We start from the raw sequence: 63,200 nt of genomic DNA, 5'->3' as shown, positions 1-63,200 counted from the left end.
AAGTTTCAGCAGTCAGGAGCCCGCCTGGAGAACAGAGGTATTACAATTCAAGTTTTAGTTTTCAAATTCTTATTAATATCTGGTAATATGATGCCCAATCACCAAACTGGGGCAATAGATTTTCTTTGTTTTTGTCTATTTTGTTGAAGTCAGGAGCCCGCCTGGAGAACAGAGGCACACATTTCAAGTTTCAGCATCCGCCTGGAGAACAGAGGCATACATTTTAAGTTTCAGCAGTCAGGAGCCCGCCTGGAGAACAGAGGAGCCCGCCTGAAGAATAGAGGAATACATTTCAAGTCAGCAGTCAGGAGCCCGCCTGAAGAACAGAGGAATACATTCAAGTTTTAGTAGTCAGGAGCACGCCTGAAGAACAGAGGAATACATTTCGAGTTCAGCAGTCAGGCATCACCTGGAAAAAAGGCAAACATCTCAGATTACAATTCAAGTCAACAACAAAAGAGGCTTGCGGAAAGAATGCGAGTCAACAGTCCGAGACGACCAGCGGAAATTGGTCACAATCCAAAATAATAAAAGAAGAGGAAAAACAAAAAGAAGGCAAAAACGAATCCAAATGCAAAAGTAGAGAAAGATGTGAATTGCTTAAGACATGATTGGAGTCACAAGCATGGTATGGTGTCCGGGTTTGGTCCGAAAAGCTGATGAAGAATGAATTAGCACCTGCAACTATCTAGCGTCAAGGTTCAGATCCAAAGTCTGCATGAAGAACCATTCAAGACTCAAGATCAAGCTTCAGAAGACTTATAGATACGAATCTTGTAACTTGTAGTTGACAGGCTTAGCTAGTCTTTTTCATGTTTTTTTTTATGTAATAACAGGACCGCGGACCGGAACCTCGATGGAACGGCACCTCGACCGGCTCTTCACCTCGGTATACTCCATCACCTCACTCACATCTGAACTACACGTGGCCTGATTCCTTTATAGCCAAGGATATGTAGGCAGTTCAGATATTAGGGCTCGGTCACATTCCCCTTTACTCTTAGTTTTAGTCTCTCCAAATAAGGGTCGGGTCAAAAAACCTGTCTAGTTATTCTTTGTCTGAAAACTCTTCGTGTTTCCAGTCAAAGAGGGGCAGCTGTAGACATGTGATTTTTGACCCTCCCCAAGATTTTTCATATTTTAGCATGTAAATATTTAATTTAGGCCTAATAGCGTTATTTCAATTAATTTTGACGCTTTTACTTTATTTTATTACAAGAAAATAAAAATTATAAAAAATATTTTAGTTTATGCATTTTTCATAAATTCAAAAAAAAAACACATAAATAGTACCTTATTTTTATCTTTATATAATTTCGAAAACACAAAAATAGTTTCATGTCCAATTTAATTAATTAGGATTAGCTTTGGCATTGTGTAGTATTTCTATCTTCTTTTTTTTTTAAAAAAAAGGATAGGAAATCTTTTAATAACAGAAATAGAAGCTTCTAGGAGGCTTGGATGGGGTCATCTTTGGAATTTTTGAATTGCATTGATTTTTACTTGGGCACAAAGTCACAAAATGAGGGACTAATTGGCAAAATACATAAAATGTAAACCTAGACCTAGACTCATATAATAGGACTAACACTCTATACACCGGAGGAGAGGAATCGCCCGCTTTCCAAAAAGCAAAAACGAGCCCTTCCCCATTAGATTTGGAGCTTCTGCTCCTTCACGTTTGAAGGCCCCCCTCAAGCTTCATCTTCAAAAAATGAAAAACAAACCTAAGCTAAAAGAAAGAGAAGGCAGCTGGTGAACACAAAAAAAAAACGACCCCCTTCTTACGTCGTCTTCAACCTTTCCCCTCCCGATTTCTGATTTGGTTTCTTCAACAGCAATACAAAAAAAAACGACCTCCACACTTTCAGAGAACGACAGCCATGAACGCCGGCGAAACATCAAAAAATGGTTTATCTCGCTGGCCGGANATTTTAAGTTGCAATCAGGAGCCCACCTGGAGAACAAGGGAATGAGGAAACGTTCACCCCCTTGGGAGAGTCGTATGCAGACTTGTTCGAGAAGCTAAAGCAATATAACCTGATCGCACCCATTCCTCCGAATCATGTGGACAAGCGTGCAAGGAGCTTTGACCCTTCTAAAAGGTGTGGATACCATTCCAATGCCTAGGGGCACGATGTCGAAAGTTGCCGGGATTTGAAAAGAGAGATAGAAAGAATAATTCAGGAAGGGATAATTGCAGTCCAGGACAGTGCCACTCAGAACATTGCATAGAATCCTTTGCCTGCACATGATGATGCACATTTTGTGGACAGGGAGCATGCGAATCCTCTTGGGAACTTGTTGATTAAAGTTGGTAATGGTCTTGGCAGTATTGATGCGAAACTCAGTGGCTAAGATGTCGTGCTTGGTAGTTGGGGAGACGCTCCATTTCTTGGTCAGCCGTAGTGGAATTTTGGTGGTTTATTTTGTTGTCATTTCTGTTGTCCGGGTTATTTCAGGGTTGTAATCCGGATATTGTCTTGTGACTCAAACCCTTCAATCCTTTCATTTTGCTTGGTTTGTTTAGTCGTAGTAGCTTGTTTAGTTCTGTCTAGGTTTGTTCCAGGGTTGTAACCCCAGTCTATTTTGCTTGTCTTGTTGTTCGAACCGTTTCACCGTCTGTCTAATACAATTTCTTGTTTTCTGTTATTTCTAGTCATTTTCTTTTGCTTAGTTCTCTTTTCTTTCCACAGTTCTTTTCCTGCTGGTTCTGGTGACATGACATGCACGCATAATTCTCAGCCTGGTTTTAAAAGACAGTTTAGTAATGAAGCGATGAAACAATTTTGAAGATGATAGGGACACTTGAGGGAAATAAGAATAAACTTGGACTTTTTGAGATCATTTGAAGCCCGAACCATGTGAAACTGGGGAAGGTAGAATATAAAGAAACACTATTGAAATGCATCCTGCCGCATCAGGTTGAAGCTAAAGGCAGGTTTGTCCCAAATGTGTGGATATGGTTATCAATCCTGATGTAGTCAGAAGATATTATGTATGATTTCTTTGGTTTGTTTAATTGTGTTGTTTGTATTTGGCATGCTTTGAAGATTGGAATGACGAAGGCATTTTGTTCTGCTATCTAAACACTTTATCCCTCGTTACCCCTTTGAGCCTTATTGGTTTTCTTTCATACCCCTCTTTCGGAATCAGTAGCAAAGATCAGAAACACCAGCGTAAAAGATAAGTAAAGGAAAAAGAGAAAAGGAAAGAATGAAAAGAGAGAGAAGGAAAAAGGGAAGAAGAAAAGAAAAAAAAGAGAAAAGAGAAGAAAAAGAAAAAAAAAGCAAAACAACAAATAGAGAAAAGGGAGAAAGAAAAGAAAAAAAAAAAGAAAAGTGGAAGAAAAGGAAGATAGCAACAACGAACGTAGTTTTATGACCTTAACTACGTTTGACTTGATCCCGAAAGGGTACGTAGGCAGCCTCTCTTTGAGGTTCAGTCACACCGAAATAAAAGTCCAAAGTCCCCAAGGAAGAAACTGGGGCAGAAGTTGTGGTCGTTGCAACAGATTTGATTCCGGAAGCTGTAATTTTGAACCCATATTAAATTGTTTTGAGCCTTTAATACCCTTTCTTTCTAACCCTATCCAAAAGCCCACACTACGGTCCAAAGGAAGACCTTCTGATCAATCTTCGAGAGATGCCAAGTCAAGCGAACAGAGGTGAATCATATCAGGGGCAACACTCCGGTCCAAACGAAGGAAATTGAAAAATGAGAGAGCCCTATCAATGAAAAACCTTCACGGGTACCGCAAGGCAACGAAAGCTGAGAGAAATAAAAAATGAGAGAGTCTTATCGGTGAAAACCTTCATGGGCACCATAAGGCGATGGTGAGTTGAGAAAAAGACCGAAAATGAGAGAGGCTTGATGGTGAAAACCCACGGGCACCACAAGTCGAAAAAGGATTGTGATTCAGATCGGGCAAGTAGAGCATTGAAGCCCAGTTTCACGGCGAAAAGGTACAACAAGAGCTGAACATCAGATTTGCTAAACAGAATAGGCTGCAGGTGCATGTCAAGGTCATCAGAGTCGGTGTCCATATCCGATAGGTTTCTACTTTGTAGTTTCATCTCTTCCCATTGTCCTATACTCTGTTCTTTTGTTTTGTTTACTTCCTCTTCTTGAGTATGTCTGGTTAGAAAAAGTAAGAAATGACTTCAAAATTTGCCACCAGCTTTCCAATTGCACAAAACGGGGTCTGGCTAACACATCAAATGTCATAAGTCAGGAAAAATCAACAAGCGCATTGAGCTAATAAAAGTCGACATGCCTTGGGATTCGTGTAAAATACAAGGATTTGGTACATATCAATTCATGAACAATGAAACAAAATGGAGGGTGCTTGGTGAACAGATCAAAGATATTTTCTGTGAAAGGATTGGTGAACCAGTGACAAGCGAGGTATTCCAAGCAGAGATCTAAGTTATTGTTGGAGTATGGAAAGTGAAGAAGCAATAGATCTCGAGGCCAAGGCCATTGATTCAAATCATGAACGAACAACATGCGCGTTGAGTTGGTAACAATTAATATGCTTGGGAGTCCAGGTGAAACACAAAAGTTCGGTAAATGTCAGTACGAGCGGTGCAACAGATAAAGGGTAGTGGGCCTGAACGAGAAGAGGTGTTTTCTGGGTCAAGGCTTACAAAGGAAGTGGTTAGTCAAGGAATGAGTAAGGTCGTCGAATGAAAACCAAAATGAAGGAGCAACAGACCTCAAGGCCGAAGCCAGTGGTTAAGTCAAGAAAGAACAGCGTATACACAGAGTGGGGGTAATGGACGTGCTCTGGGATTCATGCGAGACACAAAGGTTGGGTAGATGCCAGTTCATGAGCAATGCAACAGATAGAGGGTGTTGGGTCTGAATGGAGAAGAGGTATTTTCAATGGTAAAGATGACAGAGGAAAGTGGTTAGTCACCAAACAAGCAAGGTCTTCAAATGGAATCAGCGATAATGGGAAGAAAAGGCACAATCACCCTCAAAGTTCAAGGCCACAAACCAACCACCACATTTTTAAACTGACAAGATTTTTCTTTGATTGAAACAGGGGCAGAAAGTTTTCGTTGGAACCCTCCTTAGGGAAAAAGCAAGGACCAAAACAGGTATGACTGGAAACTCTCAGGACCCTCCTGGAAAATGGGACTTAGTTTAAATTTCAAAACAATCATGAGTAGCATAATTTAGCATAAATAGGAATATAAGTTGGTTTCAAAGTTCACACGGTTAAGATAGGATTCAATTAGGAGTTTTTAGGACCCTCCTGGAAAATGGGACATAGCTTTAAAGTTTGTTTAGATAACAAGATATAGTGGGAATCGTACCTTCATTAGATATAACTTAGGTTAAAACTATCTTTTAACTAGAAGTTGTCAGGACCACCTGGATAATGGGGAGTAGTTTAAGACCTTTTAGACAACAAATGTAGTGGGGGTAATACCTCTAGGGGATATAACCTAGATTCATAATTATTAGAAATTGTCAGGACATCCCTGGATAATAGGACTTAGCTTTCAAATTCTTATAATAGTTGGTAGAATAATCCAGTTTAACACTTACCCGTGTACCCAACTACCAAGCTGGGGCAGAAAGTTTTCTTTGTTTTTTTTTTATTTGTTGCAGTCAGGAGCCCACCTGGAGAACAAGGGAATACTTTTCAAGTTCAGCAGTCAGGAGCCCACCTGGAGAACAAGGGAAGTGCAATTCAATTTTAGCTTTTAATTTTTAATNATAAAATGTAAACCTAGACCTAGACTCATATAATAGGACTAACACTCTATACACCGGAGGAGAGGAATCGCCCGCTTTCAAAAAAGCAAAAACGAGCCCTTCCCCATTAGATTTGGAGCTTCTGCTCCTTCACCGTTTGAAAGGCCCCCCTCAAGCTTCAATCTTCAAAAAAATGAAAAAACAAACCTAAAGCTAAAAGAAAGAGAAGGCAGCTGGTGAACACCAAAAAAAAACGACCCCCTTCTTACGTCGTCTTCAACCTTTCCCCTCCCGATTTCTGATTTGGTTTCTTCAACAGCAGTACAAAAAAAACAACCTCCACACTTTCAGAGAACGACAGCCATGAACGCCGGCGATACATCAAAAAATGGTTTATCTCGCTGGCCGGATTTTGACATCATGTGTGACTACGCCTAGTTTTAGCGGTTTATTTTGATGATTGTTTAAGGTTCCCGTCGAAACCCGGGCTGACCGAGATTCCGGTCGACGACTTTGCTGGTTTGAGGTTCCGCTTGCTAGTTCCGCTCGTAGTTCACGGCTCCGTTTTGGAATTCGGCAGCTCTGTTTGGTCTCAGCTTGGAAATTCATGTACGTTCTTTTAAAAGCTTCAAAGGAAATTCGAAGTTGTTAATCTATAGTCCATTTTCTTGCTTTGATTTTAAATGTTCTGCCTGTGCTCCTGTTATCAATCTTTGGATGATTTTAAAATTGTTCTGATGTCTCATCGTTTGGTTACGTTTTGCTTGACTTAATTCATTTTGCGGGGTTCTCATTTGATCTTAGGTATTAGTTGTATCCATTTTAGAAGTTGAATACACTTCATCTGTTTGGTAATTTGTTTTGAACTAAATTCATCGAGAGCATTGTAGAATTAAAGGTAAGCTTTGGATTGTGAGTTAGCACAAATCAAGTTCAGTAAATATTCATTGTCGTGGCATATCACTGAATGTAAGAACTATGTTGCTAAAAGTTTACTCTATTCTTGGTTGTATGCAATTTCATTCTGTGATAGTATTTTCAGAAGTTAATCACCTAAATTTGATGTCATGTATTTTTGATAACACAATTACTATTTGCTCCTATATCTTCGCGCATTAGTTCAATATTCTTAGCCTTATATTCAATGTCAACATAGTTTAGGAAAATCATTCATAATCTCGCCATACCATGCTTAGTCATTTGTGGTGAATATTTTGTTTGAACGTTTTCATTGCCTAAAAATGAATGTTGGGAATGGATTCGATTGAGCGTTCAATGCACGAATTGATGTGTATATAGTTTTATTTAAGAGTTAAATTGATTGTGCTTTAGGTGGATTATGTAGAGTGCTTACTGTTTCTTGTTTGGTCTCTTAAAATTGAAATGAGGAGCTGGGTTATTCGAGAAATGTCATATGGCCTTCGCATTAATTTCATGACCTAGATGTACAAATGACTAATATTTCGTAGAATATCCTTTAGGGCCGTTTAAAATACCAAGTGTGGTTGCGTATACGTCCGCGTAACACAACTACACTTTTGAAAACAAAACCGGAGTATGCGTTTACGCAACTTCGGCCCAAACTTTTCTTAATAATAATTAAGCGTTATTAATTGTGGACACGTTCGCGTGACATGATTTTTGACGCACCAAACGGGCGGGTATACGTACGCGTAACCCGTTTCAAGATAAGTTTTCTAATCGAAAGCGGTGAAAGAAGTAAATGCACATAGGTTCTAAAATCAGTAATTAAATAATTTATAAGCCAAGTATGATCAAAGCGACCGTGCTAGAACCACGGAACTCGGGAGTGCCTAACACCTTCTCCCGGGTTAATAGAATTCCTTACCCGGATTTCTGATTCGCAGACCATAAACAGAGTCAAACCTTTTCCTCGATTCGGGATTTTAACCGGTGACTTGGGACACCATAAATCTCCCAAGTGGCGACTCTGAATTTTTTAATAAAATGAATCCCGTTTCGATTGTCACTTCAAGTTGGAAATAACTCCCTTATTATACCCCTTTACGGGGGTGTAGTGAAAAAGGAGGTGTGACACTCCCCAAAAACTAAACAATCTGCCTAGGTATGAGACAGGAATGTGGTCCGCATACCTGTTCTGCAGTCGCATAATGCACCGCAGTACTGCCCCTTACAAAATCCCAAGGGAAATACGCGATGACTATGCAGCCCGGGGAATTATGCGATGTCTATGCGGCCCGCATATCGAGTATGCGATCGCATAATCGGCCGCATAGTTGACCTCAAAACTAACCAACACACTGCTTCACTCTGCAGCGACTATGCGGTCCAAATAGCTGTTATGCGACCGCATTCTGGACCGCAGAAACGCACTTTTCTGGAAAATATTATTCCCTGACTTTTTAATGCATAGATCAGTCCAAGGGGTCCGAACCTTGGCACTACGAGCTTTCGAGTTTTGAGTAGAAGTTTTCACGGGGTCTTACATCCTCCCCCACTTAAGATCATTCGTCCTCGAATGAGGATTAAGGTTCACTCATAGGCAATCTTTATGCAACCTCTACTTTTCACAACACGAAACCATATAGTAGACCCAAATTTGGTTAACTCCTTAAATTTTCGAAAATTTCGCCGGAGTTTCCCTTGTATCTAGGCCTATCCACCTGTCAAAGAGCCCTAGAAACATAACCTAACAGCATATACATATCTCACAGACATAACATGACTTGTACAATGCTAACCGTGGCCGCATAGGCAATCATGTATCCAAAACGAAACAGAACAGTTTTACATAGATCAAATCAATGATACATAGTTCTTAGGAACCAAATGCATAAAAGCTATTACATGGCTATACAAACAAATGTGGGTACTTCCTCCTTATTTCTTCCTCGACTTCCCAAGTGGGTTCCTCAACCTGCTGGTTTCGCATAACACCTTTACGGAGGCAATTTCCTTATTTCTCAATTTCCGGACCTTCCTGTCAAGAATGGCAACTGGAACTTCTTCATATGACAGTTCTTCATTGACCTCAATAGTTTCAACTAGCACGATAGTGGACGGATCTCCCACTATTTTCTTCAACATAGACACATGAAAGACTGGATGTACCAATGACATTTCGGGTGGCAACTCAAGCATGTATGCCACCTGACCAATCCGCTAGATGATTCTGTACGGTCCGACATACCTTGGGCCCAATTTTCCTTTCTTCCCAAACCGCATGATGCCCTTCATGGGGGAAACCTTCAAGAATACTCAATCATCTTCTTTGAATTCCAAATCCCTGCGACGAACATCCGAATAAGACTTTTGGCGACTCTGAGCAGTTTTCAACCTTTCCTTAATAATTTTGACTTTCTCTATGGCCTGGTGCACAAGGTCCGGCCCTATCAATTCAGCTTCTCTGACCTCGAACCACCCAATGGGAGACCTACATCTCCTACCATACAGTGCCTCAAATGGTGCCATCTGGATACTAGCATGGAAGCTATTGTTGAAAGCAAACTCTATAAGTGGCAAATGATCATCCCAGCTGCCTTTGAAATCAAGAATACAAGCACGCAACATGTCCTCAAGCGTTTGAATAGTTCGCTCTGCTTGCCCGTCAGTATGGGGGGTGAAAAGTTATGCTAAGATTTACCTGCGTGCCCAAACCTTGCTGAAATTTCTTCCAAAAGTTGGCCGTGAATTGAGCCCCTCGATCTGAAATGATTGAGACTAGAGTACCATGCAACCTGACTATTTCCTTGATATAAAACTGACCATACTGTTCCGCTGTGTCGGTAGATTTGACTGGCAAGAAGTGTGCTGATTTCGTGAGCCGATCCACGATCACCCAAATTGAGTCGAACTTGCGCGGAGTGCGCGGTAACCCCACCACAAAATCCATGTTGATCATTTCCCATTTCCACATTGGGATTTCTATGCTTTGAGCCAATCCATCGGGCTTTTGATGTTCGGCCTTCACTTGTTGACAGTTCGGACACCTTGCCATAAAGTCCGCCACATCCTTCTTCATGTTGTTCCACCAATAAACTTCCTTAAGATCATGATACATTTTTGTAGAACCTGGGTGCACTGAATACCTGGAAGTGTGAGCTTCTGCCATAATCCTTCCCCGAAGACCGTCAATATCCGGAACACATAGGCGGCCTTGGTACCGTAGGGTACCATCATCCATGCCAAAGGAAAAAGTCGTGGTCTTGTGTTTATGAATCCCCTCTTTCAGATGCGCTAACAATGGATCGTTGAATTACTTTTCTTTCACCTCCACCACGAGCGACGATTCCGTCCTATTCTACACAATTATCCCTCCTTCATTAGAGTCCGCAAGGCGAACCCCCAAACTAGCCACCTGATGAACCTCCCAGGCCAACGGCCTCAGATGCGCCTTCAAATGAGCCAAACTTCCCATAGATTTTCGATTAAGAGCATCAGCCACAACGTTAGCCTTTCCTGGGTGATAGAGAATATCAATGTCATAGTCCTTGAGTAACTCCAGCCATCTTCTCTGCCTCAGGTTCAACTCCTTCTGTTTGAAAATATATTGAAGGCTCTTGTGGTTCGTGAACACATCCACATGGACTCCATATAGATAATATCGCCAAATCTTTAGCGCAAACACCACTGTTGCAAGCTCGAAGTCATGGGTCGGATAGTTCTTTTCATGATTCTTGAGTTGCCTAGAAGCGTAGGCTATAACCTTGCCATGTTGCATTAACACACACCCGATCCCGATCCTTGAAGCATCGCAATACACCAAGAACCCCTCTGTACCCTCTGGCAGGGTTAATACCGGTGCTGAAGTCAATCTTGATTTCAATTCTTGGAAGCTCTTCTCACAAGCATCTGACCACTGGAACTTAACTGCTTTCTGGGTCAATTTAGTCAATGGAGAGGCAAGAGTAGAAAACCCCTCCACAAATCTTCTGTAGTACCTGGCCAAACCCAAGAAACTACGAATCTCTGTTGGAGTGGTAGGTCTAGGCCAATTTTTCACTGTTGCAACCTTTTGAGGATCAACCATAATTCCTTCCCTGGAGACGACATGACCCAAGAACGCGACAGATTCATGCCAAAATTCACATTTCGAAAATTTTGCATACAATCGATGTTGCTGAAGGGTCTGCAAACCTGCCCTGAGATGGTTAGCATGATCCTCTCGACTCTGGGAGTACACAAGAATATCGTCAATGAACACTATTACAAAGGAGTCTAGAAAAGACTTGAAGACTCGATTTATAAGATCCATGAATGCTGCCGGGGCATTTTTTAGCCCAAAAGACATCACCAGAAATTCAAAGTGCCCATACCGAGTCCTGAAAGCTGTTTTTGGAATATCCTACTCCCTTATCTTCAATTGGTGATACCCGGACCGCAGGTCAATCTTTAAAAAACACATAGCACCTTGCAATTGGTCTAATAAGTCATCTATTCTGGGTAGGGGGTATTTATTTTTGATGGTGACTTTGTTAAGCTGCCGGTAGTCAATACACATTCGCAACGACCCATCTTTCTTCCTTACAAACAAAACCGGTGCACCCCATGGTGACACACTTGGCCGGATGAAACCCTTTTCTAACAAATCCTTCAATTGCTCATTTAGTTCCTTCAATTCTGCCGGTGCCATTCTGTAAGGTGGAATTGATATAGGCTGCGTGCCTGGCATCACATAGATCCCAAAATCAATCTCCCTGTCAGGTGGGATCCCAGGAAGCTCATCTGGAAAGACATCCGGAAATTCACTCGCGACAGGCACAGACTCAAGGCTAAGTGCCTCGACATCGGTGTCCGTAACCCGAACTAAATGGCAGATACACCCTTTCTTGATCATCTTTGCGGCCATAAGGTAAGAAATAAACCGACCTTTAGGCACAGCATTATCCCCCTTCCATTCAACAATGGGCTCATTAGGAAACTCAAGCCTCATAGTTCTAGTTCGACAGTCAAGCTTGGAAAAACATGAATAAAGCCAATCCATCCCCATTATTACATCAAAATCAACCATCCCCAATTCGATAAAATTGGCCATGGTATCCCTACCACGCACCGTGACAACACAACTTCTATAAACTCGAGTAGCCAAAATTGACTCACCAAACGGAGTAGATACCGAGAACGGTTCATGAAGCTGTTCTGGTTCTATCCCGAATTCCATAGCAACAAAAGGTGTAACATAGGACAGGGTGGAACCAGGGTCAATAATTGCATACACATCATGAGATTGGACAGTCAGAATACCTATAACAACATCTGGAAAAGCCTCTGCAGTCTGACGACCACTCATGGCATAGAACCGGCTGGGTCCTCCTGAACTCTGCGCACCACCCCTAGCTGCACCATGCCCCGCGGGTACTGGCGTACCTCGAGCTGGAGAGGGGCTGAAGATGTAGCAGCTGCTGGGTTGGCTGGCTGTGTTGTGCCCCTACCTGCTCCCTGGCGGGATACACGACAATGCCTCTGAATATGACCCCTCATCCAACATCCATAACATACAGGCAACTCCATGTAGCAAATCCCCGAGTGCATCTTCTCGCACCTGGGGCACGGGGACCTCTGCTGCCACTGGGACCTATCTCCTGACTGACCCCGCTGGTGGGATCCCCTATCGCCCTGACTGGGCCAAAAACGACTAAACATGTGTCCCGCAGAATGGACCGCAAAAATGCTCCCCAAAAACTAAACAATCTGCCTGGGTATGCGACAGGAATGCGGTCCGCATACCTGTTCTGCGGTCGCATAATGCACCGCAGAACTGCCCCTTACAAAATCCCAAGGGAATTATGCGATGACTATGCGGCCTGCATATCGAGTATGCGATCGCATAATCGGCCGCATAGTTGACCTCAAAATTGACCAATGCACTGCTTCACTCTGTGGCGACTATGCGGTCCGCGTAGCTGTTATTCGACCGCATTTCTGACCGCAGAAATGCACTTTTCTGGAAAACATTATTCCCTGACTTTTTAATGCATAGATCAGTCCAAGGGGTCCGAACCATTTCCAACACATATTTCTAACTTGGCACTACGAGCTTTCGAGTTTTGAATAGAAGTTTTCACGGGGTCTTACAATACTCAGTTTGAAATATTGCATACTATAGAATAACATTAGAAGTAGAATCAAACCAAACATGTGTGGAAGTGTAATTAAGAGCAAAACCCGCATCTAGACTTAGATATAAATCTAATTCCAAACAAATTAACTCAATGTGGATTCGATCCCAACCTAGTTGGGTAAAACTGCATCGACCACCCTCGCTACTCAATAGTAGTGCAGGCTTGGACCCGATCAGTGTCCAATCGGGGGATCGAGATCAACCCCGATAAAATCAAAGTTATCAAGGATATCAAAGTCGTAGATAATGTGAAGGTCATGCAGAGGCTGACCGTGCGCATAGCTGTCCTAGGGCAATTCATCTCGAATAGAAGTCACCGGTTCTTCTCACTACTTAAGAAGAAGAGCAATTTTGCATGGACCGTGGAATGCCAACAAGCCTTAGAAGAACTTAAATGATACCTGCCAATCCCTCCATTTCTTCACACCTTGAAGGTGGACGAGCAACTCTACTTATACTTGGCGGTCTCAGAAATAGCAGTAAGTGGGGTCCTAGTCCGAGAAGAACAAGGTACGCAATTCCCTTTTTACTATGTTAGTCGGACCTTAGGCGAGGCCGAAACTAAGTATCCTCACTTAGAAAAATTAGCGCTTGCTTTAATAAGCGCCTCTAGGAAATTAAAACCGTATTTCCAATATCACCCGATATGTGTTGTAACTACCTATCCCTTTCAAAGTGTTTTGCATAAACCCGACTTTCGGATCGATTGGCCAAATGGGTCGTAGAACTCAGCGGGTGATATTGAGTATCAACCCCGAACAGCCATCAAGTCTCAAATCTTGGCAGACTTCGTGGCTGACTTCACGCCAGCCCTCGTACCCGAGGTCAAAAAAGAGTTGTTACTAAACTCGGGTACATCATCAGGGGTATATGGACCCTCTTCACGGACGGGGCTTCGAATGTGAAAGGGTTCCAGGCTGGGCATCGTTTTGAAGCCGCCCACGGGTAACATAATTAGATAATCTATCAAACATTCAAAGTTAACTAACAATGAGGCCGAGTATGAGTCCATGCTTGCAGGTCTCGAGCTGGCTAAAAGCTTGGGAGCAGAGGTCATCGAGGCCAAATGTGACTCCCTACTTGTGGTAAACCAAGTCAACAGAACCTTCGAGGTCCGAGAAGATCGAATGTAGAGGCACTTGGACAAGCTACATGTAACTTTACATCGATTTAAGGAGTGGACCCTACAACACATACCTCGAGAGCAAAACAGCGAGGCCGATGCCCTTGCAAACTTAGGGTCGTCGGTCAGAGATGACGAGCTTAACTCGGGGACTGTCGTACAACTCTCGAGACCAGTAATCGAAGAGGGCCGCGCCGAAATAAACTCTACAAGTTTGACTTGGGATTGGAGAAACAAGTGCATTGAATATTTGAAAAATAGGAAGCTCCCATCAAATCCAAAGGAGTTGGGGACTCTATGCATGAAGGCAGCGCGGTTCACTTTGGCTGAAGATGTAACGCTATTTAGGAGGATGTTTGATGGGCCATTGGTGATATGTTTGGGGCCAGAAGACATCGACTACGTCCTACGGGAAATTCACGAAGGCACTTGTGGGAACCACTCTGGTGCCGAATCACTGGTCCACAAAGTTACCAGAGCAGGGTACTATTGGGCTGGTATGGAAAAGGATACAAAAGAGTTCATTCAAAAGTGCAACAAATGTCAGAGGTATGCACCAATGATTCACCAGCCCGGGGAGCAGCTCTACTCGGTCTTATCCCTATGGCTGTTCATGAAATGGGAAATGGATATCGTCAGCCCTCTACCCTCAGCCCCAGGTAAAGCTCAGTTTATTTTATTTATGACTGATTATTTTTCTAAGTGGGTTGAAGCATAGGCTTTCGATAAAGTTAGAGAAAAAAAAGTCATAGACTTCATTTGGGACCATATTATATGTCGATTCGGGATGCCTGCCGAGATTGTGTGTGACAACGGAAAGCAATTCATCGGCAGCAAAGTAACCAAATTTCTCGAGGATCACAAGATCAAAAGGATTCTATTGAATCCATACTATCCCAGCGGGAACGGACAAGCTGAATGGACCAACAAAACCATCATTAAAAATCTTAAGAAAAGATTGACTGACGCTAAGGGAAAATAGAGAGAAATATTGCCTGAGGTTCTTTGGGCGTACTGCACGACGTCGAAATCCAGTACGGGGGCAACATCGTTCTCTTTGGTCTATGGTGCCGAAGCTCTTATCCCGATCGAGTTCGGGGAACCTAGCCTCAGGTTTCGATATGCGAAAGAAGAATCAAATAACGAGGCTATGAACACGATTTTTGGATGAAAGATGCGAGGCCGCCCTCGTTTGATTGGCCGCACAAAAATAGCGAATCGAAAGGTACTACAACCGAAGAACCAATCTTTGACACTTTAAAATAGGGGACTTGGTTCTAAGAAAAGTCACCTTCAACACTCGAAACCCGATTGAAGGAAAATTGGGGTCCAAACTGGAAGGGACCATACCAGGTCCTCGATGTTATCGAAAAGGGATCCTACAAGCTCGGCACGATGAAGTGCGAACAACTACCAAACAATTGGAACGTATCATTCCTAAAATGATACTACTGCTAAGGTACAACCTTATCTATTTTCATTTATATTTTAAGCTAACCAATTGCAGGTGTTGGATCATGAACGGCGATGGATCCTCAGCACGAAGTCTTTAGGTCAGAAAGCACGTGTTGCACTATTTTTCCCTTAGACCGGTTTTGTCCCAATTGGGTTTTCCGATGAGGTTTTTAACGACGCAACCATTGATCGTGCTAACTTAGAACAATTCAATAGTATCCGGGGCTTCTTTACAATCAACCTCGAATACCGGTGGCATTACCCTCGAATGTCAACCTTGTTGCAAAGAAATTACTTCGTAACAATAGGGTCTCGATAGGTAAATTTCTAAGGGCCAAACGTTCGAATGAACCGTGACTATATAGGTTACTCGAGCCCTAACATCAAACATGTATGTATGTATAATCATCTATTAAAAGAAGTATTTTCCCTTGCCGATATCTCATGCCTTAGAAAAAAGTTTCTACTTTCATACTCTTGATCTATTGTGTAAACAGGCTTAAGGGCCGATCATAACAAAACCCCATGCTCGGGGACTGCCGTCCGAAAAACAAACGAGATCGAATTATAAAAATCTCAAGACCATAAGACCTTAAAAGGCGACCCTCAATTTTTACAGGCCACGGCCACCCCACTCGGGGATTGACACTTCAGGCAAGATCGAAGTGAAACGGGAAAATAAGACCAAAGGGCAAGTCCCAAATAAAAAGGCTACGGCCGAATTAACACGGTTCGGAGACGTCCGAATTCCGTAATAAAACAGGCCTTCAAATTTTATCAAAAATTGATTAAAAAGACAACCCTCGGCAAAATCACAAAGGGCTTCAGTATCAAGCCTCGAGAACCCTAAAGGGTAAAAAATTGTTCGAACTCTCGAACAATTCCTTATTTCATGCTAAGACATAACAAATTTTGTATAACTAACAATAAACTTTTTAAGCCAAAAAGGGGAAAAAGCCAGTCCTTTTTTACAAAGGCCACACTGGCCTAATACAAAATCCTTAGGGCAATCTTTTGTTTTGAGTTCGAGGAATCATCCTCGCTCAATAAAAACTTAAGGGTTACCCAACTTCGAGTTCGAGAAAGTACTCATGCGACACTAGTTCGGTTTCGGTCCAATTTGCCTAAACCTCGAACCTACGAATCCAATTCATAAGGCATAAATAAAATAAATTAAAGACAAGATAGGAAGGGAAAGAAAAGATTTTTAATATATCAAAAATCATTTACAGGGGCGGCAAGGCCCGATCCGAACCCTTTACAAAGGCCGAAACAGCCTTAGAAGAAACACTACTAATCCTAAAGGCCTAGTCTTCTTCGGGAGCAGCTTCTTCGCCCTCTGAGTCTTCTCCACCAGATCCGCTCACATCCTCGGAATCCTCTTCGGGAAATGCTAAATTCTGAGCCTTTACTTCCTCAGCCTTGGCGATCTCGAGTTCAGCAGATATGTCGAAACTCTGAGTAAGAACTCCCCTGAGAGACTCCCTTCAAGCCTGCCACTTCAAATTATCTACCATGCCCTTGGCCTTTGGACTCGAGCTCCTCGACCTTCTTTGCCTGGACCGAGGCATTGTCCCTTACATATCGAAGCTGTGACTTGGCGGAATCCATCTCTGCTTGAACGGTCTCCTTTTGTGCAGCCAAAGTATCCATACACCCCTTGAACTGTTCGGCCTCGGCTCGCACTTTATCTATTTGCTCTTGAAGGCCCTTGATCTGTTCGAGCCTCTGTCAAACCTGCAGAATGAGATTGTTAGTTGTTATCTCCGACTCGTCCTCACTATCATGAAGAACTCGGAATACCTGCTCAGCCATCTCTTCATGCGTATTTCGAGCCTCCACCGGGTCTACCTGAAGCTCTCACTAAGAAGCTTGTAAGTATTGCATTTCTTAGTGAGACCCTGGACTTCGACCTTGCGTTCCTCTCGGATTCGGAGAAAGGCTTCATGATGCAACACCGAAGCCTATGAGAAAGAAAGAAAGTGTCAGAGATATATACAATTCAAAGTCATAAAAAGATAGCGGCCCTTGAACTTACCCGATTTAGAGCATGCTGGGCCTCGTTGAACAAATAGGCAATGTCCACTGCGTCCATTTTTGCTTGATCTTCTTCGGTGACCAAGCATCAAAGATAGCGCGTCACCCTTACGGGGGCAGAGAAAGCGTGAGTATCTTTCGCGATCGAGATAATGAGAGGCCACTTACGATCGGGGTCAACACTGGGGCCGGGAATTGGTTGGTTAGTGTATAGCTTGAGGAAGCCTCATTCGAGCTCTTCGTTGGTATGTCCAAATCACCCAAACCAGTGATATCTTCCACATAAGTAAAATAGCCACAGAAAAAATCTTCCCCTACGTGGGCCCCCTCTCCGTGACAAGACTCTGCAGCCTGAGCATCATGTATCATCGAATCCGGAACTAGAGGGAACGAGGAGGAGTCCCCGATCACTATTGCCTCAGGTGGGTCTTTAGAGGCATCATCTTCATTTTGGGGAGCCTCAAGATTGGTTTTTACACCAGCCTCGACCACCTCCTCGTTGGCCTCCCCACCTCGAGATGAGGCATCTTCAACTCTTTTCGGCTCGGGCTCATCAGATCGGGGCGAAGCAGCTATGGCTCCTGCCTGTCCAATGGTTCTTTGAACCTCCATGCCAGCTCGCACCCGAGACACCAACCCGGAGTCTTTTTCTTCTACGTCTTTATCCTCGGTCTCATCCAATAATTGGTGAGCGGATTCCAGATTTACGTGGATAACATTCCCCTTAGGCTTACGGGGCCTTCTGGCCGGCCTTTTCTTTTTCGGGCTTGGGGAACTTGGAACCTCCTTTCTTTTCTTCTCTTTGCCCTACTTCGGGGCTGACGGGGAAATGAGTGCCTCTTCTTCAGCAGAGGGGGCCTTATTGGCACGTCCTTCCCAAGGCCTACAAAATGAAAAAGACGAGTAAGTATAATAACAAAGCCCGGCTGAAAACCTTTCCAAGGAAAGAAATTTACCATGGTTACGGGCCTCCCATCAGCCCCTTGACAACTCCATCCAAGCTCGCTCGGAATAAGTTTTTTGTGACACCGATACCTCGACCCATTGCCTCAGGTCGGGGATCACTTTCGGTACAACAGCCATGGATGCAACACAAAAATTAAGATGAGGGGAAGACAAAAAGTAAGATTGACTCCTATTCCCACTTCTTAGGAGTGAAAGGCTGGTCTTGAAGAGCCTAGGTTCACTCATAACTTAGTGTGCAAGACCGGCTCTCCTCTTTCAACAATGTTCTGGAAAAAATGAATATTCAAAGGCAGAGCGGTACTTACGTTTCATGTTCCACTTTTCAAGGAACGGCATGTCTTTGGCAGGAATTAGATCCAAAGTCTTTATTCGGACAAATCTGCCCACCCAACCTACTTGAGAACGGTGGTTTGTTAACTCGGCGGTGGAGCTTGATCATGCCTCCACGATAAAGCCGGGGGGCGTAGAGGTACATGAGGTAATCGAGGGTAAAAGGGTGCCCCTCGATCTTGCTTACAAAGAATCGAAGGAGGATCATGATCCTCCAAAATGACGGGTGGATTTGGCCCAGAGTGATATCGTACCTCTTGCAAAAGGCAACAATGGTAGGGTCTAAAGGACTTATCGTGAAGGGGTAGGTATAGACATTCAGATATCCCTCCTTATAAGTTGTGATAGATTCTTCAGGGCTAGGCACTACTACATCCTTGCCTACCCAGTTGCACTCCTCTTTCACCTTCTCGAGAAGACGTTCGGTGATTGTACACATGTACCTCGACATTGGTTCACATCGACCCGGTGTCGGGGGTGTATTCTCCACCTTGAAATTGGCAGCAGTGACACACTTCATCGGAACGAAGTCTGCAAGGGGAAGTTCCACCGCGGCGCCGGCGCCGGCAGATTGTGATGAAGAGGCAGTTTCTTTGTGGGGAAAAATTTTAGAGATCTTAGCCATTTTTGAGAATGAGGAAGAACAAGGGTTAGGATATATGGCGTTTTAAGAAGAGGCTAGCGACGAAACTTGAGGGTTTGCAGAAGAAGAACTTGAAGAATGCAAAGAGCTTAGAAAATTATAGCAGAAGAGATTAAAGTAAAGTTTGAAAGAATAGGAAAGAGGCCTATATATGGGTTTCACGGCGACGGTTCAAAGTTGCTAGTGGCTGACCGACAACTGACGCGCCTTAAATGCCTGGAAAATTGAACCGATGGGACGTTCGATCACCTCTACCGCTTACGTCACAATGCTTACATAATGATAAACCAAGGATCGGTTCGTAAATTCAATTCGTTTCCTGTCATTACATTCTAAAAAATGAGGGGACTATCTATATACGTTTAAAACCGGGCCCACCCGACTTTACTGATTAACCGAGACAAGGGGGATGGATCGAGGATCAGCCCCATAGCATATCAGACCGAGGCATGAGGATAAAGTACCGAGCTTGGGACTCGAGGTACTTGTTGAGATCGAGATCAGTAATGATCGAGGTCGAACAGGATAGATGCTACACCCCATGTATTCGTACGTGAAGATACGCCATAAGTAAATTGATATAAGCTCATAAATGAGATGTTACATCCCGCATTTTCGCATGTTGAAGTTTCGTTGTAAGTTAATCGATGTAAGTTTGGGAATGAGATTATTTTAAGGTTATAAGCATTATGCTATTTCAACAAGCGATGAGTAAATTCGTGAAGGTGAGAGGGTAAGCAAATCGATAAAAATGAATTTCGTCGAAGTTTGACATTTTGGGATAAAATATGGTCCGAGCTATAATACCCGGTATTTATGGACTAGTGCCATACAAGGTACCACATGACCATGATAGTAAGGTGTATAAGGTGTGTTAAAAGTGAGTATATTTTAAGTAATTTAAGATAATTCTTAATTATGTGGATAATCGGGTAATTATTGATTTTAGTGGGAGATTAACAATTAATTAAGGTTTTGGTGGTTAATTGGTTAAGAATGGGTAAACATCAACGTGGCATCAAGCCACCCCAATATATGTAGGACTCTTAAGTCTTTATTGAGTAGGTGGAAAAACTAAAGATTAAGGATATGTGGTTAAGCCACCACATAAAGTGGGGCCCACATCCTTATATAAGATATCTCAAAATTAAGTCTCATGACTCTTGAGAGTCTCATCATGTTTCTTAGAGTCATATAATATGCATCTGCATATATCATATAAGCAATGCAAGACCTTCAGCAATTCAAATCAAAGTGAGATTTTTGCAATTATAAGGGAGTACGATGTAATCTTTCTCAAGAATATCATACGGATTTTCCCTACTCCGATATTGTCGTCACGTGTTTTATCGCAATTAACGTATGTTAGAAGGGTTTGTCAAGAGAATCGACTCAGGTATGTTAAGGCTATCCATTCTTTTCTTTTGGCATGATCCATACGATACAAACAAAACGGGCAAATGCACAACTTTCATAAATGACTCTATTCATAGAAATGCTAGAGATGCCTATGTTCATGAATTCCCATGTGTCTTATTATTACATCTTCTGTTCATGGGTCTTAGAAAATACGTAAGTTGAAAAAGTTTATTTCATGATATTAATCAGAGGCATAATGGTCTTATGATACTCCAAAAGATTTATTAACGTACTTCTCATGCATTGCATTCATTTACATTGACCCGTGACCAGATGTCGTATGTACGCGTATATATGTATATATATGTATATGGGATATGGGAAAAGGTTACGGCGTTATATACGCACCACCACCTGATCAGCTGGTATACATTGATGATTTGCCCACAGTGGCCGAGATGATATGATGGGACGCCCTCAGAGGCTTGATGATGTTATGAACGTATATACCCATGCATGGTATGACATTTATACGCATATGCATGACATTATAATATTAAATGATTTATAGGGATATTCAGATATACATGTTGAGTCTTTTACTCCATGTTTTTCTCATGTTTATTGTTTACTGATTTTCTTTCCTTACATACTCGGTACATTATTTGTATTGACATCCATTTTGCCTGGGGATGCTACGTTTCATGCCTGAAGGTCTCGATAGACAGGTTGAGAGTCCTCCAAGTAGTCTATCAGCTCAGCGAAAGATGTTGGTGCGCTCCATTTGCTCCGGAGTTGCTTATTTGGTTAGTATGATTTAAACATGTATTGATTAGTATGTCGGGGCCCTATCCCGGCCTTATGACGTTTATGTACTCTTAGAGGCTTGTAGACATATGTCATGTATATGAAAGATTGTATGGCCTTGTCGGCCTATGTTCAGTGTACGAGTAATTATTTTGGCCTTATAGGCCCGTACGTCATATGTATAAGTCAATATATCAGGTTGGGTCGTTTTATGTCGAGTGTTTTCTCATGTTTTATTCTTGTTACCCATACGGCCCTTCTAGCCCATTTACCCATGTTGATGTAATGAGAAAGATACGTTACGTTGGTATTCAGTTGAGTAAGGGCACTGAATGCCCGTCGCGGCCCGTCGGTTTGGGTCGTGACAATAGACATCGAGCGAGACCGAAGATAACATAATAACGAAAAGGCGAGATATCCGTGACTAGTCGAGAATCACGGCGGAAATCTCAGAACAGATCAAATCAAGGACGATTATTTAGCTAACCATGGGATTTCCTTCTGTAATTAGAATTATGCCGTAAATAGGATTTTCTCTACTGTATAAAGAGGGTCTTAACCATTTGTAATTATGTTACATTCACGCATATCAAAGCAATACAATACTCTTTTTCTCTCATACTCTCTTGTTCATCAGTTTATTTCATAATTATACTGTCACTCACTCAGTTTGAGGGCGACCTAATACGAGGGCTGAATTGCATTTCGATACTAGTTTGCTTTACTTTGTTGTTTATTTCTACTATTAATCATCGCATTTATTAATTTTTGGTGCTAGGTGAAATTACATATCCTTGAGCCACTTATAAGTTTAATTATTATCCGATTTTAAGGGTAAATGTCCAGTTTTGTAAGCTTTTATCAATTGCCCATTACGTGTTTATTTATCGTCACTACAATTTTATTCACATATCACTAATTACTTACTGAGTCATACTATAAAAGTTCGAGAGAGGATAGTGGATATGAGAGTGAGAAGAAGTGTATCTATTTTCGAGAACCAACTCGAATTTATGCCGGGACAGTCAACTATAGAAGCCATTCACCTTGTGAGGAGATTGGTGGATCAGTATAAGGAGAGGAAAAAGGACTTGCATGTGGTGTTTATTGACCTAGAGAAAGCCTATGACAAAATCCCGAGGGAGGTTCTGTGGAGATGTTTGGAGGTTAGCAGTGTTCAGATAGCGTACATTAGGGTGAATAAGGACATGTACGAGGGAGCTAAGACTCCGGTGAGTATTGCGCGGGGAAACTCAAAACATTTCCCAGTGGAGATGGGGTTACATAAGGCATCGGCTTTTAGCCCCTTTTTTTGCCCAAGCGTTGAATGTGCTGACTTGACACATACAAGGGAAGGTGCCATGGTGTATGCTATTGGATGATGACATAGTACTGATTGACGAGGCGCAAGACGGAGTTAGTACTAGGTTGGAAGTTTGGAGACAGGCGCTGGAGTCTAAAGGTTTCAAGTTGAATCAGTCGAAAACAGAGTACTTGGAGTGCAAGTTCAGCAATGGGATGCATGAAGCAAAAGTAGAAGTGAAGACTAATACTCAAGTCATCCCCAAAAGAGATAGTTTCAAGAATCTTGGGTCTATAATCCAAGGCAATAAGGAGATTGACGAGGATGTTACTCATCGTATTGGAGCGGGGTGGATGAGATGGAGGCTCGATTCTGGGGTTTTGTGTGATAAGAATATGCCACCAAGACTTAAAGGTAAGTTCTATAAAGTGGTGGGTAGACTGACAATGCTGTATGGGGCTGAGTGTTGGCCCGTCAAGACAATAAAGTAGCTGTAATGATGACGTTGAAATGAATGTGTGGTCATATCAAGAAAGACAACACTACTAGAAATTCAGCAAAAACTGACCGCGGCTGACCGACCGACTTTGGTCGGTTTTTCAAAATATTTTATTTTTCAATTTTTTTTTACGAAACCGACCAACTTCGGTGGTTTTTAAGGGAAAAAATGTGGGAAAATATTTTCGCATCCCCCTAAATTTATTTTTCAAGAAACCGACCAACTTTGATCGATTTTTCATTTAAAATAAATTAAAATTAATATTCAAAAAAAATTGGCCGGTTATTTCGGTCGGTAAGTTTATAAAACCAACTGATTTTGATCGATAATTTTATTTTTTAAATAAAAGCGACCAAAATAGATCTGTTGTTTTCGCGCGAAAATACAATTAAAAAGTATAAATAAAATCTTAAACCAAAATGCAACAATGATCTAGTGGTAGAATAGTAACCTGCCACAGTATAGACCAGGTTTGATTCTCAGACAGTGCAATTTTAAATTATATAATTAAAAATACCGACCAGTTTCAGTCGTTTTTTCGGCTGATTTTTTCTTTTTTGGGTCGTTTGTGAAATTTAATTGACCGACCGAAATCAGTCAAAAACTACCGACCGAAGTCGGTTGGTTGGCTCTACCGACCACACGATTACCGACCGCCATGAATCGGTCGTTTTTCGATCGATTTTTTCCAATTACTGACCAACATCGGTCGGTTTTCCCTCTATTTTTAGTAGTACAAGATTAGGAATGAAGATATTAGGAACGAGGTGAGAGTGGCCTTTCTGGAGGACAAGTTGGGGGAATCAAGGCTGATATAGTTCGGACATGTGAAGATGAGAGACATCGATGCCCCAGTTAAAAGGTGTGAGAGGTTAACCATTGTTGATACCCAATTTTGCCCTCATATTTTCTCAAATAGTATATATACTATCAAAACATCAATTTGCATCATCATTTAGTTTACAAACCTATACAAACATTTTCTATAATTTTCCCATATTTTTTAGAGCTTTAAAATTAATTTTTTTATATTTAAATATCCAGTAATTATCCTTTAAATTATTTTGTGATAACTTAGTTTCCTAAAATAATTATTTTGCACCTATAATATATGTTTCAAATATTTTTATTCTATTTCTATAATTGCATCAGCATTTTTTAAGCTATTTATCTAATTTCAACAATCGCCTATATTCATACATAAAGGCTCTTTATTCTATATTATTAGCAAATTTATATTTTTATAATACAAAGTCATTATTTTAAGTATGTCAGTGCATAAATGTATTTTCACTCATTTATTAAGCATTTTTATAAATTATTTTGATAATTTTTGGGGTATTTAGATAGTAGCCTAACTTCTTACCTATTTTCGAACCTAAACTACCCAGACCTCAGCCCAATTACCCCAAACCTTAGCCCAATTACCCCAAGCCCAAATCTAGACAACCCCTAATTCCCAACCCAGTCCAAAACCCGACCCCAACTCTTCTCAAATCCCAACCGTTGATCAAAAGTGATCAACGACTCACAAAATTTCCCCACCTCTCCTTATATCCCTACCCCAAAACCCTAGGGACCATTTTCCTTTCCAGCCGCCCTTACACGCTCTCTTCATTCCGTCAAACCCTAGCCGCCGTAACCCCTAACCCTCTCCGATTCCGGCTCAAACATGGAATCAATCCATGATTCAATTACCTATTTCGTGATACTCTATCATTATACGCTTGTTTATGGTATCACTTAGTTCTTGCCCTATTTTTGGCAAGTACTACTTCTCAAGAACAGGCTGAGTTACTTTGATTCTGTGAAGATCTGGACGATCTTTCATCTCTATACATGTTATATTGAATGGTTCTTGCATTTTGGTCCGATTCAAGTCGCCAATCTCAACTAGGGTTTGAGATTTTCCCTTATTCTTTACTGATTTTCGATTGATATTCTTCCCTTTCTTGTGTTTGACTGATATTTTCCTTATTTTGTTTAACCCACTATATTTCCCTATTTTTTATTTTTTGTTTGCCCTAAGACTGACTCTAATTGATTTTCATATGCTATTTTTCCTTATTCTCTATTCAGCCTATTCCCCTTATTTTGAGTGCTATTTGATTCTTGCATGTTATTTTTTCTTATTCTTTGTTTAATTTACTGAACTTCCTTATTCTATGTGCTATTTTTCCTAAAATTGATTCTAATTGATTCTGGCATATTTTTTCTTATTCTGTGTTTAATTGTTACCGTGTTTCCTATTTTATGTATGAAATATGCTACTATATAAACCCCTCTCATGAATTCCCCTTAACAAGATTTGAATCTTCGAATCCTTGCTATTGTTTTCACTACTCTACTCTCTTACTCACTCACTGGCACACTCGAACACTCTCTAAATTGTTGAACAACCTCCTCCGGTGCAAGCACTTCTTGAAGCCCATTCTCGAGGCTCTTGTGAACTCTGAAGCATCGGGGATTTGGGGTTTTCGCTATTACATTCTTCACTCTTTTGATTTTGCTACTGGTTAGTGTTTAAACCCTTAAAATGCTTAATTTCTTTCCTTCTTTCTGCATACGTATTTGAACTTGTATGAGCATGATTCAATTATGATAATGTTCAATTTCAATGTCTTTCTGTGTTAGTTGCACGCATGAAAGTAGCCTATTGTTTGTGTTATGCTTCACCATGACCTGCACTGTGTGATCTCTTATCTCCTGAGATTGGTTCTGTACCCCGTAACATCTTAACCTGTTTAATTTTGGACTTCAATTGCAGTCCACTCCAATATGAGTCTGACTATTGTGGTTAAGTTGCCAATTTCTGCATATTATGTTTTGATATTGCCCTAACTCTATGGAAACCCTTTTTTTTCTCGAATGATCCCTTTTTGGTACTAAGTCATGTGTATATTGGAATGCTCTTTAATACTGCCCTAAAGTCTGTTTTTATACTTGTTTCATACTATCCTGGATTTCTAAAAGACAAACACTCTATTTTCTAGGACTCTTATGCTAACATGTTTTCCAGTATACCTTGATTCATCTGTTGTTCTCCCCTTTCTGTGGTTATCAACATGTTATCCCTACATTGTGTTCAAGTGTTGATTAATATGGTATTAGGTTAGACTTAACTTACTTTAGACCTTTAGATGTCCACTTGTGCAACCTATGTATGCTTGCAAACTTGTTTCTTCTCCTAATTCCTATGATGTTTGTTTAGTGATATTTCACTATGTGAACCTTGCTAAACTTACTGGCTTGCTTGACCATTGTGTTCTATGCTCAATTCAGTAATCTCTATCTACCCTTCTTGCCGATTATCTTGACATTCTAAATTCCTATTCTTAGCCGGCTGAAAGCCAAGGCTATCTAGGTTCTATTGTTGGCCTCCCTACTGTGAGCACTGCTTGGGGTCCAATTGAGGCCCTTGTGAACTCTGACACACTAGGGGCTATGTTCTAGTCATTTTCTCAACCTCCAAAACTGTCCCTAATACTCTATTTCCCTATCATGTATTGTGTTTTATACTGGTTGTTCCAAGTGGTGCAACACTTGGTGCTGTGGTTCATTAAAAGGGGTCTGGACTTCCCTATGGGTCTGTGATCGTGTGATTCTTTGTTGAAGGCTTAAGTACACTATGTCAGAAGTATTGAAGGCCCAGCAAGGCTGGGTATTTAGTTGTTTTATTTGGGGCTTGCTATAGGCCTGTTTATTATAATGTAATATTACTACTTTACTTATTAACTTGGGTCTGTAATAATATCTTCGTATAAACGATTGCGGTGTTAGTAATAGGGGAACAGGTAGATTCTAATATTAATATGCAAGGTAGAAAACATGCACATAGGATTTATGTGATTTACTTGACTTGCTGTATATGCCGTTTAACTTCCACTAGTAGAAACCATGCCTTTAGGAAACTCACACACACATAACTTGTCCACCATCAAAGCATGGGTGCAAACACTCTATTTATTCTACTGTTATGTGCTACTAGACAACATGCAGGAAATAAATTCCAATGAACTTTCTTTTGATTTGTATGACTATAGTATATTCATTAGATACCATGCCTATATGATCTCACTAGTTTATGTTCGATTGATTTTCACCTAGAAATCATGTCTATAGGACCTTAATTAATCAATCATCTACTGCTATGGTTATCATATTGCTCTGCCTAGATAACATGTTAATAAATGTAATGGGTTATAAAATCAAAATTCGATTTGTCAATTGCTAGGGATCCTACCTATAGGATACTGTCACTCGCTTAACATTGTTTATCCCCTTGTCAAGGCTGGGTTCCCAGAATTATCTCCATTTATTTAACTATGTCACTATTAGATATCATGCCCATAGGACAATGTCACTTTTCTACAAACTGGTATTTAAAACCACGATTAACGGCAAATGGTCTACTGCCTCCTCGTCTAAGCCACTAAAGGCAGTAATGTTATATTTGTGCATTTGAATCCAAGGTCACCTAGAAATCATGTCTATAAGGATTTAAGTTCATTATTTTTTAACTGCCTAACATGAAAATCTGTTTTTCGCGTGCATTTGTTGTTTAATTGTGGAGGTTAATTTGAGCCTTTGATTGCTTCGTACGTGAAGTCCAATATGTTTTGTATGTCGCCTAGTTTTTGACATTTTCTGAGTAGCCTAAGTAAAGTTTAGAACCACCCAAAATAGAGGTCCAACGCCTCCTGGACCATAGGCATGGGATGTATAGTGCACGCATAAGGTACGACTTATAATTGAACTAGTGCGCTTTAGGTAACAACTTAAAGATAGTAATCGTGTAGCAGGAGATGATAGTCTGTGCCCGCTGAATAATATGAGTAACACCCCATTTCGAGGGAGTTACGAAGTATTATTTATGTTGCACGGGGTGATCCTTTAGGCTAAAAAACTTAGGACCCCCAATCTTATTTCCCTTTTACCCTATCAAGTGTTTGTATTCATTTACTCAAAATCTTTTATAATAATAAAATTTCCAAACTTTGTGCTCTCTCTCTCTCTATTTATTTGACTAATCCATAAAATTCAAGTTCGGCCGGACCCACAGTTGTGGACCTCGAAGAGTGCCTAACACCTTCTCTTCAAGGTAATTTCGAGCCCTTACCCGATCTTTGGTGAGGCAAACTAGTTAAACCTGAGTCATTGCAAATAGGTGTCATAACGCACCTTAAAAATTGTTAGGTGGCGACTCTTCTCTTTTTAACCCTTCCTTAAAAAGAGTTGTCACATGACGAAACCCGCTCTCGCGAGAAAACGGGACGCGACAACCATGACGGGTCTGAGAAAGGGTAGTGGTCTGCCAAAGAAGTACTGGGGAGAGGTGATTAGGCATGGCATGTCATTGCTTCAGCTTACCGAGGACATGACCCATGGTAGGAAGGTGTGGAGGTCGAGGACTAGAGTTGAAGGTTGACAGAGAGCAGTGAGTTACTCCTAGATTTATCAGTAGTACTAGTACTATTCTTGTATTTTTCATTCCTGGTTCTTTATTATTATATGTTGTATCATTCGCTTCTATTACCCTATTACATTATTGTTACTATTATTTGTTGCTTTATTTTTACTATTTCTTGAGCCGACTGTCTATCGGAAACAAGTTCTCTCTACCTTTATAAGGTAGGAATAAGGTCTCCATATACACTACCCTTCCAAACTCCACATATGAGATTACACTGGGTTTATCATTGTTGTTGATATCATTAGTTACTTCAGCATTAGAAATTGACTTATCGATTTCCTAATATTCTTATTTTGACTGCCTGCTACCTTATTGGCTAGGCTCCAATAGACAAAGCACAAATGACAATTGCTCTAACTCTACCCAAAGGAACTTTGAATCTTTCACGCATATTGTAGATTACTGGATTGTTTCTGTTAAAATCAAGCCCTAGATCTGCCATGGATAAGCTGTGATCTTCAGCTAAGAAGGAAGAAGAAGATAGAGAGAGAAGGGAGAGATAACCGCTCTCATTTTCTGATTAACTAAAAAAAGAAAATGTACTGTACATATGTATATACTAACTCACTGTAATTCCTACTAATGCACCTTCTAGAACAATACACCATAAATAGCTATAGGTACAACTGAATTAAGCTAACTGAGCTACTAATTTCCACACTCCCCCTCAAGTTGAGGATGGAAAATGTTTTTCATTCCCAACTTGGAAACTAGAAAAGCATTTTGTTGATGTCCCAAAGCTTTTGTCAAGATGTCTGCTGGTTGATCATTGCTCCCTATGTGTTCAGTCTTGATTAGTCCCTCTTGAATTTTTACCCTTATAAAGTGGCAATCAATTTCTATGTGTTTGGTTCTTTCATGATAGCTGGGATTTGCAGCTATCTGTAAGGCAGCTTTGTTATCACAAAACAATTTCATAGGTTCTTTAATGTCAACTGTTAGTTCCTTTAGCAAGCCCCTCAACCATGTCAACTCTGCCACTATATGAGCCATACTCATGTACTCAGCCTCAGCTGAGCTCCTTGAGATAGTAGACTGCTTCTTTGCCTTCCATGAAATAGGAGAATTCCCTAGTTTGACACAAAATCCTGTCACTGATTTCCTGGACATAGGACATGCTTCCCAATCTGAGTCACAATAACCTTGAACCTTTTCTGTACTTTTGCTGGACATTAGAAGTCCCAGTCCTGGTTGATCCTTAATATACTTCACAACATGTAGTGCAGCTTCATAATGAGACTTCTTTGGAGCATGCATAAACTGGCTCAGACTCTGCACAGAATATGCATATGTCAGGTCTTGTGATTGTCAAATATAAAAGTTTTCCAACTAAACTTTGAAAGGTACTTCTGTCTTCCAAAATGCTGTCATCAGTGTTCTCCTTTACAATCTAATCAAACTCTACACTTGTAAGTTTCAAATTCTGTTCCATTGGGGTCTTCTTGGGCTTTGACCCTGAGAGTCTTGCTTCTGAAATCATTTCCAAAGCATATTTCCTTTGGGACATGAAGATGCCTTCTGATGACCTGGCAATTTCAATTCCTAGAAAATATCTCAATTCTCCAAGATCCTTTAGTTTGAAGTTCTGATGTAAAGATGTTTTTATGCTTCAATCTCCTTAAGGTCATTACCTGTAATGAGCAAATCATCTAAATAGACAAGTATGAGAACACATTTTCCATTAGTTGTTTCAGTAAACAAAGAGTAGTCATGCTTACTTTGATGGAAACCAGAGTTTAGAAGGGCTTGTGTCAGTTTCAAATTCCATTACCTAGAGGCTTGTTTCAAGCCATAGAGGGATTTGAGTAGTCTACATACCCTGTGCTACCCCTGGCTACCAAATCCCTGAGGCATAGTCATGTAGACTTCTTCATGTAAGTCACCATTTAGGAATGCATTGTGAACATCTATTTGAAAAAGTGGCTAGTGTTTAAGTGCAACAACTGCAATAACAGTTCTGTTGGCTACAGGAGAGAATGTATCATGAAAGTCAATTCCTTCTTGTTGAGTGTATCCCTTGGCCACTAATCTGGCCTTAAATCTTTCTACTGTGCCATCTGCATTATATTTAATCTTGTAAACCCATTTACACCCTATAGGAACTTTTCCAGGAGGCAAAGTCATAACCTCCCAAGTGTTGTTTTGTTCTAATGCCTCAATCTCAAGTTTCATGGCCTTAATCCACATGCCATCATTGATAGCTTGAGAGAAAGATGTTGGTTTAAGATCAGAAGAAAAAGAAGCTAGGAAGGCCTGAAATGGAGAGGAAAGGTGAGAATAGGAAATGAAATGGTGTATAGGGTAAAGTGATGAAGCAGAAGCAGAAGTAGAAGTAGAAGTAAGGGGAGGATGAATATAATCAGTTAGCCAGATGGGAGGTTTGGAGACCCTAGTTGACTTTCTAATTTGTGAGCTTGGTGCACCAGGAGTGTTAGATGTCAATTCTGAGGGCAAATGAGGAGCAAAGGAAGATGAGTGAGTGGGATCAATAGGGATATCAGCAGGAGGAACAGGAGGAGGATTATGTGAGTCTGTGAAATCATTTGGAAGATCAGGGACAGGAACTTCTGTCTCATTAGTAGTAGAGGATGCTGGTGGTGTATTTGAGGATGGAAATATATCTGAATCAGAGTGATTGGGAATAGGATCAGAAGTCACTAGGAATTTGTGTTTAGGAAGTTTAAGGGGGAACATGTCTTCCTTAAAAACCACATCCCTGCTAATTATGAATTTGTCAGCAGCAATATCGTACACCTTATATCCCTTTTGTGTTGGTGCATAGCCCATAAAGACCCCAGGTGTTGATTTGGGGTTGAACTTATCATGAAAGTCAGTTTTAGTGGCATAGCAAAGACAACCCAAGGTTCTCATGTGAGCAAAAGAAGGTGGTTGCCCATGAAACATCTCATAAGGAGATTTTCCTTGTAGAACAGAACTAGGCAGCCTATTTATGATATATGTTGCTGTTAGGATACAATCACCCCAGAATTTTAAGGGTATGTTTGCTTGGAATCTCAAGGCTCTTCCTATTTCAAGAAGGTGTCTGTGTTTTCTTTCCACAACTCCATTTTGTTGTTGAGTGTGAACACATCTGCTTTGATGAATTATGCCTTTGGACTTGAAAAGATTGAAACAAAGAGAGTTAAAAAATTCATGTCCATTGTCTGATCTGACACATTTGACAATGGTTTTAAATTGATTTTCTATAAGCTGAAGGAAGTCTTTCAAACAACATATACATCACTCTTGAGTCTTAAAAGAAACACCCATGTCATTCTAGTATAGTCATCAACAAGAGTTAGAAAGTATTTGAAGCCATTGTAGGTACACACTCTATAGGGTCCCCAAACATCCATATGAACTAAATCAAAAGAAGAAGTAAATTTAGAAGTACTGATAGGAAATGGTAATCTAACTTGTCTAGAAAGAGGACAAACAGGACAGTTACAAACAGATGACTTAGACAAGTACTTATTTATCTCATATATAGTCTGTAAGACTGCCATAGGGGCATGTCCCAATCTTTGATGCCATAAGGAGCTTGAACTTGGTTGATGAGAAACTGTCATGCATTTGGAGGAGGAAGAAGCAGTAGCAGGTTCTGAAGGATTAAAGATGTAAAGACCTCCTTTGAGTCTACCAATCCCCTTCACCTTGCCACTGTAAAGGTCCTGAAAGATGCAAAAATCAGGATAAAAATGGACAGCACTATTTAACTCTTTAGTGTATTTGGATATAGATAACAAGTTGTACTTGAATTCAGGGACATAGAGAACATTATGAATGGTTTCTGAGTTAAACAAGTTGCAGGAACCAGTGTGGGTGATTTTGGTGCTATTACCATTTGGTAGGTGAACTGAGGGTGTCTTAGGTTTAGGCATTTGGATAACTTTTGACAAGATATTCAAGGATGATACTATATGATTTGAGGCACCAGAATCAATAATCCAACAGCTATGTTCAGTTGGTGACTTACCTGCCATGTTGGCAACTTCTGTTGGATCAGGTTCCTTGCTCAATAGTTTTAGGATCTGCTGATATTGCTCTGGAGTGAATCCTTGCACAGTTGGAACAGATGGAATATTTTGCACTGCATATGCCTTTCCTGCACTTTGACCATCATCACTTGCATTCACATTATGAGCCATAGGTCCATTGTTGTCATGTATTCCTCTTCTTTTACTGTTGTTGAACTTAAAGCCTAGTGGATATCCACTGAGTTTATAACAATTGTCCCTTGTATGCCCCTTTATCTTGCAGTAATCACATGCCAAAATAGTGTTCCTTCTAGGTCTCATATTAGAAGCATTTGCTGTCACTAGTGCACTACTCTCCATCCCTAAAGGTGCACCTCCTAAAATTCCATTCTGTGCAGTAGAACCAACACTCATCCTTTGACTTTCCTCTTGAACAATCATAGAGTATGCATGGTCCAGTGTTGGTGTAGGGTGCATCATCAGGATTTGGCTCCTTTGTGGTGCATAAGTCTCATTCAACCCCATTAAAAACTTCATAAATTTCTGCTGGTGCAAAAACACTACAGACTCTCTGGATTTCTCACAGTCACACCTAGGAAATGGGATAATTGATTCAAACTCATCCCATAGGTCATTCAGTCTAGAAAAATATACAGACACACTAGAGATTCCTTGTGTCAAGGAGCTTATTTCCTTATTCATGTGATAGATTTTTGTAGCATTTACTTTATCAAACCTATCCTTCATAGATTTCCATACCTTTTGTGCATCTGAGGAATACACAATTCCTCTCCTTAGTTCTGGCACCACTGAGCTTCTAATCCATGACTGTACTATTGCATTGCATCTTTCCCATTGCCTTAGCCTAAAGTTATCTTTTTCATACTGAGCCCTAGTGCAGGTTCCGTCTATAAAACCTAGTTTATTCTTTACCAAAAGTGACATTGTCATAGATTTACTCTATTCCGAATAGTTTTCTATTCCAATTAGTAATTCTGGTACAAGTGAGATACCTGGTGTATCTGAAGGATGTACATACAGCGGATCATTGCAATCAATTGTTTGAATGTTTGCATGTGATGATTCAGCAGTTGTACCAGTAGCATCAATCGCCATTTTAGCAGAAAATTGAACAATTTCTGAGAATTTCTTACTCGAAAAACGAATTTTAGGAAAACAGTTGAAGAAGAGAAGAAACAGAGGTTTTAGAAGAAATGATGAGATGCTGGAGCTCGAGAATCAGAATCGCTTGGAGCCGGGCTCTGATACCATGTTAAAATCAAGCCCTAGATCTGCCATGGATAAGCTGTGAGCTTCAGCTAAGAAGGAAGAAGAAGAGAGAGAGAGAGAAAGGAAAGATAACCGCTCTCATTTTCTGATTAACTAAAAAAAGAAAATGTACTGTACATATGTATATACTAACTCGCTCTAATTCCTACTAATGCACCTTCTAGAACAATACACCATAAATAGCTATAGGTACAGCTGAATTAAGCTAACTGAGCTACTAATTTCCACAGTTTCATTATCACACTGGGTTATGCAAGTTTTTGGTTATTAAAAAGGATTTTTTCATTCATATACACTATTTGAAACTTTATTACCCTTAATGTCCATGTTTAGTTAATTACCCGGCATAAATAAGTTTTGCTTACAAAATATATACAATGCACCTTAAAGGCTCCCAAATCCTTATTTGTGCCTTCAATCAAGGGATTTAGTTACACCTCCTTTTTTTTTTTCTCTTCTTCTCTTTTAATATCTTTTGAAAAATACAAAATGTTTTTCCGTAACAAAATTTCCACCGGTTCATTTCCTTTTAGCATTGCAGTTACTTGACACGTTGGCGATCCTTGAACGAGTTGTATATTGTGAGATTCAATTTTGGAAAACGGTGTTTTTTTTATAATGAGAACTACAAAGAAAAGCTATTTCATAAAACACGTTATTTATCTGGGGAACTTTTAAAGAACCAAGAATTTGCACATTGATACATTAAAAACTGAATGTAATCAGAAAAATATGTTACAGGTTACAAGTAACCCCTCACACCCCTTTCCTTTTTTCAAGACTGGTGATGAAAGGATAATGACCAATCAGAACACAAAGAAAATAGATTAACTAACTAATTGGCAGTTCAGATACAGACTGGGCGGTATTCTTGTCACCACCTTCTACCTCAAACCAGAAGAAGAGTGACGTACGAGTATAAACCACTCGTACTCGTTGCAATAAAAAGTATCATATTAAAATGAAAAGACAAATGGAAAAAGTTTATGTTAATAGTTTTGACAGAATAGAATTATTTATGATGTGAAGTAGCACGAACAACTTATCTATAAATTATCTACAGCTTTCACACATTATTTCTACCCAGTTAAATACAATTACAATAACATACAAATTTTATACAAAATTTTAACAATATGTCTTTTGTATATTTTGTATATGATTTATACATAGTAAAAATAAATTTCATACAACTAATTATATATTATACAACTTATCTACAATCACGTTATCATACAACTTAAATATAATTTTATACAATATTGTTCAACTTTCAACAATAATTAAATAATATATATATATATATATAATATATATATATATATATATATATATATATATATATATATATATATAAACAACATAATATAATTTTTCTACAGTTTTTCTACAATTTCGTAGATATAATGTATATCATGTCTTCTTCTTCGAGTTTCAATCTGAAATTCAGCCAAAATCAAGTCTAATCTTCACCAAAACACCCTCAAAATTGAGATATAAACTCCAAACCATATACCAAATTGTTTGCAACAACACCCAATCCAAACAAGTAATGATTTTTGAAAACCCAAATTCGAATTCAAAGCTTCAAAGCTTTTTAATGGCTGTCTATGGTGGAATTGCTGCTCTCTTTTCCTTTGCTTTACATTACTGAAATTAGGGATTGAGAGATAGAGAGAGACGTAGAGAGAATTCCCAATTCTTTGCAATAACATCCAATTCAAACAAATAATATTTTTTGAAAACTCAAATTCGAATTCAAAGCTTTTTAATTGTTGTCAATGGTGGAATTGCTGCTCTCTTGTGCAAGATACATGGGCGAGGGGGTGGGATGTGGAGAGAGAAACGTGGGGAGAGTGGATGATACGGTAGAGTGATTTTAGGACACTAATTATTATCATTAATTCCCTTAAAATGTACATAAATGGTAATTGGGTATATAATATGTAATTATAGTAAAACTTGAGTAGGGTGGGTAATATAGTTTCATATAGTGTATAGGAATGTAAAAATTCCTATTAAAAATAGCTTTTTGGGTTTTAACTTTGAATTTTCGGGTCAAATTAATAACTAATAGTAGCTTGTTCAGCCAAGCTTCTAAAATCAGGTTATTTTGAAAAGTATCTTTTTCAAAAAACAAAATTTATTGAAATAATTTATGTTTGGCTAACTAATTTAAAATGTATTTTTGAACAACAATTTGCATTTGAACCAAGCTTTTAAAAGTGATTCTAATAGCCTGTTTGACCAAGCTTTCAAAGGTTAAAAGTATTTTTTGTTAGATGAAAAAGTACTTTTTTGAAAATTTGATGTGTGTTGGTTAAGATGGAGAAGTGTTTTTGAGCAGTTGTATAAGTAATTTTTCTGCTTTTGGGAAAAAGCTACAAATTCTAGCTTCTTCGAAGATGCAGAAGCGAAAAATTATTTTTTTTATGATAAAAGTATTCTTACAATAAATTTATATTTTTCAAGTTGTCCTTCATTTATTTTGCTTTTTTTTATTATATTTCTATCGTATTTTTATTCTCCTTTTCCTATTCTTCTTTGAAATAATCTCTATACTATAAATAGATTTCTTTTTTCATATATGATTAATGAAGTAGGTTCCAGCACGGTGTAGAACTTAAAGAAAACACCAACCTCGCTATATAACGTATTAATGCATACTGAATGATTATATTTTGATATATTAAATTGTTATATAAACTAGGTAATACTAGATACCTAATGTTTTTGCTTTGGATAACTATATTTTAAATTAATTAAAAATTTAATATATATTTTTACTTTATGTTTAATATTCTAATTAAGTAAGAAGAAAATTTAACTTTTAATAATAAATATGTAATTTAATTTCTCTCTTTTAAATAATATACTAATTGTGAACTCAACATTTACTGTCATTTTTTTTTTTTTTTGTAATTTGACATTCAATAGTAACTTTTTAAAAAGATTAGCCAAACACAATTTACTTATCAAATATTATAACAAGTACTTTTTAAATAAATTGTTCAAATACAAACTGTAACTTTCAAAAGTATTTTTTTGGAAAGCACTTTTAAGCAAAAACACTATCAAAATAGGTAATTTTTAGCAGCTCGGACAAATGGGTTCTAAATGTATTTTTCTCAAAAGTGCTTTTCAAAAAGTATTTTTGAAAAGAAATTAATTTTAATGCTTCTCGAAAATATGCTTATGATGAAAAGTAAAAAGTAAACAAAAAATAAATTAATTTCGCCAAAAAGAGGAACTTGGGTATAACTTTGTTTTCGGAAACAAACACTATTAAAATCAAATTTTAAATCCCCATGGAAAAAACAAACCAAACAGTGAACTTATCCGGTAGAATCACCCCTTATCTCACCAGTCACCAGCATTAATTCCTAACCAAATGATGTGAAGTCATTAGAAAAAAGTGACGGCTGAGATTGTGTGAGCGCACACATCCAAAAATTCTACCAACCGGAAAGATAACGCTAGACGAAAGGTGATATTTTTCCGGATAGTCCAGCTGAAACTGAAGCGCGGTCTACAAGTCAGGCAGTCATGACAACAACTCCCGTCGCCAATCATCCTAATATTTTCACTCACCGGGCGCCGCCGTCCTCCTCCTCCTCGTCTCCATCGGCATTCTTAACTCGTACGAGTTTCCTCCCTTTCTCTTCCATCTGCAAGCGCAATAGTGTCAATTGCAATGGCTGGAGAACACGATGCTCCGTTGCCAAAGATTACACAGTTCCTTCCTCAGCGGTCGACGGCGGACCCGCCGCGGAGCTGGACTGTGTTATAGTCGGAGCAGGAATTAGTGGCCTCTGCATTGCGCAGGTGATGTCCGCTAATTACCCCAATTTGATGGTAACCGAAGCGAGAGATCGTGCCGGTGGCAACATAACGACAGTGGAAAGAGACGGCTATTTGTGGGAAGAAGGTCCGAACAGTTTCCAACCGTCCGATCCTATGTTGACTATGGCAGTAGATTGTGGATTGAAGGATGATTTGGTGTTGGGAGATCCTAATGCGCCTCGTTTCGTCTTGTGGAAGGGTAAATTAAGGCCCGTACCTTCCAAACTCACTGATCTTCCCTTTTTTGATTTGATGAGTATTCCTGGCAAGCTGAGAGCTGGTTTTGGTGCCATTGGCCTCCGCCCTTCACCTCCAGTTTGTACTCTTCTAACTTTAATGCATTTATTTTGATTCTGTTGACACAAAAAATAAAAATATAAAAATTGCAAATTAAAGAGAGATTGTAAAATTCAACAGTTTAACCTCACAGTGTAACGATAGTGTTAAACCATCAGTGTAATTTAACCTGTTATACATTTATTTTACGTTACTAATTAATGCTATGCTGATAGAGGTATATGCAATTACCTCTTAAATAACCTGATTGTGTAAATAATTTTTGCACTTTTTTGATAATCTGTGCCTTTTCCCTCACTTAGCATGTTTTGGCAAAGATGACAGGGTCATGAGGAATCAGTTGAGCAGTTCGTGCGTCGTAATCTTGGTGGTGAAGTCTTTGAACGCTTGATAGAACCATTTTGTTCTGGTACCTGCCTATTCGGAACTACTGCCTTTATGGAATTTGTTCACTTTCTTAAATACCGTTTGCTATAGAGATTCATATCGTGCGAATTAGAACTACATATATATATGTAGTTCTGTTACCTGCCTATTTTCAATCGATTTTATTTGATAGTCCTCGTTTTGTATAGGTGTTTATGCTGGTGATCCCTCAAAACTGAGTATGAAAGCAGCATTTGGGAAAGTTTGGAAGTTGGAACAAACTGGTGGTAGCATTATTGGAGGAACCTTTAAAGCAATAAAGGAGAGATCCAGTACACCTAAAGCGCCTCGTGATCTGTAATGGACTTGATTTAAAGCCTTTGTGCTTTTTCTTTCCAGGCCTTGTGCTTTTTCTGTTAAGAATATATGTATTGAGAGAGAGTAGGCTGACTTGAGTAATCATTCTACAGGCGTTTACCAAAACCAAAAGGACAGACAGTTGGATCATTCAGGAAGGGTCTGAGAATGCTGCCGGATGCAATCAGTGCAAGGTGCCCTTCTCCTTTCCCAGTTCAATGTCTCCACCCCACTCCCACCCCCAGTATAAAATTTCAGGGGGAAAGAAGAGAAGAAAAATATCAAAATTTAAGGACTAGTTAAAGCTCAGTTTTGGCATTTTTTCGGCCTAAGTGCAATGTTATCAAAAGCGAAAAGCGCAAAAAAGCTCTAAAGTCTATTAGGGCTTTAAGCGCAAAGCGCAAATAAAGCGTGGGCTTTAATGAAGAAAGGCTCAAATGAAAAGAAAAGAAAACTACAAATATGTATGTATAGTCCAAGACTAATATCTATAAGTATGAATACCAAATATATGGACAAAGACATTGAAGAAACTTTATTATAAAGTGAAATATCAATTGTTTAGCATCGCCTCTTCAGGATTACGCTTATTGGCAAGGAAAAGTATGCTTTTAGAGCCTTGATGACAACGCTGAAGCGCCCGCTAAGCGAGGCAAAGCGCTCAACATGTTTTGAGCCTCGCTTCAGGGCTTAAGCGCGCCTTTGATAACACTGCCTAAGTGTGTTCTTTGGTGCTCTTGTTCAAGCAGTTCTCTAGTATTTTTACCTTGGCTCCACCCCACTCCCACCCCCAGTATAAACGTTTAGGCGGGAAAAAGAAAGAGAAGAAAATTATCAAAAGTTAAGAAACCTATGTTTTGGCTTTTTTCTGCTAGGTGTGCTCTTTGGTGCTCTTGTTCAAGCAGTTCTCTAGTATTTTTACCTTGGAAATGCTAATAAGTTGTCGCCGTGTTTCCTTAGATTGGGAAGCAAATTAAAACTATCATGGAAGCTTTCTAGCATTACAAAGTTAGAAAAAGGAGGATATCGCTTGACATACGAGACACCAGAAGGAGTAGTTTCTCTTCAAAGTCGAAGCATTGTCATGACTGTGCCATCCTATGTAGCAAGCAACATATTACGTCCTCTTTCGGTGTGTTTCCATTACTGTTTGCTCCAAAGTCGTTATTGCTATTGTTCATTTGGCACTCTAATATAGAAACTTGGATAAAAAAGGGGATCCTTTAATTTTTCTTTTTCTTTTGGACTAGGAAAAGCGGCTCAAACACATGTATAACAGTCATATACTATGTATAATATGTGTATGCAATATAATGTGCAGAGAAAGACTTATCGGAGAGAAGAGAATTAAAAAAAAAAAAGAACATTTGCGTCGCACGGAGAATTAACATGTACATGCTTAATGAGGTCAAGAGCGCAACCGTACCCCACCCCTCATGAAAGATTGAACCTGTATCTCATGTTATTGTGAGTTTTTTTCATATATAAATTTATGAGCAATTTTCTTTAAATGCTTTGACCTTGGATTTTTCGAAGGTTACTACTTCTGATAATTGCTTTGCAAGAAATGCGGCTCACTTAAAATGGGAAACGTTTATCTATAGGTTGTGGTTCAGCTTCTTCTGTTTCTTGCTAAAGCAAAATGTCTCCTAAACTTATATTAAACTCAGGTTGCCGCAGCAGATGCACTTTCAAATTTCTACTATCCCCCAGTTGGAGCAGTCACAATTTCATATCCTCAAGAAGCTATTCGTGATGAACGTCTGGTTGATGGTGAACTAAAGGGATTTGGGCAGTTGCATCCACGTACACAGGGAGTGGAAACACTAGGTAGCTTTCTGTTTGAAGGATTCACTCTAATTTTAACTTCAAGAATCCATATTGAAGATGGAAAACTTTTATTACGACAATTGCAAGATGCAACTCACTGAAGTAGCATTCCTCTATCGCATCTGCAGGAATAATATATAGCGTATCAGTCTTCCCTGACCATCATTACCTAGAAATTTTGACAGTACCATGCAAATCGAAGATGAATGAGTTCAGAACAATAACATCAGGATGTGATTCATCTTAAATATAATACTTGCGTTTCATATGCAGGAACGATATATAGTTCATCACTCTTCCCTAACCGTGCCCCAAAAGGTCGGGTGTTACTCTTGAACTACATTGGAGGAGCAAAAAATCCTGAAATTTTGTCTAAGGTAAGGCATTTAAATTGAGCGCAACTTCAAGTCCTGCCGGTATTGATTTATCATAATGAATATTCATGGGCTGGCCAGTTGGGGCATCGCTTGAAGGTTCCTATGGTAACAAACAGAAAACTGAGAATGACCTTATGACCTTATCCCCTGATTTCTTTTGGTTGCAAATACGTTAACCTTGCAGTGATGAGGAAAATGTTTTCAGTGTTATTTTCTCTAGATTAATGCCGTAGTTGGTTTGGATTACAAAACCGTTTAGGCTTATATAACTAAGTGATTAGAGTCTCCAGGTTTTTGATCTAGGTGTAAGAGCAAAATGTGTGATATTTTAAAAAAACAGTCAAGTGATTACAAATCCTCAGAATAGTTTCACCATAAAGAACTAAAGAGCTAAGAAGATTGTGGTTTCTCTTTCCTCTATGTTCGACTGCATTTTGTGGGTTTTCCATAGCATGACTTTCTTTTATGGTGTACTTGTACGAAAGCATTTCGCGGTTATTCTTTATGCTTCAGGGCCTAGAATAAATTGCTTTGAGATTTGATTCCTCATTCTTCTTGCAGACGGAGAGCCAACTTGTGGAAGTAGTTGATCGTGACCTCAGAAAAATGCTTATAAAACCCAAAGCACAAGATCCCCTTGTTGTGGGTGTGCGAGTATGGCCACAAGCTATCCCACAGTTTTTGGTTGGTCATCTGGATACGCTAAGTACTGCAAAAGCTGCTATGAGTGATAATGGGCTTGAAGGGCTGTTTCTTGGGGGTAATTATGTGTCAGGTGTAGCATTGGGGAGGTGTGTTGAAGGTGCTTATGAAGTTGCATCTGAGGTAACAGGATTTCTGTCTCGGTATGCATACAAATGAAACCTGTCCTGGGGGTACTGCTAGGTCCAAACCTTGTTAGTAATACGATCATGCCTTGGGAATATTGGCATGTGCCTATAAGTTTTGCTCATTAGAGTTATTTTAGCCTTGGTAAATGATTTGTACTTGATATCAGTCGTTTTCTTTGAGATAAAATGTTCCTGTTCAGGAAATATAATGTATATCAATTTTAAACACTTGAATGTTGAATATCATTTTTTCCCCTCAGCTTACCCATAAATGTGAAAGGTCCTTTGCTTCTGCATGGTGAGAGACTGCCGATATATTTTCTCCAACTTCCTATGGTTAAATATGGTTTGCCTTGTCATTCTTTGTTTTCTTTGGGAGATTATTTATTCCACGACCAGAAGTAAGGGATTATACCACATTCAAGGGCATACTTGTGGCAACAAAGACTAACTGTGCAAGGGTAACAGTGAGAGTATATATTTATTACTCACTTCTAATAAAGAGCAAAGTTAAGGGGATTCGATGATTTAGGAGCAAATTAGGCCTTTTCCCTTGAGTTAATAAACAGATGCTATTAAAATTTTACTTCTTTGTATTTAAATTTGATATAGGTAATATGTTCTGTCATACAACATTTATTAGGTGTAATTCAATAGTACTTTTTAAAAAACAGTTTTTTAACATGAAATCAAAAATAGATCACGATTGCTCTTGTATAGATCTAGTCTAGTTAAAATAAATAACTGCATAAGCGTTTGCCCACACTAATCATATAGGCACCCAAAACTCTCCTCCTTTTTCGTCTCCAAACGTCTCCTCCCTCGCTAAATGTTATCAACAATTTATAGTTAATGGGCATTCCAATATTTAGATTAAAGGAAGAGCTGCCTTGATTTGATTTTAAACAGATAAGCATGGAAAGAAAGTTCTTTCTTAAGTTTTGTTGTGCATTGGTCTAATTTGGCGACTTGGTAATAGCTAGATACAGGATCGAGGACGGGGTCGACCATAGCGTAATAGCAAAAAACCCTCTTTAAGGGGAGCGTAGTCGAGGACGGACAACTGGGGTACAAGAGTAACGGTAGGATAGACTTAGGAATGAATACAAGGAATATTCCTTTGGGTATTCCCTATTTTGTATTCATTAGGGTTTCTTGGAAATACCCCCTATAGATAAGAAGAGATAGAGAATAAGAGGGGGATCTTCACTTTCTGAGAAAGACATATTGTAAAAGGTTGACTTGAGAGAATATACAAAAGTTGTCTTGTTCATTGATTATCTTATCCAAGCACATGCTACTTAATCTTTGTTCACAAGATCCAAAGATTCCATAACCATCTTCACTTCTCTTCTTTCCACGTTGCTGTCAGGGGAAAGAACCATCCAAGTCATATAATTGGATGGTAGATTCTTTCTTATTACCTTTATTGTCATTATCTACATTTATTGCATGTTTGTGTTATCATATTTAATAGCATTCATTGAATACAAATGTGCTGATTAACGTTGTTCATCTTACTGACTTCTCACAGTATTTGGTCTAGAATTTATTATTTTTAACTAAGATTCATCCTTCATCTCATCATTAATTGGTTTAACTAAAAGGCTCAACACTTTTTGGTCAAATAATTTGACGTCGTCTGTGGGGAAGGAGGGGGATCTTCACTTTCTGAGAGGAAGAGTATAACCAATCAAGAACGGGTAGACATAGAAGGCACAATACCCAGGTCGATGGACCTCCACGATGTCGCCACCGGCCAGAACTATGTCAATATGGGGAGGGATGCGATATTTGGACCGAAGGTCGGCTTATATGAGGCGGTCCAGTCTCTGAGAGCACCTGAGTGGGAGCAGGAGCAGGAGCAGGAGCAGGAGCAGGCTCCTTTGGAAAATCATTTCTAGCCAAAGGGTTTTTGGGAACTATCTCTTCCGCGGTAGGGAAGCTATCATCCTCTTCAGCCATGAATTCCTCACCGCCGGGAGGAAGGGCCACCGATAACGGAGTGGCATCGAAAACTTCATCATGAATGTGAGGGGGTTGAGACATATTTCAACAATGAAACGTATTCTACCAAGCCCGAGAAGAAGATAACAACTGGGTAAGAAAGAAGGGAATGGATCGGAGAAGCAAAATCAAGAGCAGAAATCGAAGAAGAAGATCAAAGAGGAATAGTGCTCATGCAAAGTAAAGGATGGTGAAAACATCCCAAAAATGAAACCCCCATCTATTTATAGGGTTGGGTGGCACGAGAATCGAAGCAAAGGATTGTCAATGGCACCAAAACCAAAGCGACAGACGCACAGATGTTGCATCGGGAAGATGCACCATGATGACGCGCGTGGCCATGACATCATCTCACGATAGCCACACCAACCATAGCTATGATGGCTGCGCCGTTCTCTCGACCTCGGCCAATTCGATCTGATCAACGCGACCAAATTTTTGCTAAACAGACACGAACCGGGTCCGCTTATCGAGGGCGTGCAAGACTACAACCTCAATAAGCGGAGGGACTAACTGCATTGGTCTAAATTTGGCGACTTGGTAATAGCTAGATACAGGATCGAGGACGGGGTCGACTATGGCGTAATAGCGAAAAACGCTCTTTAAGGGCAGCGTAGTCGAGGACGGACAACTAGGGTACAGGAGTAACGGTAGGATAGACTTAGGAATGAATACAAGGAATATTCCTTTGGATATTCCCTATTTTGTATTCATTAGGGTTTCTTGGAAATACCCTCTATAAATAGGAAGAGATAGAGAATAAGAGGGGGATCTTCACTTTCTGAGAAAGACATATTATAAAAGGTTGACTTGAGACAATATACAAAAGTTGTCTTGTTCATTGATTATCTTATCCAAGCACATGTTACTTAATCTTTATTAACAAGATCCAAAGATTCCATAACCATCTTCACTTCTCTTCTTTCCACGTTGTTGTCAGGGGAAAGAACTTTCCAAGTCATATAATAATTGGGTGGTAAATTCTTTCTTATTATCTTTATTGCCATTATCTACATTTATTTCGTGTTTGTATTATCATATTTATTAGCATTCATTGAATACAAACATGCTGATTAACGTTGTTCATCTTACCGACTTCTCATAGTATTTGGTCTAGAATTTATTATTTTTAACTCAGATTCATCCTTCATCTCGTCATTAATTGGTTTAACTAAAAGGCTCAACACTTTTTGGTCAAACAATTTGGCGCCGTCTGTGGGGAGTATTTTAGTTAAATTTTTTAGTTTCTTCTAGATCATAAAGGACATCCATCTTTTTCTTGTCCGCACGAACTAACAATGGTAGGGAAAGGAGATGAAAGACAGAAAGCAATAATGGGTGTCACTACCAACATCTTAAACACCATCAACGAGGATGGCAGAGAAGACACGAGAATGTGACGCCGGGTGTTACACCCACGCGGAGTGACTCACCGCTCCCTCATGGAAGTGTAACCGCTTCATGTGAGAGAGGAGCTTCCACACCCACAGCCGAAGAAGCACCACCAGCAGTGAAAAAATTACTGGAGGAATGGCTGACAAGCACTCTAAATAACATACTCGACAAACCCGCTCAACGGACGAGTAGGAACGTAATACAGACGGATACCACAGCGATCGTAGATGAGCAACCCGCTCCCCCAACAGGTAACACTCACACCGCCGTTGATGCAGGTAATGACGCACTCATGTACAACCTAAAGAAAATGGAAGAAATGGAAAACGAGAACAAGGAACTCCGCGACCAGATGAGGGAGCATCAAGAAAGGGTCGATAAAATACCAGGCGCCCCAAAACTACTACCAAAACGGGATGTCGGCCGATACGTCGAACAACCATACAACGAGGAGGCAGCCCCACATGCCATACCCAAAACCTTTAAGATGTCGTCATACTTGAAGATATATGACAGCACAATGTATTCCGAAGATCACATCATTCACTACGTCACAACAGTAAAGGGTAACGACCTCTCAAAGGAGCAAGTACTGTCAGTGCTACTAAAAAAGTTTGGCGAGACCTTAACCGGAGGAGCCTTAACTTGGTACTCACAATTACCAGCACGATCTATAACAACATTCGAGGAAATTGCCGACAAGTTCGTCACCGCCTACGCCGGAGCTAAGAAAGCAGAAGCTAGAGTAAATGATATATTCGCCATTAGGCAATCGCCTGGCGAGGGACTCAGGGAATTTTTAGCCCGGTTTAACAGGGTAAGAATGAGCTTACAAAATGTATCGGAAGGAATGGCGGTAGCAGCTTTCTAGAACGGGTTGAGCAGGAATGGATCAAGAGCAACTAGAAAACTATTAAGCACACTCATGAAATACCCTCCCACCACTTGGGAAGAAATTCACAACGCCTACTGCGCCAAGGTGAGAGGGCGTTGTGAAAATGTCTAGGCGTTGCAGAAAAGTGTGATTCTGCGGCCCAGAATGTGGTCGCATAACAGCTATGCGGACCGCATGGTCACCGCAGAGTCAAGCAGTGTGATGGTTAATTTTGAGGTCAACTATGCGATCAGATACCCGATATGCGGGCCGCATAGTCGTCGCATAATCCCCTTGGAATTTTTGCAAGGAGCAGTTCTGCGGTGCATTATGCGACCGCAGAACAGGTATGCGGACCGCATTCTTGTCGCATACCCAAGCAGTGTGTTCAGTTTTTGGGACCATTTTTGCGGTCCATTTTGCGGGCCGCATGTCAGGTATGCAATCGCAGATCTGAGTCGGGGCTCCTATTTTCTAATTTCTAAAACACGACCCCATCCCATTAAAAACACCCCATCCAACCTTCTCTATGTTATTTTTACTGAAAATAGAGTGAGAAAAAGAGTTCTAGAGAGAGAGGGAGTGACCTTCATCTAATCCCCACCCAACTCTTACCCAAAAATCTTGAAGATTGTCAAGAGAGTTGCTAGGTCTTCACCCTAAAAAGGTAAGAACTTGTTCCATTATCTGTAATTTCGAAATTTCTATTTAAGATAATTGATTAACAATTGAGTTCTTGGGAAAAAGGGCTAATAATTTTGCATGCATAAGAAATAATGGGTATGGGGAGGATGAGAACTAAAGAGACAACAATTGGAGTATAACATTGAAGAAATCTCTTCCAAAAAGGGACCTAAGATCACAATGCACACTTGGTGCTTGATAGTATACCTGAACGAGCTAAAATCTTAACCATGTCTCTAATTCTTGGTTAGATTTGTAATTCGTATACTATAGATTGAAGTGCTAAGAGTCCCGGAATTTTGTAAGAATTAAGGAAAGCTTTATTGAGGTATGTATGGCTAAAACCCCGTCTTTTAAAAATTGAGCTTCATCGGTGTTTGTGTGAATATGGTAAGATTAAAGTTGAATTGTTGCATTGCTTGATTTACATGAATTGGTGTTGTAACCTTATATGCGTAAAAGATGTGTCTCAACATGATCAACGTGCTATCTTGATAACTTGAAAGGGGCAAAGAAATGAATTATGTATAGAAATGCTTGGACCTTAAATTTAGATTGAAGTTGCATTGTTGTGCCACCTGCGGGAAGTCTTATCTATGCTTACAATTTAAATTGCTCTTGTGCGCACCTACTGTCTTAAATGACAAAGCTAATATTGAAATTGGGAACGATGTAAAATGCGGCCTAGTGCCAAGAATGATGTGATAAGTTGTGGCCCCTAGTGCCTATGAAATGATATATGTGAAATGAAATGATTAATGAGAAGGGAACAATGCCTTGGTAAGGCGGCCTGGCCGATCGGGCCGAGATCGGACTCCGCTCAAGATAGCGGTGGTATTGTGAATGAATTTCGGAAAAAGGGAAAATGAGATTGTGATTGAAGTATATGTCTCAAATGAGGCAACCTAGCCGATTGGGTCGAGATCGGACTCCGCTCAAGATAGCGGTGGTATTGTGAACAATGATGAATAGTGTGAAATGCCCCAAACTAAAAGCTATGGAAAAATGATGTGAAAGTTGTATGATTCTTTTATTTGATAATGTGGTGATAGTTTGAAGTTTTGAGTTATACTTGTGATTTCTTATTCTTGTATGAAAGTTCTTTCTAACTAGATGGTGTTTAGTTATACATACTAGTATTATTCCATGGTACTAACGTCCCTTTTGCCGGGGGCGCTACATTTTTAAATGAATGTAGGTGGCTCTATAGCGGACAGTGTCGATCGCGCGTAGCGGAGTGTCCTCCTCTCGAAGACTTGGTGAGCCCCTTTTTCCTTCAAGGGGTTACGTTGTACATCTTTTGTTGTAGACTTCCACTTTTGAGGTATAGCCGGGGCCTTGTTGCCGGCGTTGTCATGATTCGTCTTTTGTATCCATAGAGGCTCCGTATACGTTGTGTGGGTTATGTATGGGTGTTGGATGGTTTAATGATCTGTGTTATAGATCTATTCTCTAGTTCGTCTAAGCTATGACTGTATAAAATCTTGGAAACTTAGACATGGTTTAAGATTTGTGATATAAAAATGAACTAACAATGTTGAATGCTCGATTTTGCTATTGTCTAATTAATAGAAAGCTGAATTCCTTAATCATATTGTGTTGGGTAGAAAGAGTCAATAAGGCTTGCTCAATTGTGTTCACTTGATTGAGCGCCGGTCGCGCCTCCCATGGTTGGGGCGTGAAAAGAGCCGAGGAAAGACCGTCGCAGTGACGCTCGAAGAGATTAGTCAGGACCTCACCTCAATTGAGATAGGCACCAACCTTATGTCAGAACAGCCATCCTACCATCTCCTCACCACGCGGAAGGACCGTCCAGGCCACATACAAGGACTCAGCGGAACGAAATAGGTATGCCCCCGCTCCTATCTGCTCTTAATTTTTTTGTTTCCCCTTCAAAGATAGTGTACGCACTAGAAAAGCTCGGCCCGAAGGTGAAGTGGCCACAGAAGATGAAATCCGACCCGAGTACCCGAAAGTCAAACATCCTTTGTGAATTTCATCAGGAAGGGGGTCACAAATCTGAGGACTGCAGAGCCCTGCGGCAAGAGGTAGTAAACATGCTCCACCAAGGGCACCTGAAGGAGCTGATGAGCGATCGAGGAAGAGCCAATTTCGGCCGCGGAAGAGAATAACACCAAGGACCACCAAAACCGCCCTCCCCTGCCCGCACCATTCAAATGATCATAGGTGGAGGCGACGAAGCAGCAATCAACCACATAAAGTTTACCACCACACACAAACTGAAGCGATCGATTACCCACGAACGGTATGATGACCTCGGAGAAAGTATCATCTTCGATAAGTCAGATACCAACGATTTGATTTTTCCTCACTTGATGCTCTTGTCATTACTTTACGTATTTCAGATATTGATGTAAAAAGTATAATGGTAGACAAAGGTAGCGGCGCGTGTATTATTCACCCTCGAGTTCTTGTGCAAATGCGACTCGAGGACAAGATAGTACCGCGTTGCATAACACTAATGGGTTTTAACAAAGCAGTCGAGCGAACCTCAGGAGAGATAACGCTGCCCATTCTGGCCGGGGGCGTCACCCTAGAAACAACGTTCCACATCATGAACCAAGACACAACTTATAACGTGATCATAGGACGACCATGGATACACGCCATGAGGGCCATCCCGTTCAGCCGGTATCAAGTAATCAAATTCCCAACTCCGTGTGGGATATTCAGCATTCGAGGCGAACACCGCACAATCCAAAAATGCTACCGTATCGCCCAAGATTGTACATTCACTCAATAGTTAAAAGAAACAAACTCAGAAGCATAACAATTATCAAAGTCGGGGTCCGAACCCAACGATCAGAAAGACGTTATAAGGACCCCGACGTCGTGGAAGCAGCGGGGTCAACAATAGAAGATCTTGATCTTGTCCAATTAGATAGAAACAACAACAGCAAAAAGGCTTATATAGGCCATAAGCTCTCCGAGCCAGGTAAATTTCATAAGTTTCTTATCCATAATGCCGATCTATTTTCTTTTTCCCATGCAGATATGCCAGGTATTCCGAAAGACATTGCCACACACAAGTTGAACGTCGATTCCTTCTACCCCCCCTCCAGTACGACAAGTAAGAAGAAAATTCAATGCCGCAATCAATGAGGTCGTTAGTGAGGAAGTTGATAAATTACTTGCTAACGGCTCCATCCGAGAATCGAAGTATCCTCAATGGGTCGCCAATATAGTCATGGTAAAAAAGAAAAACGGGAAGTGGCGGATGTGCGTGGGTTTCACGGACCTGAACAAGGCCTGCCCGAAAGACTCCTTTCCCCTGCCTCATATCGATCAGCTAATTGACGCAACAGCAGGGCACGAGTTGTTGAGCTTCCTGGGCGCCTACTCAGGTTACAACCAAATCCTCATGGAAGAAGAGGACCAGGAGAAGACTACTTTCATCACCCATCAAGGAACGTACTGTTATCGGGTCATGCCATTTGGCTTAAAGAACGCGGGGCGACTTATCAAAGATTAGTAACCAAAATGTTCAAGGACCAACTCCGCAAAACTATGGAAGTTTACATAGATGACATGGTTGTCAAATCGAAAAGGAAGGAAGATCACATCGACCACCTGAAAGAAGCCTTCGGGATACTAAGGCAATACGGCATGAAGCTGAACCCCGAAAAATGTGCCTTCGGCGTAACTTCAGGCAAGTTCCTCAGTTTCTTGGTGTCACAAAGAGGCATCGAGGTCAACCCCGACCAAATCAAGGCCATTGAGGGAATTACCGAAGTGTTAACCAGCAAGAAACAGGTGCAAAAAGTGACGGGCCGCATAGCTGCCTGTCGAGGTTCATCTCACGATCCTCCGATAGATGTCACAAGTTCTTTAACGTGCTCAAAAAGGACAACGGGCTCCAATGGAATGCAGAATGCATCGAGGCCCTAAGGGAACTAAAGGCGTACTTATCCTCGCCCCCGCTACTCGCCAAAGTAGAACACGGTGAATGCCTCCTGATATACTTAGCTGTATCAGAGTCGCAGTAAGCGCAATATTAGTCCGCGAAGATAAAGGTATGCAATCTCCGATCTACTATATTAGCAAAACTCTCGTTGACGCCGAACCGAGGTACCCTCACCTCGGAAAATTGGCCTTGGCATGGGTTAAAGCTTCACGGAAGCTTAGACCATATTTTCAATGCCACCCCAAATCGGGGGTAACGACCTTTCCCCTACGAGGTATTTTGCATAAACCCGAGCTATCGGGGAGATTGACCAAATGGGCCATAGAGTTGAGCGAGCATGATTATTAGCCGCGAAAAGTGAAAAAATTGCTGGTACTCGCCGATTTCGTCACCGATTTCAGTGCCAAGATAATGATTGAGGTCGAACAAGAAACTTTTTGTACCTCGTCCAGTTTACCCGACCTATGGGTCCTATACACCGACGGCGCATCCAACGCGTCAGGATCTGGACTGGGACTCGTACTCGAGGTCCCAACAGGCGAAGTCATTCGCCAATCCATACGGTGCCCCAATATGACTAACAATGAGGCCGAGTATGAGGCCGTAATTGCAGGATTAAAGCTAGCTCTCAAATACGGAGCACGACGAGTCATCCTTAGATGCGACTCGCAACTTGTTGTCAACCAAGTCACAGGGACTTTCCAACTCAAAGAGCAGAGGCTACAAAGGTACCAGGCAGAAATTCATAAACTGCTGCCAAAATTCGACGAATGTCGACTCGATCAGATACCTCGAGCACAAAATATCGAGGCAGACGGTCTCGCCAAATTAGCAGCGGCCACCAAAAACATCACGAAGGAAAACGTGGTCACCCTCCTCCACTCATCGATAGACCAACTCGAGGTACACTCTATAAATTTGACTTGGGACTGGTGCAACCGTATTATAACATATTTGCAGGAAGGAGCACTCCCAGCAGACGAAAAGGAAGCCAAAAAGCTTCAAATGTAGGTAGCCAGGTACAACCTCATAAATCATGACCTATACAAAAGAACGTTTGGGGGCCCCTTGGCGAAATGCCTAGGGCCGAATCAAACAAGACACGTACTCGAGGAAGTACACGAAGGCCACTATGGTGCCCATACCGGCAACCGGGCCCTCGTCAGATGCCTCATTCGAGCAGGATATTATTGGCCCACAATGAAGAAGGAAGCCGCCGATTATGTCAAGAAGTGCGAACAGTGCCAGAAATATGACCCTATGATACACCAAACGGGCGAGCACCTCTACTCCGTCACATCGCCATGGCCGTTCATCAAATAGGGAATGGACATCGTCGGACCCCTCCCAGCAGGGCGAGGTAACGTACATTTCCTTTTGGTTTTAACTAACTATTTTTTCAAATGGGTAGAAGCAGGTGTGCTCACCCAGGTTCGCGGATAGGAAGTTATCACATTCATATGGAGAAACATCATATGTCGCTTCGGCATCCCTAAAGAAATTAGCTGTGACAATAGACCCCAATTCACCGGAAAGAAGACTGCCGAGTTCTTCGAAAAATGGTACATCAGGCGAATACTCTCCACGCCATATCACCCTGCCGGTAATGGTCCGGCTGAATCCTCCAACAAAACAATACTGAATATCTTGAAGAAAAAGCTTGAGGACGTCAAGGGACTATGGACGGAATTACTACTAGAGGTACTGTGGGCATACCGCACCACGCCAAAAACAAGCATAGGAGAAACGCCATATTCACTAGTCTACGGGACCGACGCCATGATACCAGTCGAGGTCGGGGAACCCAGTTTGAGATACTCCAACGAAAGCGGGCCAAGCAACGACAAAAACAGAAAACAAGACCTCGACGAAGCAGAGGAGCGAAGAGACATGGCTTACATAAGAATGGTAGCCCAAAAGCAACAAGCTGAACGGTACTACAACAAAAAAGCCAAAGCACGATCACTCAAAGTCGGAGACTATGTACTCAAGGCCAAAACACAAGCGAGCAAAGATTCGTGAGAAGGCAAACTAGGAACCAATTGGGACGGGCCATACAAAATCACGGCAGTAGCAAACATAGGATCTTTCCAACTGGAAATAATGGAGGGAAAACTACTACAAAACAATTGGAACGTCGCCCATCTCAAATATTTCAACTTCTAAAAACAAACGCCCTCCACGTCGTATTCTTTTTCCCTCATCCGGGTTTTGTCCCAGTTGGGTTTTCTCGGAGAGGTTTTTAATGAGGCGACAAAGGGGGCGTCTTGAAGTTCAAGTACAATTCATCGCCCCGCCTGCCGACTACTTCTTGTCACGTCCCAACCTCGGGAGGCGCGACCGGCGCTCAATCGAGTGAACCCAACTGAGCAAGCCTTATCAAACACTTTCTACCCAACTCAATATGATTAAGGAATCCGGCTTTCGTTTAATTAGACAATAGGAGGGGTTGTACATTCAACATTGATAGTTCATTTTATATCACAACCTTAACCCGTAGTTAGGTTTCAAGATTTCCACACAGTTAAAATTTAGAGAAAACAAGAGTTTAGAGTTACAACATAGTTCATAGACCCATCCAACACCCATACATAACCCACACAAACGTCTACGAAGCCTCTATAGATACCAAAGATAATTTATGACAACACCGGCTATACCTCAAAAGTGGAAGTTTACAACATAAGATGTACAACATAACCCCTTGAAGGAGAAAGGGGCTCATCAAGACTTTGAGAGGAGGACACTCCGCTACGTGCGATCGGCACTGTCCACTATGGAGCCACCTACATTCATTAAAAAAAATGTAGCGCCCCCGGTAAAAGGGACGTTAGTACCATGGAATAGTACTAGTATGTATAACTAAGCACCATCTAGTTAGAAAGAACTTTCATACAAGAATTAGAAAATCACGAGTATAGCTCAAAATTTTAGACGATCACCACATTACCAAATAAAAGAATCATACAATTTTCACATTATTTTTCCATAGCTATTAGTTTGGGGCATTTCACACTGTTCATCATTGCTCACAATACCACCGCTATCTTGATCGGAGTCCGATCTCGACCCGATTGGCTAGGTTGCCTCATTTGAGACATACACTTCAATCACAAACACAATACCACCATGTGTGTGGCATGGCGTCCGATCTCGGTCCGATCGGCTGGGCCGCCTTACCAAGGCATTTCCCTTTTCCATCAATCATCTCATTTCAATCTTTGTTTCACATATATCATTTCATAGGCACTTGGGGCCACAGCTATCACGTCATATATTTGGAACTAGGCCACATCCCACATCATTCCCAATTTCAATGTTAGATTTGTAATTTAGGATAATATGTGCACACAAGAGCAAATAAAATTGTAAGCATAGATGAGACTTCACATAGATGACACAACATATGCAGCTTCAATCTCAATTTAAGGTCTAAGCATTTCAATACATGATTCATATTCCTTGCACCTTTTCAAGTTATCAAGAATAGCACATTGATCATATTGAGACACATCTTTCACGCATATAAGGTTACAACCCCAAATTCATGTGAAACAACAATTTATGCAACAATTCAACTTTAATCTTACCGTATTTACACAAATACCAACGGAGCTCAATTTCTAAAAGACGGGGTTTTAGCCATACATACCTCAATTGAGCTTTCCCTTAATCCTATAATGTTCCGGAATGTTTTGTACTTCAATCTATTTAAGCAATGTAGCACAGTTGAACCCATAATCAGGAAAAGATCATAATCTTAGCTCGCTTGAGTATTTTATCAGGCATTGAGTGTTCATTAAGGTCTTATGGTCCTTTTATGCAAGATTACACTAGCCCTTTCCCCATGCCTCTCTATTTATAATTTCTACATATCCTCTAAGAAAACATACATGCAATGTAGTCATCCTTATCCCCATGAATTACCTCACTAATGACTCCTTATAGCTATGTTTAAAATTAAGAGCTGGGGTGATGAAGTCTTACCTCCTGGGATGAAGTTTTTTAGGTGCCACACTTGATTATCTTTAATGTTTTAACAAGGATTTGTGGAGAATTTTTTTGATGAAAAGCACTTCCCCTCTCTTAGACCCTCTTTCTCACTCTAAAAGCACATGGGAATAGGCTCAAAATGAGCTATTGCACAAAATATGGGTCGGGTTTAAAATTTAGAAATCTGGAGCCCCGACACAGATCTGCGGTCGCGTATGCGATCGCAAAGTTGACATGCGGCCCGCAGAATGGACCGCAAAAATGTTCCTAAAACCCTAAACAAACTGCCTGGGTATGCGATAAGAATGCGGTCCGCATACCTGTTCTGCGGTCGCATAATGCACCGCACAACTGCTCCTCGCAAAAATTCCAAGGGGATTATGCGATGCCTATGCGGCCCGCATATCGATTATGTGATCGCATAATTGGCCGCATAGTTGACCTCAAAATTAACCATCACACTGCTTGACTCTGCGGCGACTATGCGGTCCGCATAGCTGTTATGCGACCGCATACTGGACCGCAGTATCGCACTTTTCTGGAAAATATTATTCCTTGACTTTTTAATGCATAGACCAGTCCAAAGGATCCGAACATATTCCTAATTTGGCGCTACGAGCTTTTGGGTTTTGAGTAGAACTTTTCATGGGGCCTTACATCCTCCCCCACTTAAGATCATTCTTCCTCGAATGAGGATCAAGGTTCACTCATGAGCAATCTTTATGCAACCTCAGTCTTTCACAACATGAAACATATTAATAGCCCCAAATTTGGTTAACTCCCTAAATTTTCTAAAAATTTTGCCAGAGTTTCCTTTGTATCTAGGCCTATCTACCTGTCAGAGAGCCCTAGAAACATGTCCTAACAGCACATACATATCTCATAGACATAACATAACTTGTACAATACTAACCATGGCCGCATAGGCAATCATATACCCAAAACGAAACAGGACAGTTTTACATAGATCAATTCAATGGGTACAAAGTTCATAGAAACCAAATGCTCAAAAGCTATTACATGACTATACAAAAAAATGAGGGTACTTCCTTCTGATTTCTTCCTCGGCTTCCCAAGTGGCTTCCTCAACCTGCTGGTTCCGCCATAACACTTTTACGGAGGCAATTTCCTTATTTCTCAATTTCCGTACCTGCCTGTCAAAAATGGTAACTGGAACTTCTTCATATGACAGTTCCTCATTAACCTCAATAGTTTCAACTAGCACAATAGTGTACGGATCTCCCACTACATTCTTCAACATAGACACATGGAAGACTGGGTGTACTAATGACATCTCGGGTGGCAGCTCGAGCTTGTATGCCACCTAACCCATCCGCTGAATGATTTTGTATGGTCCGACATACCTTGGACTCAATTTTCCTTTCTTCCCAAACCGCATGATACCCTTCATGGGGGAAACCTTCAAAAATACCCAATCATTTTCTTTGAACTCCAAATCTCTACGACGAACGTCCGAATAAGACTTTTGGCGACTCTGAGCAGTTTTCAACCTTTCTTTTATAATTTTGACTTTCTCCATCACCTGGTGCACAAGGTCTGGCCCTATCAATTCAGCTTCTCCAACCTCAAACCACCCAATGGGAGACCTACATCTCCTACCATACAATGCCTCAAATGCTGCCATCTGGATACTAGCGTGGAAGCTGTTGTTATAAGCAAACTCTATGAGTGGCAAATGATCATCCCAGCTACCCTTGAAATCAAGAGCACAAGCACGCAACATGTCCTCAAGCGTCTGAATAGTTCGCTCTGCTTGCCCGTCGGTCTGGGGGTGAAAAATAGTGCTAAGATTTACCTGCGTGCCCAAACCTTACTGAAATTTCTTCCAAAAGTTAGCTGTGAACTGAGCCCCTCGATCTGAAATGATTGAGACTGGAGTACCATACAACCTGACTATTTCCTTGATATACAACTGAGCATACTGTTTCGCTGTGTCGATAGATTTGACTGGCAAGAAGTGCGCTGATTTCGTGAGTCGATCCACGATCACCCAAATTGAGTCGAACTTGCGCGGAGTGCGCGGTAATCCGACCACAAAATCCATGTTGATCTTTTCCCATTTCCACATCGGAATTTCTATGTTTTGAGCCAATCCGCCGGGCCTTTGATGTTCGGCCTTCACCTGTTGACAATTCGGACATCTTGCCACAAAATCCGCCACCTCCTTTTTCATGTTATTCCACCAATAAACTTCCTTGAGATCATGATACATTTTTGTAGAACCTGGGTGCACAGAATACCTGGAAGTGTGAGCTTCTGCCATGATCCTTTCCCGAAGGCCGTCAATATCCAGAACACATAGACGGCCTTGGTACCGTAGGGTACCATCATCCATGCCAAAGGAAAATGTTGTGGTCTTATGTTTATGAATCCCCTCCTTCAGCTGTGCTAATAATGGATTGTTGAACTGCTTCTCTTTCACCTCCGCCACAAGCGACGATTCAGCCCTATTCTGCACAATTATCCCTCCTTCATTAGAGTCCGCAAGGCGAACTCCCACACTAGCCAAGTGATGAACCTCCCGGGCCAACGGCCTTTGATACGCCTTCAAATGAGCTAAACTTCCCATAGATTTTCGACTAAGAGCGTCCGCCACAACATTAGCCTTTCCCGGGTGATAGAGAATATCAATGTCATAGTCCTTGAGTAACTCTAGCCATCTTCTTTGTCTCAGATTCAACTCCTTCTGATTGAAAATATATTGAAGGCTCTTGTGGTCCGTGAATACATCCACATGGACCCCATATAGATAATGTCGCCAAATCTTTAGCGCAAACACCACTTGTGCAAGCTCTAAGTCATGGGTTGGATAATTCTTTTCATGATTCTTGAGTTGCCTAGAAGCGTAGGCTATAACCTTACCGTGTTGCATTAACACACACCCAAGCCCGATCCTTGAAGCATCGCAATACACCACAAACCCCTCTGTACCCTCTGGCAGGGTTAATAACGGTGTTGTAGTCAGTCTTGATTTCAATTCCTGGAAGCTCCTTTCACAAGCATCGGACCACTGGAACTTAACTACTTTCTGGGTCAATTTAGTCAAGGGAGAGGCAAGAGTAGAAAACCCCTCCACAAACCTTCTGTAGTACCCAGCCAAACCCAAGAAACTGCGAATCTCTGTTGGAGTAGTAGGTCTAGGCCAATTCTTCACTGCTGCAATCTTTTGAGGATCAACCATAATTCCTTCCCTGGAGACGACATGACCTAAGAACGCGACAAATTCAAACCAAAATTCACATTTCGAAAATTTCGCATACAATTGGTGTTGCTGAAGAGTCTGCAAAACTGCCCTGAGATGGTTAACATGATCCTCTCGACTTCGGGAATACACAAGAATATCGTCAATGAACACTATCACAAAGGAGTCTAGAACAGGCTTAAAGACTCGATTCATAAGATCCATGAATGCTGCCGGGGCATTTGTTAGCCCAAAAGACATCACCAGAAATTCAAAGTGCCCATACCGAGTCCTGAAAGCTATTTTGGGATATCCTGCTCTCTTATCTTCAACTGATGATACCCGGACCGCAAGTCAATTTTTGAAAAACACATAGCACCTTGCAATTGATCAAACAAGTCATCTATCCTTGGTAGAGGGTATTTATTTTTTTATTGTGACTTTGTTAAGTTGCCGGTAGTCAATACATATCCGCAGCGACCCATCCTTCTTCCTTACAAACAAAACAGGTGCGCCCCATGGTGACACACTTGGCCGGATGAAACCCTTTTCTAACAAATCCTTCAATTGTTCCTTTAGCTCTTTCAATTCTGCCGGTGCCATTCTGTAAGGTGGAATTGATATAGGCTGCGTGCTTGGCATCACATCGATCCCAAAATCAATCTCCCTGTCTGGTGGGATCCTAGGGAGCTCATCTGGAAAGACATCCGAAAATTCATCCACAACTGGCACGGACTCAAGGCTAAGTGCCTTGGCATCGGTGTTCGTAACCCGAACTAAATGGTAGATACACCCCTTCTTGATCATCTTTGCGGCCTTAAGGTAAGAAATAAACCGACCTTTAGGCACTACATTATCCCCCTTCCATTCAACAACGGGCTCATTAGGAAACTCAAGCCTCATAGTTCTAGTCCGACAATCAAGCTTGGCAAAACACGAATAAAGCCAATCCATTCCCATTATTACATCAAAATCGACCATCCGCCATGGTATCCCTACCACGTACCGTGACAACACAACCTCTATAAACTCGGGCAGCCGTAATTGATTCACCAATTGGAGTAGACACCGAAAATGGCTCATGAAGCTGATTCGGTTCTATCCCAAATTCCATAGCAACAAAAGGGGTAATATAGGACAAGGTGGAACCGGGGTCAATAAGTACATACATATCATGAGATTGGACAATCAGAATACCTGTAACAACATCTGGATAAGCCTCTGCAGTCTGGCGACCACTCATAGCATAGAACCGGCCGGGTCCTCCCGAACTCTGCGCACCACCCCTAGCTGCACCATGCCCCGCGGGTGCTGGGGTACCTCAAGCTGGAGACGGGGCTAAAGATGTAGTAGCTGCTGGGCTGGCTGGCTGTGCTGTGCCCCTGCCCGCTCCCTGGCGGGATACACGACAATGCCTCTGAATATGACCCCTCATCCCACATCCATAGCATACGGGTAACTCCAAGTAACAAATCCCTGAGTGCATCCTCCCGCACTTCTCCAGGCCGAACGATGAAGGGACTGGATACATGGAAACTTCTCCAATATATGTATGAAACAAACGGACACATGTAATATTCTCCAATGAATGAAATAAAGCAGCATTTTTACTCTCCACCAAGTCTCTTCACACTTTACATTCGACCTTTCTCGAATTACTTTACGTTCGACCTCACTCGAATAACTTTACGTTTGACCTCGCTCGAATTACTTTACGTTCGACCTCGCTCGAATTACTTACGTTCGACCTCGCTCGAATTACTTTACGTTCGACTTTGCTCGAATTACTTTACGTTCGACCTCACTCGAATTACTTTACCTTCGACCTCGCTCGAATTACTTTACGTTCGACCTCGCTCGAATTACTTTACATTCGACCTCGCTCGAATTACTCTACTTTCGACCTCGCTCGAATTATTTTGCATTCGACTTCGCTCGAAATCTTCAATGTTCGACCGCATCGAACATCGATCTTATTAAAAAATTAGGGACTTCCCCACATAGCAAAAAGAAAAGAGAACGAAAATCAAGAAACATGTAGCCAAAAAGGGGCTGTTCCACTACAACTGTCAAATTACAATAATTTTTACAAAGGGCCCAAAGACGCCCTCACAAAAATAGCAAAACAAAACAAAAACTAAGTATGACGGCTTTACGCCACGTCCTCCCCATCGGCATACTCATCATTATACCAAGAATCGGAGGCAAGCCTATCCGCATCATCGTCAACATCATCCCCACCAGGCTTACCAGGGCGTAACTACAAGCTTTACGGGCCGCACGTGCCTTAACACGGATGCCCTCGAGTTCTGCTTCAAAAATTTTCCCATCGGCTTTCAAAGACTTATACACGTCCAGATGAGCCTCGGCGTGAACCCACATCTCATACAACTTCCGCGGCACACCAGGGTCGGCAGAAGTATGAGACGTGGATGACTGTGACTGCTGTCACACCTCCTCGGCCTTCAAGGCAATGACCTGCTCACTCAATCCGAATAACTCCGCCTCCAGATCCTGGATCCGCTCTTCTAACCTCGCCAGCATAAGCGCCGATGTCTTCACCTCATTCTTCCGCTCGAACCTACAAACGCGGAGGGCATCTTCTAAGGCCGCCGCTTCAACCACAGCGACCACTCTGCTTTTCTCGGCACGAGTCAATTCTTCGAACTTGGCGCTCAACTCTCCCCTTAGATCAACAGCCGTCGCCTCTCTCTGCCCAAGTTTAGCAGTTAAGGATGCCACCCGCGCTTGAAGATCGACATTCTCAACCATCACCCCCTTGCTCACCTCGAGCTCATCCTCCTTAGCCTTTAGAACTGCCTCAAGCTCGATACCGACCGATCTCTCTCATTAGCTCATCATCCCTCTCCTTTAGATCTTCATCTTTTTTTGCCAACTCCTCATCCTTCTGCTTGAGCTCGTCACGAAACAACTGAAATTCGTTATCCTAGTTAAAGACGTCGGCCAGCGTTCGGTACTTAGTATGGTACTCCCTGTACTTAGAGGTCACCTTCTTAATGATGGCCGTCCTCCGCTCCTCCCGCCGGTCACGCTCGATCCCCATGATAAGCGTCTGACATGCAAAAGAAAGGAGTCAGTATGAGAAGATTACACATGCGATGCAAATCCTAACATTAAAAAGAACTTACTCGCAAAGCCATGCTAGATATACTCAGCGACAACTCCGCACCGCTCATCGCCTGTAGTTCTGTGTTCTCAGAAGTCGCGCATAAGGGGGCAAAGAATGGCACCGTCCGTTCCGAGTTGGCCAAAAGGTCATAACCCACGGGAATGATTACGTGCCGGTTAGGACCCTCTGTCCTTACCTCCACACGAGTATTCCTCTCCAAGAAGGCCCGTACCTCTCTAGAATCGATATTCGAGCCAGAACCGTCGCCCTCTGCAGGTATCGCTCTATTTCCCCTAGCCGCCGATGACGCACCACCTTCTGCGATCCTTACAAGCTCCCCGCCATCATGCACCCCCTCAGCCCCAGAGGGCCTCCTCTCCATAAGGGCATCTGCCGTAAAAATGGCCCCTACATCTGGTGCAAGTGCATACGCCGCTTTCGAAGCAAAGAATTTCTCCGGCTCAATATCAACGACGACGGCCTTCCCGAGCTCCATCCTTCGCCTTTTTCTCAACGGCGACTCCTCTTCACTAGACGACTCATCTATAAGGTGATAGATGGCCGGGAAGAGATTTCATCTCTCACCACAACAGTCTGAGGGCGGAATCCCTAATTGACGGAGCTTGAGTACGACCTCCACGAACGGACTCGACTAAAGCAAATTGCATCCCAGCCGATGCGATAGCTTGGCGAAATGCCAGCACTGGAGCTTTCTTCTTGGAAATTCGTCGACCTAGCACCAAAAGGAGGTCGCATCAACGAGCAATGGTAAACAACAGTAAGCTGAAGTAAAAGTAACACTTACTAGACGGGACCTTGGGTCCAAAACGCTTGTAAAAAGACGCCCAATCACGAATCCCCACCATGTGAGGCAACATGCGAGCCACCCAATCTTCGATGTCAAAGACAGTAGAGGGTGTGCGCCTCTAAGCTGAAAAATAAGGAAACCACAAGTGAGCTGAAAACGAAAGAATGAAAGAAGATAACGAGCGTATGACAGAGACACTTAGGATTATGATTCCACTGCTCGGGAAATCCAGTCGGATCTACCACCAAGTGCTCGGTCTTGATGAAGAAGTACTTATGCCAGAACTTCCGATTCGTTCTGTCATCCGTTCCGACTACCAGCCCTCTGGTCCCACGATGTCGTAGGTGTATCATAGTACCTCGATAAAAACTGCGCGAAAATAAGTGCAGCAGGTGGCGAACGTCAACCTCACAGCCAGCCAACTCTGCATACTTCGTCAGCATCAAGAAAGCTTTATACAAGAAAGGAGAGAGTTGCGCCGGGCAGACGTTGTAAAATCGGCAAAATTCCCCCGCTAGCGGAAGGAGAGGAAGAGTATTACCAATCAAGAACGGATAGACATAGAAGGCACAATACCCGGGTCGATGGACCTCCACGATGTTGCCACCGGCCGGAACTATGTCGATATGGGGAGGGATGCGATATTTGGACCGAAGGTCGGCTATATAAGGCGGTCCAGTCTCAGAGAGCACCTGAACGGGAGCAGGAGCAGGAGCAGGAGCAAGCTCCTTTGGAAAATCATTTCTAGCCAAAGGGTTTTTGGGAACTATCTCTTCCGCGGTAGGGAAGCTATCATCCTCTTCAGCCATGAATTCCTCACCGCCGTGAGGAAGGGCCACCGATAACGGAGTGTCATCGGAAACTTCATCATGAATGTAAGGGGGTTGAGACATATTTCAACAATGAAACGTATTCTACCAAGCCCGAAGAAGAAGATAACAACTGGTAAGAAATAGGGGAATGGAATCGGAGAAGCAAAATCAAGAGCAGAAATCGAAGAAGAAGATCAAAGAGGAACAGTGCTCATGCAAAGTAAAGGATGGTGAAAACTTCCGAAAAATGAAACCCTCATCTATTTATAGGGTTGGGTGGCGTGAGAATCGAAGCAAAGGATTGTCAATGGCACCAAAACCAAAGAGACAGACGCACAGACGCTGCATCGGGGAGATGCACAATGATGACGCGCGTGGCCATGACGTCATCTCACGA

At 41.3% G+C, this 63,200-nt stretch overlaps 4 protein-coding genes across 5 annotated transcripts; 2 read left to right on the top strand and 2 right to left on the bottom strand.

Moving 5' to 3' along the window:
- Positions 22,545 to 23,325, top strand: LOC109234715. Its single transcript, XM_019400781.1, has 2 exons — positions 22,545 to 22,763; positions 22,888 to 23,325. Exons 1-2 carry the CDS (start codon positions 22,545 to 22,547, stop codon positions 23,323 to 23,325), a joined length of 657 nt encoding a protein of 218 aa, XP_019256326.1.
- LOC109234707 (uncharacterized mitochondrial protein AtMg00810-like) lies at positions 29,455 to 30,574 on the bottom strand. Its single transcript, XM_019400775.1, has 3 exons — positions 30,525 to 30,574; positions 30,212 to 30,332; positions 29,455 to 30,078 (listed from the first exon to the last, which is right to left on the bottom strand). Exons 1-3 carry the CDS (start codon positions 30,572 to 30,574, stop codon positions 29,455 to 29,457), a joined length of 795 nt encoding a protein of 264 aa, XP_019256320.1.
- Positions 30,730 to 33,899, bottom strand: LOC109234701. The gene is made up of 3 exons (XM_019400768.1): positions 33,797 to 33,899; positions 32,201 to 33,700; positions 30,730 to 31,769 (listed from the first exon to the last, which is right to left on the bottom strand). Exons 1-3 carry the CDS (start codon positions 33,897 to 33,899, stop codon positions 30,730 to 30,732), a joined length of 2,643 nt encoding a protein of 880 aa, XP_019256313.1.
- Positions 37,443 to 42,269, top strand: LOC109224203 (protoporphyrinogen oxidase, chloroplastic). Of its 2 annotated transcripts, XM_019388791.1 has the most exons (8): positions 37,456 to 38,231; positions 38,538 to 38,622; positions 38,789 to 38,936; positions 39,050 to 39,130; positions 39,897 to 40,068; positions 40,607 to 40,766; positions 41,040 to 41,143; positions 41,705 to 42,269. In XM_019388791.1, the coding sequence occupies exons 1-8, from the start codon at positions 37,620 to 37,622 to the stop codon at positions 42,002 to 42,004; spliced, it is 1,662 nt and encodes a 553-aa protein (XP_019244336.1). In that variant the 5' UTR covers positions 37,456 to 37,619; the 3' UTR covers positions 42,005 to 42,269. The 2 variants fall into 2 exon arrangements, with proteins under 2 accessions (XP_019244342.1, XP_019244336.1); XM_019388797.1 differs by lacking the exons at positions 41,040 to 41,143; positions 41,705 to 42,269 and adding an exon at positions 40,895 to 41,033 and having other exon boundaries at positions 37,443 to 38,231.

Source organism: Nicotiana attenuata, chromosome 1 (assembly GCF_001879085.1).
Source record: "Nicotiana attenuata strain UT chromosome 1, NIATTr2, whole genome shotgun sequence".
NCBI lineage: Eukaryota > Viridiplantae > Streptophyta > Magnoliopsida > Solanales > Solanaceae > Nicotiana > Nicotiana attenuata.
Note: the sequence above shows the minus strand (reverse complement) of the source record. Positions and strands in the feature narration are given on the sequence as shown.

Excerpts from the sequence above, each read along its gene's own strand:
- LOC109234715 (XM_019400781.1), top strand. The coding sequence starts at position 22,545 with ATGCCGGGACAGTCAACTATAGAAGCCATTCACCTTGTGAGGAGATTG. Across the intron at positions 22,764-22,887 it reads ACGAGGGAGCTAAGACTCCG|GTGCCATGGTGTATGCTATT; the intron begins GTGAGTATTGCG and ends ATACAAGGGAAG.
- LOC109234707 (XM_019400775.1), bottom strand. The coding sequence starts at position 30,574 with ATGGAATTTGAAACTGACACAAGCCCTTCTAAACTCTGGTTTCCATCA. Across the intron at positions 30,333-30,524 it reads AAACTCTGGTTTCCATCAAA|GTCATCAGAAGGCATCTTCA; the intron begins GTAAGCATGACT and ends TGAAATTGCCAG. Across the intron at positions 30,079-30,211 it reads AGAATTTGAAACTTACAAGT|AGTCTGAGCCAGTTTATGCA; the intron begins GTAGAGTTTGAT and ends TATTCTGTGCAG.
- LOC109234701 (XM_019400768.1), bottom strand. The coding sequence starts at position 33,899 with ATGGCGATTGATGCTACTGGTACAACTGCTGAATCATCACATGCAAAC. Across the intron at positions 33,701-33,796 it reads ACATCCTTCAGATACACCAG|GTTTTATAGACGGAACCTGC; the intron begins GTATCTCACTTG and ends AGAATAAACTAG. Across the intron at positions 31,770-32,200 it reads TAGATTACCATTTCCTATCA|CAACATATATCATAAATAGG; the intron begins GTACTTCTAAAT and ends GTATCCTAACAG.
- LOC109224203 (XM_019388791.1), top strand. The coding sequence starts at position 37,620 with ATGACAACAACTCCCGTCGCCAATCATCCTAATATTTTCACTCACCGG. Across the intron at positions 38,937-39,049 it reads CCTAAAGCGCCTCGTGATCT|GCGTTTACCAAAACCAAAAG; the intron begins GTAATGGACTTG and ends ATCATTCTACAG. Across the intron at positions 41,144-41,704 it reads ATCCTGAAATTTTGTCTAAG|ACGGAGAGCCAACTTGTGGA; the intron begins GTAAGGCATTTA and ends TTCTTCTTGCAG.